The sequence below is a fragment of the Amblyomma mixtum genome, chromosome 1 (assembly GCF_055824585.1).
Source record: "Amblyomma mixtum isolate Tamu chromosome 1, ASM5582458v1, whole genome shotgun sequence".
Lineage (NCBI taxonomy): Eukaryota > Metazoa > Arthropoda > Arachnida > Ixodida > Ixodidae > Amblyomma > Amblyomma mixtum.
Genome location: NC_143012.1, coordinates 86,633,984 through 86,706,072, shown reverse-complemented (window position 1 = coordinate 86,706,072; position 72,089 = coordinate 86,633,984). Strand labels below are relative to the sequence as shown.

General features: G+C 48.1%; 1 protein-coding gene across 1 annotated transcript; it reads right to left on the bottom strand.

Annotated features, from left to right (window-relative positions):
• Positions 1–17,740: 17,740 nt before the first annotated feature.
• Positions 17,741–57,463, bottom strand: LOC149367118 (uncharacterized). Its single transcript, XM_089566592.1, has 7 exons — positions 57,226–57,463; positions 50,294–50,548; positions 40,493–40,632; positions 36,223–36,346; positions 30,530–30,671; positions 28,258–28,388; positions 17,741–18,138 (listed from the first exon to the last, which is right to left on the bottom strand). The coding sequence occupies exons 1-7, from the start codon at positions 57,415–57,417 to the stop codon at positions 17,878–17,880; spliced, it is 1,245 nt and encodes a 414-aa protein (XP_089422718.1). The 5' UTR covers positions 57,418–57,463; the 3' UTR covers positions 17,741–17,877.
• Between the last annotated feature and the right edge of the window lie 14,626 nt (positions 57,464–72,089).

Here is a 72,089-nt window from a genome sequence, read left to right as displayed (position 1 = left end):
TCACGTGGTCTGACGTCACAGCCACACCTCCGGCGCTCCTCCTGCTGAAGGTCAAACTGCAACACCCGATGACCTTGGCGAAACATGGCGTAGTGGAGCTCGCGCTCCAAAAGCGAGTAATTGGTATTGCTCGTACCTTTTGTCCAGCGTTACTACCTTTTTACCACCCAGTTACTGCCTCACAGGTAGCGGAGGAGGTAAATAATATAGGTAATACACCTTCGGTCGCATCCATTACTACCTTAATACGGAATGTCCCGTAACATGCTTGACGGGAGTATGCGAATATTGATACTGCAGCCACAACCTACTGCAACACTCCAGATAATATTGCTGCGAATGTCATATGTGTACTTTTTGCATAGATACTAATGTGGAGCAACCAGCCGCTGCAAATCGAGCTAACTCATGCGCAGAAAGCGAAGAAATGCATTAATCTTTGTCCTTTATTCATATTCATACAGATATTATGTGCGGGAACTAAGCACATACTATAGACGATTTGCACTTGGGAACTATTGCACATGACATGAAATACAGATGGTTCGACACTTGTGACTAAAACACCATTTCAATTGTCATACATATTTTAATGGGTACCAAAGTCTGTTGCAAAAGAAAAGGGTAGCAGAATCACCATGACTTCGTCTGAAAAATAATGTTTATAATAAAAACGCGGCCCTTATACAGCAGCTCCATCTGAGCTTAGTAGTAAGGCTATCCTTCTGTAGACTTGTCTCCCAGTAAGTTGCACGTTCGGTTTCCAACGCTTAGGCCATGGGTTAAAACTCTGTTATTTACATGCTTGTGTATTTCTCTTTCTTTTCATGTATATATGTGTGATAATGGGCGTCAAATTAGCCCCAAATTATCCTTGAATGTGCGCTCACGGCGCATTTATTCATCGACTGCTTTTGTAGTTGTGGAAGTTCTTGCTCCCCTTTGCTTGAACTCTGCATTTAGAACCGAAAAGGGACGAACGGTAGGCAAAAAAGCTGATCCGAAATGACTAATTAGTGTGTGCAGTGAATGTTACTTCAGCGTTTTCCTGTCACTTTTTTCTAGAGGTATATGTTGCTAAAGGCAGTTACTGTTACTACCTTCTAGAGGTAGCAACGGTTACTACCTAGCACTTACTACCGTCTTGATTGAGGGACAGCGCAGAAAAGGACGAGACACTTGAAGGAACACGCGACGAGTGTTCGTCGTGTGCTCCTTCGAGAGTCTCGTCTTTTTCTGCGCTGTCCTTCAATCAAGATGAGCCAGTACTAACATGCCCAACTCCTCGCTCGACTTACTATCAGCAGGTGCGGCCTAGGTATTAACTCACGTGACAACAGTCACTACACCCCAAGTTATTACGATGACCATATTAAGCATGGAATGCTTTTAGCTCCCGTTGTCGGCAGTGCGGTGACGTCACGCCGAGACCGAGAGCCAACTTCGGGCACTGAATTCCACTCATCCGGGCACTGAAACGAGAACATCCGGGCACTGTACGAGGTTTAACGAGACTCTCTAAGCCCTCCTACAGGACCGGCATACAAGCGCGGGTAGCTTCGCGCCGAACAGGGGGTGGCGTTCCTCCCTTGGTGCGGTTCGGGTATCCACCGAGGTGACAGAATTATTGCGCCATTTCCTTTCCTCAAAAAAGCGTTGCGTTCAAAGGGCAAGACATCGCGCTGAACGGTGGTCGCGTTCCTCCCTTTACGGGGCGGTTCGTGTGTCCACCGAGATGACAGAGAATTACTGCGTAATTTCCTTTCCTCAAAGAGCCTTGCGTTCAAAGGGCAAGGCATCGCGCCGAACGGGTGGTGGCGTTCCTCCCTTCCTGTACGGTGCGGTTCGGGTGTCCACCGAAATGACAGAGAATTACTGCGTAATTTCCTTTCCTCAAAAAGCGCCGCGTTCGAAGGGCAAGGCATCGTGCCGAACTGGTGGTGGCGTTCCTCCCTTCCTGTACGGCGCGGTTCGGGTGTCCACCGAAATGACAGAATTACTGCGTAATTTCCTTTCCTCAAAAAGCGTCGCGTTCGAAGGGCAAGGCGTCGTGCCGAACGGGTGGTGGCGTTCCGTGGTCTGCCTGGCAGCCCTACAAACACGCTGTCGCGTTGTCCTAAAGGCGAAGCTTAAACGTCATTAATTAGCAGTTAATTAGTATTCAGTAATTAATCAGTAATTAGTAACTAATTAGTGATTTGTCATTACTTTGTCATCAATTATGCGTGACGTAATCCACTGGTGACGTCACCAGTGCCACATAGGCAAAGTGGTGCGGAAAACGCTTTCGCCTCTACGCACTTTAGACAGTTTCTAACGTGCTACATATATATACATTCTTGTCAGGCCTGCGTCTCCTCGTGTCCGCGTACGCTTCTGCATCGTCCTGCATTTCATGCTTACTCTACTCTCGGTTACGGGAGAGGCAGAGATTTTTTGTTTGAAGAATGAGTGTGTGCACGTATGAGCTAACGTTAGTTTCTCCGTTCGGGCGCTGGACAATGATATCATTGTGCTCCAGACTAGTGTAGGAAGTCTCGTCCATATGCTTTAGGGCATCGTGCATCGCAGTGTGTGTTTCTCTGTGGGCATTTCAGTTCTCTTGGCGTTTCATTTGTTCCTCATTGTACATACGTGCAGCCTTTCGTTCGCGAGCATCGTGGGCAGTTCCGCGGTGGTGTCCACTTTACTCACCAGAGATGGAATCTTGTGCGTGAGGCTTACAAAGCTCACAAAACACATGCCGAAATACAATGTGAATCATTTTCCGTCGCGTAGACGCACCACCGGTGGCGCTCTTTCCGACGAGGGTGGGAACAATTGTGTAATCTGTGGAAACAATTGAACACCTCATACTCAAATGTGGTGGTATCCATCCGGATGTCGATGCAGGCACAGTCACTCTTCCTGAGGCCCTAGGGTTTAAGGATAACAATGGTCACGTAAATAAATCTGCAGTGGAAGTCAGCAAAAAGCGATTGGAGGATTGGTGGCAGAAAAACAGAGATGTGGCATAAGGTTAGAATTGTAGGAAACCGTAGGCAAAGGTGATGGAGAATCTTAATGAGAATTGCCAACACACTAAACAAAAAAAATAATAAAGAAAGAAAACCTGAGCATGGTGGCAGTTGCCACCACCCCGTTTCAAAGGGGGCGCTCCTATCCATCCATCCATCCATCCGTGGGCATTGAGCTTGAGAGCGTTTCTAACCGGGTCTGTACGTTGTAAAGAGAAAGGAGTAAAAATGGACTAAGCTATCTTTAGCGGACTTAAAGAGAGTGCGCTAGAGGAGAGCTTACTCCTTATCTACTCACACATAGGCGTATTTGTGTTTAGAATGTACGAAGGGAGAGAAAGAGAGCACTTTAATGAAAAACAGATTTTAGCCGGCGCGAATATTCGCTGGCATGCCACTTCAGCGGGGGGGGGGGGGGGGGGGGGAATAGGGGAGCAAGGATGGAAGAAAGGTGCTAAAAAAGTGTGCGGTCATTGAAGAGGGTTGCAACGCAATAGTTCACTGCCTGATGGCTTCTTTGGATGAGACAGCGGGATCATCAAGTGTTCGGGCAATTTAGAGTTTGTGTAAAACACCAATAGGTTCAGAATAAGTAAATAAGATTGTCATTGTACGCTGCTTCTGTCTGCAGCAGCCTAAGGCACCTAATATAGAGTCCACTGTGAATGGCACTTGGGTGAACGCTAATCACTGATTGGTCTGAACACAGTGACGTCACACGTGACATTAATGCCGAAAGACGCGTGGATGTATATGAATGGATAGATAATCGCCCTAGCTGTCGCTGAACTTCTCCTTACAAAAAGGGTCTGGTCATTTTTTTTCGTCCTGTCTCTGACATCAAAATTACTGTCGATAATTGGAACGATTGTAGCAGAGCAGCAGTCTGAAGTTGCGGAACTGCAGTAGGCTTTGTGTGCGCTTCTATGATGCCAGGCTATACTCAACGCTTTCTCAATTCCTTAGCGCCAGTGCAGTCTCTCATGCTATATTTTAACGCTGAATAATAATTTAAACCCCGCTCCCCTCCTTCAACCTGTCTTATGAAGTGCTAGGCGGTACGTGTTCGGAACTGAAGGGACAGTTGAAGTGCTGATTATGTTTTTTGTGTCGAAATTTCAGGGCAATGGACCCGCCTGATCTTCTTCATCCGCATCTACACTGCGGCAGAAGGGTATGATGGATGTTTCTTTATTGAACATAGGAAAGTAGACGCGAGTAGCGATTCACTGAACCGTACCGATTTCCTGAGCAGTGTATGCTGTATGGGGCCTTTTTACGGCTTACAGTAACAAAAACACGTTTGTTGTTTTTGTTGCTAAAATGACCTTGTCCTTGGATTTTTGTGCGGGTCATCTTTGCAGTACGGATGTAGAAATGGTTGCGTGAAGTAGACAGGCAAAGATTTGTTCGTGAGAACTCGTTCTATCGTCCATGGTATGCATCTATTCCCAACAAAGCAACGCAAAGCAAAAAGCTAAAATAAGAGACGATCAATGCGACTCATGCGGCAGATTGTGCTTTACCATTAGCTTTTCCCCGCTGACGGTGGCGGGTGACGCGATCAGTCCACTAATCACCTAACGGCATGGCGTACACCCTCTCACTCGTCGGATCCAATCCACCATTCAGGGTGTGTCACGCCGTACACTCTCGCCACTCTCCCACATCTTAACTCTGATTGGTTATCGTGATTTTCCTCTCGCCACCCGTCGTCTCCAAACGACTCGCTCTCTCTTCTCACTCTCCAGTGTTCCTGCCCTCTCTACCGCCTCTCTCCTTCACTCCCCCTCTCACCAGTTCCCTCTCTTCCCTTTGCCTTCTCTCCCCTGAGGCTTCACGAGCAGGGCAACGGTGGACACTTTTTGCGCTAATATGGGCTCTAATGCTAAAGCATTAAAAACATGCTGTAGACAGGTATACGCGTGCTGCCCCGTCGAGTTTCTATGGTCGTCACCGCGTGAACCTGGTGCTTTGTTTTGAGCAGTGGCCACATTTGGTGGTTCCGCATTTGGCACCAAACTGGAGGCAGCACTAATTTCTCCGATGAATGACTCATCATAATCCACGCTAATTTCACAGTTTATTTATTGTTGCCTCTGTCGGGGTATTACACGAGAAGGGGGTGATTACAGCCTGGCGATTATTCTTTCTATGAACACCTTGAAGTGCGCTGGATGAGTGTTAACTGCATCGGCAGGAAAGTGAATGCAGTAGTTTGTTGTCTGAACGAAGAAACGGTTAAGATGAGGAGTCGTATCTGCAACTTAGACGGCTTTAACGTGATTAAGGCGATGAGAAACGCTCCGAGCATGTATGATGAAACAATCTCCAAGTGTTGAGTGGAAAAATTTATGAACAAGACATAGTCTGGTTATTCTGCGAAGTGAATCGTGTAGTAGAAGATTAGATTTTGATTTCTGTTTGGCGCCAATCGAAAGAAGGAGGAATGATAAATTTAACCTTGCTGCGCTATTCTGAGCGGAGTGGAGGAAGAGGGAAAGATTTCACTGATGACGGTTCAAAACGGTGCATACGTATTTCATGTTGGGACGAACGAGGGTTAAATAGGTCTACAGTTTCGTACAGAAAGGTACTAGTCACAGCTTTCGGCGTAAAAAGCAAGCACACGGTTAGAGTGTTTGAAATGAAAGAAAGAAAGAAAGAAAGAAAGAAAGAAAGAAAGAAAGAAAGAAAGAAAGAAAGAAAGAAAGAAAGAAAGAAGAAAGAAAGAAAGAAAGAAAGAAAGAAAGAAAGAAAGAAAGAAAGAAAGAAAGAAAGTATTTATTTAGCATAAAACATGAAGCAACAAATAACGCAACTATATGACAATAAGCATGTTACAGCAGTAGGCACTGGATACTAGTGACAATATCAAATAAACATGTTATAATTAGAAAAGAAAAACACAAACCACAGCACTAAAGAATGTAGACTAGGTTGAATTTAGTAGAAAATGTTTTAATTGTTTCTGAAAGGCATGAAGTGTAGGTGAAATTTGAACGTTATATTCAAGACTATTCCACAGATAAGGACCCGTAAATTGCAACGTTTGTCGACCATAATTTGTATGTATTGTAGGAAGCAAGAGCCGATGTCTTGTAGTAGACGTGTTCGTGCGTAGTGAGTGACGAAGACATACTGTAGTTAAATTGAGTGTGTTGTGAATTATCTGATAAATTAAGGAAGCGGTATTATAAGTTACTAGGTCATATACATTTAGGATACCAAGAACGGCAAATAATTCATCCGGATGAGTATGAAATTTTTATCTGACCTATCAAGCGAATGAGAAATGGTGACAACTCACCTGCGAAAATTTCAGAGCGATAGAATAGCATTGAGTTGAATGATAGGATTATTTATGATAAATATATTTAGTGACGTTATTCATTCTTAGCCATTTGCTGCACCAGGATGCAATAAAGTTCAGGTGAGCTTATAGGAGTAACGGACCACCATGCTTTTAGTGAGAGACCGATATATTACGCACTTATCTGCAAATAATCGCATATTAGAAATAATGCCAGTAGGCAGGTGAGTAATGTAAATTAGAAAAAGCAAAGACCGGAGTACTGTACCGTTTGGCACACCGGACACAACGGGGCTGTACGGATAGGTGCGTTTATTACAATACACAAATTATTGATGGTTGGCAAGGAAGCTACGTATCCAATTGAGAATGATAGGGTTGCCTTTTTTGCGGAAGTTTGTCAAAAGCTTTCTAAAATCCAATAGTAATGCATCTACTGGGGGGTTAAGGTCCACGTTAGAGCTGATATGTCATTAATGAATCTGGCCATAGATTAGTGTTGCATGAGTGAGTGAAAGTATGTAGATTTAAAGAGGGGGCTCTTAATCCTGAATAGTTTTGAGTAAAATACCTTGCAAAAAACCATGCGGAGTTAGGTGAAGGAAATTTACTGCTACAAGAAAACTTACGATCTATAAGTAAACTACTTGTTCGATTGAATTTGTACAAATGCATCTGAGAGAAATGAGAAAATAGCTCTTGTAGGAAGACGGTTAACATTTTCTTTTTTGGTACTGGAATCACATTACCAACCTTCAAGTCCAGCAGAACTACTCCAGATGGTAATAATGGCTGAAATATGTGCAACAAAATAATTCTGGTAATTGTTTTCATGTATTCAGTAGTTCGAACAGACGCAATCAGCGATGGTTGAGAACAGGACCTTAAAAGGTTCTATTAGTGCCATGATGCCGTTATCAAGGAAGGTAATTGAAGGCAGGACTGGGTAAAGAAATCTGGCAAGTTATCATAAGGATCATTAATAAATGCAGAGAAAATACGGATTTCAATGCTTCCAATTAGTTCTGTTCAGGAACAGTACTGTTATCAGGCAGATGTAACAGATAACAGTGACATGAGATGATACTTTCCAAAATTGCAAATCATTTCTGCCTAGCTTATTACGTAACGCATTTGAATAAATTGTGCGCGTGGTACGTCTTGGCGATCAGCGGCTGAAATGTTTCTTCGATGGTGCTTTAATTTCTTCATACGGGTGAGGTGTTCAAACGATGAACTGTTTGGCAGAGCCGTTTTTTGTTTTCCTGTTTAGATGTTTTAGGATAGTGCTGATTCATGGAGATATCGATCGATCGTTCACAGCTATAGTGAGAAACTTGTGCTTCGATGAGTGAGTGCTTGTTAGTTACGAAAATGGACCAGTTAGTTCAGACAGAGGGAGTGGTCATGTATGTTCGATGCCGCGTGCTGAAATCCGACAACTTGTCGTGGATGCTTACGTTAGCACCTTTATGATCAGGTGTAGGCATCTTGGCGGTGAATGACTCAGAGAAAGACCCGCAAGTCGGCTTTATCGCACTTGGCGGATTTAGAGCTTCGACAGATCGTTGATCCGTCGAAGGGAGTGTATTCCAAAGCAGCCTTTCGTCCCCCGAAAGCCAAGCACCAGACAGGGGGAAAGCTTGCACCGTTTAGAAAACTCGCGGATACCACGATACTGGGGATATAGATCTATACTTCCTACACGAAGGCGGATGTTCCAACCACTGGGCTCACTACTGATCGTAAAATACTTTTCAAGACCAGGCAAAATGAAAGAAACGAGGTAACTTGCTCCGAAATTTTTTGACAGCTCTCGTGTTCATTCATTGACAACCCACTGTGTTACCAACCGGAACCGTATCGTTGACTATTGGGAGGTGAAAGTCAACAAATTGCTTCTGCAGTTAAAAGCTACGCGATCATAACTTGCTGGTTTAGAACATGGACACATACAACGTGTTATGAATGGGACAGGTGTTGTTTCTCGCCTTACTGGGCGTCAAATGATAGGTGGTTCGACGCGTCCTACATTATCGGACCGAATCCTTTTTTATATGGAGGCGAAATTCAAGAGGTCCATGTACTGTGCGATGTCAGTGCACGTTAAAGAACCCCAGGTGGTCGAAATTTCCGGAGCCCTCCACTACGGCGTCCCTCATAGCCTGAGTCGCTTTGGGACGTTAAACCCTATAAACCAAACCAACCAACTTTCCGACAAATGCGCATGTTCTAATCTATTTTCTACGCTTACAAACTTGCAGATCTTCCCTCCAGACTATTTCTCTTTTGCAGCGATATAATCCATTTCTAAGAGGACGGGAGTGCCCGGCTGGATGCCTCTGCTTCCCTCAGATTAATTCTAATCTATTTGTTACACGCCGCCGCGGTGGCTCAGTGGTTATGGTGCTCGGCTGCTGACCCGAAGGAAGCGGGTTCGATCCCAGCCGCGGCGGTCGAATTTCGATGGAGGCGAAATTCTGGAGGCCCGTGTACTGTGCGATGTCAGTGCACGTTAAAGAACCCCAGGTGGTCTAAATTTCAGGAGCCCTTCACTACGGCGTCCATCATAGCCTGAGTCGCTTTGAGAAGCTACACCCCCATAAACCAAATCTATTTGTTACACTTACAAAGGTGCAAATATTCACTCCAGACTGTTTCTGTATTGCAGCGATGTAATCCATTCCTAAGGGGACGGGAGTGCCCGGTTGGATGCCTCTGCTTCCCGCAGATTCATTGGCGTTGGAGAGGAATGTGCCTCGACCCCACCTTCCCGCTGCCTCCTGGCTACGGTCCAAGACTGAATGTGCATATTGGAGGAGGACGACCCCGTGCGAGACCCATAGGCGCTTGACTTCATAGGTTACAAGCGGTTGCATAATGTGAGGATGACTTAAGATTTTCAGAAACATGCCAAGTCTGCAAAAAAAAAAAAAATTCAGCTTCTCACACGAATCAAGGGTCAATCATTCTCTTTTTACTTGGTGCTAATATTCAAGCGCATAAAATAAAAACATGCTTGAAATCAAGAACATTTACACCAATGAATGGTTTGCGTTTGCAAAAAGAAAGAAATGAAATAGCATCCATAATGCAACTTGCGTTAAACGAGAAATAGTTTATCATGCAATCAATTTTACGTGTTCTTGCCCGGCATAATGTGGCTCAGAGGGGTTTGTTGGAGAAATATTCAGATATAACGCGTACCTTCAGCTTCATATGCAGCCCAGCAGTAAACGAAAGATGCATCATATAAGCTCCATTCGGCTCAGGGTGGCAGCGTGGCAGATGGGGGTTGACGCGAGTGTTCACAGCTAAGATTGCGATCAGCTAAAGCATTGGCCATATGATGTCACTGAAAAAAATAAATTGTTAATATATGCGGCGTCCGTTCGTCCACGGCGAATAACTGAAAAAAAAGAGCTAGTGGTTTTTTTCAATGTAATTATGTCCGTGTCTACAAAAGTAGATCTGGGCACACACTGTACCGCCTGTTCCGTATTTATCTGTCCGTGTTAGAAAAAATTCTCCTGTGCAAAATACTGGACTGTATGGGCTGAAACGCCGACTACAAGGTAGCTTATGATAGTCTTCGTCTTTCGATATGTAATTTAACATCTAAACTTGCCTACATTTTCAGGAATCGGCGAAAAACTGCATTCGGCTGCGGCAGAACTTTTCGTCCAGGCGAGCAAAGAAGCCAGTCTGACAGACTGCGCCATCTGGCGAGCGGTGTTAATTTCAAGGAGCAGACGACACGCACATCCCAAGAAACCGCGCGAGGTGCGCATTCCAGCCCCAAGCCGTGACATCGGTTGCCTCACCGCTCGCCAGATGGCGCAACCTGTCAAAGTGGCTTCTTTGCTCGCTTGGACGAAAAGTTCTGCCGCAGCTGAATGCAGTTTTTCGCCGATTCCCGAAAATGCAGGCAATTTTAGGTGTTAAATTACTTATCGAAAGACGAAGACCATCATAAGGTACCTTGTAGTCGGCGTTTTGAGCCCATATAGTTCAGTAGATTGCGCAGCGGAATTTTTCGTAACAGGGACAGATAAATACGGAACACGCGGTATAAAAACTGTATACTCCGTTTCATACATAGCTGTCAACGCTGCAAAGAGACGAAAGTAGTCCTCTGCAAAAAACAAGCAAAATGTATCCGTCCGCCTCGCGTCGTGGCTGAGTGGTACGAAGCGCGCGCCTGTGTGTTCATTTTACAAGATGCCAAGGTTCGACTCCCGGCTTTTGCTGTTTTTTTTTTTCATTTCTTTTTTTATTTTTATTAAAATAATCATCAGGTAGAAAGTCGAAACTGTCAAACTCTAATGCCTACCTTGAAAAACACAGCGCTCTTTACTTGCTTCGAAGGGAAAAGGCAGTGTAGTCTATTGGCGACGGACGTGATTGCGAAGTGCTTTTCTCGGGCAATGAGCGACTTTTTAGCATGCGGCACACAAGGTGGTCTTATTCCAGTAGAGAGACCTTTCTTGAACCTCGCAACTGTCCGAGGGCTCACCCCGGTCACCTCGCCCACAGTTTCGAGAACATCACGCGCAGTCTTCTCCGGGAAGCGCTTCCTTACGCTACAGTAAACGTTGACAATCACCTGCTTGCAGTCTTTAGAAATTTTCGGAGGCTTCAGCTTGGAGAATATGCGAGCAGGAGATGTTTTTAAAGCCGCAGTGGGCGAAGAAAACAAGCGAGTAGGAGATAGCGGTGCCATTTTCGCATATTCGGAAACCGAAAGACGAAAGCAGACGACATCGCCGGCCGGCCTAGCTGCGAAAACCTGATACAGGAGGAGCCGAAAAAAACCCACAAAACTAAGGCACTCTGTTTTGAAGAACATTAAAGAAAAAGCAATCTTTCTGCAAAATAAAACACCATTATCATTATACTGCAATATTAATCAACAATAACTTTAATTTTCAGTTCATTACTCTTTTCACTTTCGACGCACTACATTACGATGCGGATGAGGAGCGCGAACAGGCGCCGTAGCCTTGGCTGCGTTGACAGCTATGTATGAAACGGAGTATAGGGACACTCAAGCTCTCTCTTAAAGGTATGGCTCGATGGTTTTAATGAGTTAATTCCCAATATGCGCGGCTGGTCAATCTCTGCATTACATTCATAGATCCCTGGGAGTCGTCATACAGCTCCTAGTGAAATGGTGCAGCGGTTAAGCGATGCGCTCCTGCACAGCAATGGGAGGTGCTCCCACTTGTGGGGCTTATGAGATCCAGGTTGCTCTTCCCAAGCAACCTCTTGAGACCAATCATTAATTGAATCTCCACTTACCACGATGGGCAGTTTGCTCACAATCCTGTGGGCAGGTAGTGATGACGTCACAAAGTCACATGACCTAGGTGGCCCACCTACCACCTAGGGGCATGGTGGCCACGTGGGACCCGTGGGCCACCATACTTCGGCCAAGACACCAAATTTCGAAACTCATACAGAACAGAAAGACGAAAACTTCTCTTTTCTGATACTGTCATGACTATTTTTGCACGAGTACGTGCATTTTGGCGATTGGTTAGCCTACGACCAGCCCCGCCCAAAACGCTCCACGCTGCGGACAGTTGTATAGGTCGGCACAGCTAGCAGAACCCAAAGCTCTCCAGACACACGCCTAGTGAAACAATGCTTAAAACCGAACTAGTTCTTGTGCCCATTTCCCGGAGGTTACCAAATAGTGACTGTAGTTATAATCGTGATATGAACACGGTCGCTGTCTGCCACCACCATTGCAGAAGCGCTGAAATGTCTTGAAAACAGCTAGCGCAAGAAACGCGACCACGAGCGCTACTAACAACGCTTTATTGCAACGAGGTAATAAATAGGAAGGTGTCATACACATAAACAAACAGAAAACAAAGAACCGCCATCGCGGCAGTCAAAACATAACAGCTATGTAAGAAAGCTATCTCTTTAGCCAGCGACTTGACAGAGGGAGCACTAACACAATGTTTGTCTCTGTCGATTGCGAAGGCTTCTATAATTTCTCGTCTGAGTTGTACACTGCGATCTTTCAAGACCTTGCCGCGACGCAGGTCTGGCTCACACACGCCTTCTGGGCAGTGAGGGCTATGCAGCTCTTGGGGGCCGAAGATCTTAACAACTCAGCCCGCTCCCTCAGGCGGTCATCCTGCGTCCGTCCACGCGTGCTGCAGTTGCGATCACACAATCAGTCTGGCAACCAATAAGTGCGCAGAGTATAACCAACCGCTACATATAGCTTTTATAGGTTACGAACAAGCATTTGACTCAGTGGAAACTTGAGCACTCATGCCGGCATTGCGGAATCAGGGTGTAGAAGAACCCTATGGGAAAATACTAGATATCTATAACGACCGCAAGGTCCTGGGGTCACGTGGGTGCGCAATGATGAGCATTGGGGCAGCAGGTGCCGATGCAGCATACCCCCTCGTGGCATGGTTGAACTTCTCAGAAGAAGTCTGCTGCGATGTTCCGTCATGGCTGTTGAGGTACCCCGCACCTCCACCTATAGTCTAGCCAGAAGAAGTATAATTATAAAAGAGGAATGAACGTATGTACATGAAGAGACAGCCGAACAACAAAGGGCGAGTGGCCCATAGCCAGAACACACAGTTCGTCCTGGACCTCTTGAGTGCTTCGGTGGCGGAGGTTTCAGACTTGACTCCCGATGTGCGGGATGCCCTGCAGTCGTGCCGAGGAGATGTTCTTAAGCGTGCTGGGAATGCGTGGTGGGTCCGTGCTACCACGCCCTCCGGCGCATGCGCATTGTTAGCAATGGAGGCGAGTTAACTTTCGCGATGCGGGAGTGCCATTATATCATAACTTCTGAAATCACCATCGTCAATCTACTTAATTTTCGCGATGCGGTAGTACCATTATATCATAACTTCTAAAATCACCATTGTCGATCTCAAACCCCAACTCAGAAAAAACAAAATCACCGACTGGGACAGACTTAGGACGATCGGCGAACAAAATCAGGAACCGATCATAGATCTAGAACAGTGGACACATACCCTCCTGTCGGATGTGGGAAAGTCCCCAAGAAGACTAGTAAACGACCTAGGCGTAAATACGGTTGACAGCCGACTTACACACATGTGGGAGGTAAGGCAAAACCCCAAAGAAAAAGATGGCTTAAGCAAAAGGTACAACAAAAGGCTTAGAAACAGGAGAGTCGCACTCACGCAGGAAATTGAACATCACTCCGCAGAACTCGCGAGAAAGCATCTGCGAAAATGTAAACGGAAATCTAGGCACTAGAGATAGTGGAATCTTCTGCGGAATCCAACAAAGCTACGACTCAAAAGGAAATCAAAATTTTAAACACAGACCCAGGCACGAATCAGGATATTATAAACACGCAACAACAGAAGTACTTCTGCACGACCAGAGAGACAAAGACCCTACCCGATTATAAACGAAACCTAACTCCATCCTAGACGCGGGCATAACAATGGAAGAAATAAGAGCAGCCCTAGATAACATACGCACGACATCCGCCCCGGGAGAGGACCGATTAACAAGGCACTCCGAGACCTAGACGACGCTTCCATCGTAGCCCTCATGGACTTTTCGACCGAGTGTTGGAGCGAGGGAAGACTCCGAGCACGGTGGAAACACCCAATCTTTAAATTCATCCCAAAACCGGGCAAAAAGTTCGCGCTCTACCTATTTCGCTTGCTTCTTGCAGAGGAAAACTGATAGAGCACGTCATACTTGACAGACTCCAGTCCCACATGCACAAGAGGGTTTATATCCTGGACCGCTTTAAACCACATTTATCAACGCAGGATACAATTCTTAGTCTAGCAAACGAAGTTCTAACTCATGAGCAAGAAAAGACTGCCAGGGCAATCCTAGCTCTAAGTTTAACCAAAGCATTTGATAACCTCTGACACAAAGCAGTCCTAGATTTCCTTTCCCCCTTGAATTTAGGCGAAGGAACGTACAACTACATCAAGGACTTTCTCTCCGGTATAACGGCTAAAATCGAACTTCGCACGATCAAATCCAAATATATTTAACAAACATCGCCGTCATGACTCCCCTACACAGCTCTTAAGACAAGCCGACCTTCCCACTATACAAAACCGAGCCAGACTACTGCGCCTCAAGTTTCTTTTCCTTCTGCTTAATGGCGGTATGAAAATCGATACGAGTAAGTACTTAATAAAGTCAAACAGACGCAGTACCAGAACAAAACACCAAAAGCACTTAACTCAGTACAGATTTCACAACGATATATTCAGGTACTCTTTCTTCCCACAAGCAATCCGTGAGTGGAATAGCCTGCCTTGCGATGCTGTCAACTGCGCATCACTCGAAGATTTCATCGTCAACATATCACGCTTTGTTTTGCAATAACGACTGCGATGCTGGTGCGCTGTACTCTTGTACTCTTTTTCTTTGATGACCACGACATCCCGACTTTCTTATCTGACTAATATTTTTTTTTCTAACCTTATTGCTCGTTTCTCATGACAGTATCATTCGACAGCAGCTATTGTTTCATTTATTGCTCCCTAACTTTAAAATGTGTCAGCGTTTTCGTTGCTGTGGTTTTTTTTCTTCATTAGCTTTTTTCTTTCACGTGCCTAAGTCCTCAAATATGCGACTTGCTCCTGTTTTGCTATCTTCTTTTAGCTTTTGTATAATGCATATTGCCTTGCTGGACTACGATCGCCTTTGTGTTTACACTTACTCGAACTGTGTTATTTTAGTGTATACGATGTCCCTCTCCTGCGACGGCCTGAAATGTGAGGCTAGCGGTATGTTCAAATAAATAAATAAATAAACACCTCTAGTTTAGGAGACAAAGGAACACCGCAGGGACCTGTCCTCTCCCCCTTCTTGTACAATATAACCATCATCAAAATTGCACACGAACTCGCAAAGATCCTACACCCAGAACACTCTTTGTACGCGGACGATATCACCCTTTGGACCACCAAGGGGAGTGTCGGCACGATACAAGATACGCTACAACAAGCGGCAGATGTAGTAGTAGAGGAGGCACAAGCCGCGGGACTCGCGTGTTCCCCCCAAAAGTAGGCGAAGGAGCGTACAATTACATCAAGGACTTTCTCTCCGATATGACGGCTAAAATCCGACTTGGCACGATCAAATCCGGCACCTTTAGTTTAGGAGACAGAGGAACACCGCAGACTCGTATTACACACGCAGCGTCAAAGAAAGAATAAAGACCCTGAAATCAAAGTCTACGCGGAAGCAGTAGCCATCCCAAAAGTGGAAACACTATGAATCCTGGGAATGCTGATAGAGTCGAATCCAAGAAACGACTCGCGAGCTGCCTCTTCATCAGACGCATCGCTAATAGTCGACGTGGAGGTAAAGAAGCCGAGACCAAAAAACTGATGCAGGGCCTCGCTTTTAGCAGTTATCTACTGTACACCTTACGTCACGCTCACAGTCAAAGAGGCGCTGAAACTGTCTGTTTCATGCTAAAAAAAATGCAGGAATGCAATATGAATGATTCCGTACACACCTTGCCAATTCCAAGACACGTCATAGTCCCTCTGCCCAAAAACATGTATCCAGACTACGTTAAGGAGAGTCGTACATGTACCGTTGAGAAGAAGAACTTTATTTTCCACCGATGTAGGAGGCCCCCTACTCCCTGCATCTGGAACGCAGGCTCAAGGGGCGGGGGCCGGGGCCTCCGCGACTAAAGACAGGCGAAAGTCTGTGGTGTGACGTAGTGCAGGGTCGGTAGATTGTTTTCTTTTTTTTTTTTTTTGGGGGGGGGGGGATCAACAGGGTCCTGCGAGAGACAATCGCCGGCTTAGCGGTGAGTAGCGACGATAATGAAGAAAGTAATCCACTGTTTCCAGCTCAGCCCAATACGGACAGAATGGGGAGGTCGCAAGACCGGGCCTGTAGAGGTAGAAAATATTCCGGAGCCCTCCACTTCAGCACCTCTTTCTTCTTTTACTCCCCCCTTCCCTTGCGATGTGGTTCGGACTCGACCGAGATGAGACAATTACAGCGTCATAACCTCTCCTCAGATATCATATTTTTTTATAACAAGGCCAAAAGTAAAGAAAATTACGAAGCAGCATTGCGGGGGCATTCAGTGTGCCGATTGTGGCGTCCAGGCCATGCCTAGTCGCGAAGTCCTCTGCCCAGGCCACCAGCCGAAGTTGGAGGTCTAGGTGGACAAAGCAGCCTCCCACTGCTGCGGACTGGTTAAGCGCCAACAGGCAGGGGACAAGTGTGTTGGCTATTGAACTATCATATAAGCGGCAGGCCAGCGAGTACGTTCCTGGATGGTGGAGGGCAAGATGTGAGGGGGTGAGAAAGGTGTGGGCCTGAAGGTGGCGCCACAAGCGTTGGTGGTGCTGGGAAAGGGATTTTTGCGGAGGGTGGTGGGGTTGAAAAACATCATGTATTAAATTTTTACAGAGAGGTGATTGCGGTAGGCCCTATTGGCCCTTTCCCTTCACAATACTAGGCGGAGGCCCTATTCCAGGGCCCCACTGGCAAGCAGCGCCGCCCGCGTCCGGTGAACGAAGGCCTTTTGGGTCCTTACGTCCTGACAGCCGAGCATGGCCACCTCTCAGTCCTCTCTCGTGGGGTGGGGGGGGGGGGGGGGGGGGGGAATGGGATTGACTGACACGCCCGAGCCATGTGGGAGGTGCCAGCCACGTCCCCACAGAACTGGCACGCGCCATCAAAGGATGTATTGAAATGTTTAAGCACCGCTGGGCACAGTACAGTGACAGAATTTTGATGAGGAGGCGCTCGTCAGCGCGATCCAGTCCCTTACAAGGGGCCGGCTAGCGCCGGTGCTCCTCCTTGTAGTAATCGGTGATCTGTTTGAATGTAAGGGCCAGATTGACTGGGAGTAGGCTTCTAAGAAAGAGGCGGTAGCGCAAAGTGATATCGTGGTACGTGAGGAGCGCGTCGCGCGTATCCGTTCCCGACGGAGGGGGGCTTGCTGGGTCAGTCCAATCAACAAGGGTAGAATTAGCCGCCTCGTTGCCAGGATGGCCGCGTGAGGGGGCACTCACACATCATTTTTATGGGGCGAGAGGACCCGGTGTCGGAACGCAAGGCCCAAAACCTGAGTCACTCTGGCACGGTAAATCGCCGTAAACCAAACCAATCAATTTGCAGTTGTCCTTCTTGTTCGTAATTCGCGACTGTGGATAGCATGCAAGGGTGGAAGAGCGGGCTAGTTGGTAGTTCATCTTGGGGGAAAAACACAGCGCACTCCTAAGACAGGGACGAAGAAAGACAAGACGATACTGCGCTGATTTCAACTGACTTCAACAATAAAATAATCAGTTCAAGTCAGCGCGGTATCGTCTTGTCTTTCTTTGTCCGTGTCTTGGGAGTGCGCTGTGTTTTTCCCCCCAGATGTGTATAGCAATAGGCCAGAAGAAAAGATGCCAACAAATTTGTTTAATTTTTACCGCTGCACACGAGTCGCACAGGAGGAGCTTGATGTCCGGAAAGCGCCGTAACGGAAACAGTTACGTGTACCACGTGATGAGCGCAGGCCAAACGGAATGACCGCCGTCACGGCGCCCAGCGGCGATAGACGGCCCTGCCAGCATGCCTACTCCGTCTTCTCCGGTTGGGCTTTTTGGTCGTTTCTTCTTCCTTGGCGTGGTCTTTGTAGTCCTGCTCCATCAGCTCTCTGACGATGGCGAAGCGCTCGTACGAGGGCTGTTTCGGCGTGGCGCTGCCTTTGCACGAAGCCACGTCGTTCTGGACGTCGTAGACGGCCCACACTAGGGCCACGTCTTTTTTGCGGGCTTCCTTTATCGCCTCTTGCACCTGCGTGGGAGAGAAGAACACAACGGCACACACTCGTTAATGCTATTGCACAGTCTCGTCTAAGGTTTGGTTTAGTTTGGTTTATGGGGTTTAACGTCCCAAAGCGACTAAGGCTATGAGAGACGCCGTAGTGGAGGGCTCCGGAAACTTCGACCACCTGGGGTTCTTTAACGTGCACTGACATCGCACAGCACATGGGCCTCTAGAATTTCTCCTCCAAAGAAATTCGACTGCCGCGGCCGGAATCGAACCCGCGTCTTTCAGGTCAGCAGCCGCAGTCCCGTCTAAGGTCAGACGGTGACCCTCATAGCTTGAGTCGCTTTGTTAAACCACCATTAACATAAACATAAATATAAACATAAACAAAATCTTCAAATTTTTGGCCATTGAATGCCGTCTGACCTTAGTCTCGTCTAAGGTCAGAGTCGACATTCAATGGCCAAAAATTTGAAGATTTTGTTTATGTTTATATTTATGTTTATGTTAATGATGGTTTAACGTACCAAAGCGACTCAAGCTACGAGGGTCACCGTAGGGAAGGGCTCAGGAAATTTCGACCTCCTGTATTCTTTAACGTGCACTGACCTCGCATGTTAATGGTGGTTTAACGTCCCGAAGCGACTCAGGCTATAAGGGGCGCCGTAGTGAAGGGCTCCGGAAATTTCGACCACCTGAGGTTCTTTAACGTGCACTGACATCGCATAGTACACGGGCCTCTGGAATTTTGCCTCCATCAAAATTTTACCGCCGGTGGAGGCGAAATTCCAGAGGGACACTTAAGCTCCGCCTTAAGGTTATGACGCGATAGTGTAATGGGTTAATTCCCATATATGCAGAATTTGTCTTTTTCTCCTTTACATTCTTTACACGCATGGATCCCTGGCAGCCCTCATACCACACCTGGCTGAGTAGTGCAGCGGTTAAGCGATAAGTCACCGCCCTGCAATGGCAGGTGCTGCCACCGGTGGGCCTAATCCCTTACAAAAAATATTTAAGACAGTCTGTAGAGTGTCTATAGACTTCTGTCTATACATTCTATAGACTATCTATAGACGAACCCTAAAGAATAGTCTACAGGCAATACAAATGCTATAGATAGTCTATAGACAATTTATAGATTTATGGCCATACACTTTTAGTAGACTTTATTCAACATCTGGGATGTCAGGGGTACACCCAAAATGCCTATGACTGGCTTCACAGAGGGGCGCACCCCCGTACATAAAAACAGGAAGCAACAGTACACGGAGAGAACAATAAAAAAGACTACAGTGCATAGGTAAATATCATATTCAATAAAGATTAGTGAACATCCTCTTGCATTAATACATAGGTGAAGTCGGCAAGATTAACACGCAACACTCAAGACACTGAAAAATGGAAAACGAAGGACAACAATCACAAAAGAAAACGGGATAAAGGAGGAGTGAGTGAGTAGAAACTTTATTGATTTCTAAGATTTAGCCTGCGGTGGAGGTCGTCTTCAAGTCTTCTCTTCAAGTCTTGAGGTTGCCTCCTTAGCCTTGGGTGGTCCCCTAGTCCAGGGCTCCACTGAGTCTGGCCACCTCGCTTGCGTGTGCTATGAGTGCCCTTTGGGCCTCTAGCTCGCAGCTGGTGAGCCGGCTCTCCCATTGCTCCGCACTTGGTGTGTCGTGTTTGTGGAACGATATGTTTCTATCGCATTCCCATGTTATGTGGTATAGTGTTGGCCTCGCTTCGCACCAAGGGCATGTGGCGCGGTATTGTGTCGGGAACATCTTGCTTAGTATATATAAATTGGAGAAGGAGCCTGTCTGTAGCTTCCGCCATTTTGCGGCTTCTTCCTTGCTTAGCTCTTTGTGTGGTGGAGGGTATTTGTATCTTAGCCCCCTGTATAAACTTAGTGTTTCAGAGTACCCAGCCCCTAGGCTAGTCCAGAGCTCCTCCGGGGCTTGTGACCCCCCAGCTCGGATAGTAAGCCCTCGAGCTAGTTCGTCCGCCCTTTCGTTGCCCCAGACCCCCGCGTGGCCTGGTATCCAAATTATGTTATGTTCCTCTCTCCTCCCCGAGGGTGTCCCCTCGCTGAGGATCCTGGGTGTCGTTTTGCCTACCCTTCCTTTTGTGTAGTTTCGACACGCTTCTTGTGAGTCTGTTAGGATATTCAGGGGTCTCCCCTTTCTATCCACCTCCCTCATTGCTAGGGCCTCTGCTACATTTGATGCCCTGGCCGTGAGGCTCGTTATGTGTTCTCCCTGGTGGTTGACGACTACCGCCACCATTTTATTTCCTCGTTCACCATAGTACGGGGAGGCGTCGGTGTATACCGTGCTGTCCCTGTGCCCTATTGTTTTTTCATAGTATTCTGCCCTGGCTCTCCTCCTGCTGGCATGGAGGTTTGGATCCATGTTGCGGGGGATGGGTTGTACGCTTATGTTTCTTCTTAGTGCGTCTGGTATGTTTGCCCTGTTGTTCTGATGGTTCTCCGTCTCCCGACCCAACCTAGTCAGAAGTGCTCGTCCGGTTCTTGTGTCGCTGAGTCTTCGAAGTTGTGCCTTTATTTGGCATTCACTCAGCTCTTCAAAAGTGTCGTTAAGCCCTAGTTCCATTAGCTTCTCGTTGGACGTGTTCCTTGGTAGATGTAAGGCTATCTTGTACGCTTTGCGAAGGATAGCTTCTGCTTGCTCTCTTTCAGCTTTGATGGTTACGTGGTATGGTAGTATGTTATTCGACTGACTATCAGGCTGTTCACCAGTCTGATTGTGTCTTCTTCCTTCATGCCATGCCTTTTGCTGTCTACTCTATTTATCATTCGGCCTACTTGCTCCGCCGCTTTGCGTAGCAGGCTGAGTGTGCGGCTGCATTTCCTGCTACCTTGCAGCCACATACCGAGTATTCTTATCATTCTTTGTTCCGGTATGTCCTGCCCTTCTAGTTTCACCTCGAGGTTAGCCTCTGTAGGGTGCCTTCCTACTCTGAGAAGTTCGGACTTTTCGGTGTAACACCTTAGTCCCCTCTTCTTCATGTATACTTCAATGCAGGTGGCTGCCGCTTGTAGACTTCCTTCTTTGCTTCCTAGCGAGCCTTCGCTGGTCCATATGGTGATCTCGTCCGCATACATTGCGTGTCTGATCCCTTGTATCTGGCTGAGCTCTTTGGCTAGGATGATCATTGATATGTTGAAGAGCACTGGTGATATCACAGAGCCTTGTGGAGTTCCCCTGCATGGTGTTTGAAAGACCTCGCTTCGTAGGTCTCCCAAACCCACCGTTGCAGTTCTGTTTGTGAGGAAGCTTCTCACGTAATCGTGTGCTTTCTTTCCGCAGTTGGTGGAGTTGATGCCTTCCATGATTGCTGCGTGGGATACGTTGTCGAAGGCCCCTTTGATGACCACGGCCATTACTACGTTTTCCCCTTTTCTTGGCATTGTTTCTAGTACTTCTTCTTTGAGCTGAAGCAGCACGCCTTGGGTCGATAGATGTTCCCTGAAGCCGAACATAGTGTTGGGGTACCATCCTCCGTCTTCTAGGTGTCTTTGTATTCTTTTAGTGATGATTCTTTCGAAAAGCTTGCCCAGACACGATGTTAGCGAGATAGGTCTGAGATTTTATATCTGCAGTTTTTTGCCTGGTTTGGGTATCATAACGACTTCCGCGTGTTTCCACTCTTTCGGAACCGTTCCCTCTTCCCAGAGTTTGTTTAAGTATTTTGTGAGCTGTTCTACCGCTTCATCGCTGAGATTTCTTATCAACGAGTTCTGAATCTTGTCCGCCCCCGCTGCCGTGTTCTTTGTCGTTGCCCTTATGGCTTGAATAACTTCTTCTCTTGTTATCGGTTTGTCCATGTCCTGGTTTTCTTTCCCTTGGTATTCTCCCTGGTAGGCTTTCACCTGTTCTTTTCCGTAGCATTTCTCTTTTACTGCTTGGATTAGCTGCTCCTCCGTCCCTTCGTATTGGTGGATCAGTCTTTGTATCGATTTGTTACTTTCTGCTTTGTTCTTCGATGGGTCCATGAGCTTCCTTAGTATTTGCCACGTTCTGGCCGTGCCTAGGGTGCCATTCAGTGTTGTGCTGAATTGTTGCCATCCCTGTCTAGCCAGTTGTGTTGCGTATTCTTCCGCTCGCTTGGTGATTTCTGTTATCTTCTTTTTTATTTTCCTGTTAAGCTTCTCTTTTTTCCAGCGTTTGGTTAGGCTTTTCCTTGCATCCCATAGGCCGCGGAGTCGTTTGTCTACCTCTGGTGCCTGTTCTGTGCGGTTCACTTCTTTGGTATATGTATCTCTTATTTGTTTAAGTTGTTGGCTCCATTCTTCTAAAAACGTGATATCGCCTTTGATGCTTTTGCAGTGGGTGCGGAAGGCGTCCCAGTCTGTCAGTCTTGCCTTGCCTATTTTCCTTCTGATGCTTTCGGCTTCAATGGCCACTCTGATTATAAAGTGGTCGCTGCCTAGGTTCTCCTGTGTGTTTTCCCACTCTGCTTGTTTAGCTCCTCTGACAAAGGTTAGGTCGGGACACGTGTCTACGCTTACGCTGTTGCCTTGCCTTGTGGGTTGGCTCTCATCCGTAAGGAGGAAAAAACTTGTAGTAAGAAAAAAAACCGTACCGTTAGGCCCTCAGGGCTCATTGCGCCGATTAAGAAGAATTGGAATTATATGTCGCAGCATTTGACGACCATAATTAGTACGGAAGGATGGCACATACCAGACGTCGTTGTTACGCGTTGGGTAGTAATTAGCTTTGGGCCGTAAGTTAGCTGTGATATCAAAGCATGCATCGTGATTTTTCTGTTTTCTTTCATATCGTTTACTTAGCAATAAATTACATAGGTCGTTAATAGGAGTTACTTTTAATGATGCGAAAAGATGTTGAGTGTGAGCAGCAAACGGGGCAATTGCAATGATACGAATGACCTTTTTCTGTATTTTCTGTAACCTATATGTATTTGACCATGTTGTTGTACCCCACACCAGATGACAATATGAAAAGTTAGATAGAAAAAGTGCATTATAAACTAAAATCTGACACTCAGAGGTAGTAAAGAGCGGACATTGTATAATATGCCTGTGCATTTTGCAAGTTTTTTGTCTATAGAGAGTCTATGGACTATGAACAGACAAAAGAAATATCTATACGAAGGCAATAGAGTCTATAATAAGTCTATAGACTGTCTATAGACCATTTTTATAAGGGTTGTGCGACCCGGGTTGCTCTTTCCGAGCGACCACCTGCCATGGTTGGTAGTTTGCAAACAATCCAGTGAGCAGGATGTGATGGAGCCACAAGGTCACGTGACGTGGGTGGCCCGCCTGACTCCTAGGTTGCTTCTCTGGTGATGTTTCGTGGAATTTTCCAGCACGGTGAAGGACGCAGAAGGCGGCGCCGGATTGTCTGCGCGACGAACCCCTATACGCCCATCTCCTCAACCAATACACGCGCCTATCACAAACGCCAATTTCTTGACCTACTCCATATCCAACGCACCATCCCCTTTGAGGAACGGGCACGAGCGCCAGAACCCTGCAGACGCGTCTTCAGGGTCCGACCCATTCCACGCAACATGTCACAGCCGCCGCGGTGGCTCAGTGGTTAGGGCGCTCGGCTGCTGACCCGAAAGACGCGGGTTGGATCCCGGCCGCGGCGGTCGAATTTCGATGGAGGCGAAATTCTAGAGGCGCCCGTGTGCTGTGCGATGTGAGTGCACGTTAAAGAACCCCAGGTGGTCGAAATTTCCAGAGCCCTCCACTACGGCGTCCCTCATAGCCTGAGTCGCTTTGGGACGTTAAACCGCCACAAACCAGCAACATGTCACACTCTGACCATAATGGCCGTCGCCAGGCGCGTGCAGAAGCGCTGCTGCGACATTATGGTCGACAGCAACACGCGTACTACGTTGACGTTGCCGGACCCCACCGTGGGGCGTGGTTCACCGTTGCAGTTGTCTACGACACCAACACAGTGGCAGGACTCACGTTCCGCGCCTACTGTACAACACACGCGGAGGAAATCGTGATTGCGCTCGTCCTTTCCCTACCACAAGTGAAACACATCATTACGGACTCGAAGGGGGCCTGTCGGAATTATGAGCTCGGTTGGATACCTCCTCTCGCCTGGCGCATCCTACAAAACTGCTGCCGGTGCAGCGACCCTCCAAAATGAAACCTCATCTGGACTGCCGGCCACCAGGGACTCCAGGGCAAGGAGTTAGCCGATCAGACGGCCCGCGCGCTCTCTCTCCGGGCACTCACAACTGCTCTGGAAGCCTACTCCGAGCCCAGCCAATCTGTAATTACATTCAATGACATCACTACATGCTAGAAGGACAGTTATCGTCGCTTTCGGGAACCCAGTAAGGGTCTTCGGAGAGCAGACGAACGGCTCCTTCTCAAAATTTTTACAAATACAATGCTGTGTCCGGAAGTATAAGCACTTCAACACAAAATTTGATGGGGGCTGTTCCACATGGTTTGGGCGTACCCTTCCAATCCACACCAATCCCAATCCTTACTCTCGCCCTCCTAGGGATGCCTGTGAGGCGGCGCTGCACGGTTGCCATGACCAACTACAGTTCCAACGGACATTGGTCGCCAGGGCGCGAGCAGCGTTAGACGCCACTGGGGCTTCGGAATAGGAGGTCCACATAGATTTTTGATGCCCTGGGACAATAGGGCCGGGGCCCAAGCTCCTCCTTGTAGATAGTCAATAAATGCTTACCACCACCACCACCACCTTAACGCTATAGCGTTAAACTGACTAGTAAATTCGGCATCGAGGGTCGGCGTCGTTGATTGTTTGTTTGTTTGTTTGTTTGTCTGTTTGTTTGTTTGTTTGTTGTGCTTAAGACATTACATAAGTAGTGTGAGGGGCATAGGCAAAAGGCGATAGCAATAGCGAAAATACCCAGCGAAGTAACCTAGGAGGTAGATGGGGCACCTAGGTAACGTGACCTTGAATAGTCATCACAACCTGCCCACTGCGCAGGTGGCAGTTAAATTAATTATTGGTCACTCGCGAAGAGCACCCTGGGCCGCACGAAGCCCACCGCTGGGAGCACCTGATATCGCCGGGCAATGGCGCATTGCTTGACCGCTGCACCACTGCGCCTGGAGGGGCACGAAGACTCCCAGGGATCTATGAGAATGACCTTCAGCGTATGTGGGAATTAACCCAATACACTATCACGTCATACCCTCAAGGCGCAGCTTAAGTGGCCCGCACAATTTTTTTTTATCGCTTGGAAAATTTCGGTGCGAGTGCACTTCAAACGGACCGGCCGCGGTGACTCTGTGGTTAAGGCGCTCATCTACCGAGCCGGAGTGCCCGTGTCCGAACCCAACCTGGGCGGCCGCGTTTCGAAGTATGCGAAACGCAAAAGGCGCCCGCGTGCTGTGCGATTATCAGTGCACGTTGAAGATCCCCAGGTGGTCGAAACTAGTCCGGAGACCTCCACTACAGCACCTCCTTCTTTTCGTCTTTCACTCCCTCCTTTATCCCTTGCATTACGGCGCGGTTCGGGTGTCCAACGAGATAAGTGATTCATAATGGTGGTTCAACAGCGCAAACATACATAGAGCAAGAAAGAGACAAGACACACACACCAGCGCTGTCTTGTCTTTTTCCTGGTCTATGTGTGTTTGCGCTTGTGAACCACCATTATGAATCTACACCAACTAGCCCAATCTGCAGTTCTTCTACAGAGATATGTGAGACAGTGAGTTATTTCCTTTCCTAAATCCCAATTTTCTATTTTTTTTTTCAATTAAAACGGTGGTCCTCTTAGATGCGAGGAGGATGCTGCACCCCAGCCTTTGTATGTCTCAGAAAAAGTTGGGTATTTTCAGTTTACTGAACCGGCGATTCAACTCGAGGTGGCGCGCGTGAAGTCTGTTTCGCGTTTCGCTTTCGCTAAGCACAGCATTTTTGCACGCCCACATACATAATAAGAGTAAACACGCTACCGGCGCTCGTTCGTAACTCAGTGCCGTGAAAAAAAGTTCTCAATCACGCTCTCAAATCATTTCCGGAGTTACGTAACACGACAACGTCATTAGCAGACGAAGCCTCTGCAATGCCATTCATTAAACCTTGTGCCAAGCGCTTTCCAGTTCAACCCTCCGCACAACACTGGCGAACTTACACAGAGTAGCAACGGATTGATTGTGCCACTCTTCGTAACATATTTCGCTGTATGCATTCCGCCACTGCCCGTGCAGAAAGATACAGGCACTGTGCAGTTTATGTGGCTAGTTTTCAACATACCCGCATAGTCGTCGAGCCGTGGCCTAGTTACACTATCTGCATGAATGCTTATGTTTTAAACGGATGAAACTCTTACGTAAGCAATGAAGCCTAGTGTAATACTACTGTAATACTAGCCGTAATCAGCGGATTGTGAGTAAGTCTATTGTCGAGTATCTATGCAAAAACGCAGCCTGTCTTGTTTGTTGCCTCTACCGTAACGTATAGTCTCTACCAAAAGTAACCAGGCTGCATGGTTTGCCTTTCATTCGTGTAGTAGAGCCGTAATGGCTTCCCTAAAGACCAAAACTTATTTAAAGGTGATGACAGGGGTTCTCCTTACCATACAGAGATTTAGAGCTTGAGGGCTGGCATAATAGCTTCAATATACGACTGAGAAGCAAACCGTGCAGTCTGGTTACTTTTGGCGAATACTGTACCTGTAATTTCTTGAGCAACGCCTCAGTGCCTTGATAAGCCGCTGCTAACGGCAACCGAGTCTATAAGTTTTGCTCTTTTACTTGGCTATTCTGATTGGGACCACAGGCGGCAGTACACGGCATTGCATCAAGCTAGTTTTTTGCGTTTGTTGTATTTGGTGTCGCTCTTGGCGATCGACATGATTGTAACGTGACGGGTAATACAAAACTGAACGAGTGTTCATTAGCGACACGACTTTCACCGTGCGCAGTGAGGCCAAGGCAGAAGAGGAAGAAAAGGTGATCTGGAGCTCAGATGCGAGTGTGTTTAGCTGTAACAATGACTGTTAAATGGGTCAGTTACCCCTGGCTTGCACGACCCACTGGTCGCATTAATGACGTCGTTGGGAAGCAAGATCACAATTACCCGTATACTTAATGTGATCCCGCAATGTGGCAGCGTAATTGTAGGCTCACCCCGACCATCAAACTGGGTGCTGCGAAGGTATGGCAGTTAAAAACTGACGTAGTAATAAGTAATGTATTCTACTCGCTCTGTCATTGTTATGTTGTGCCTTTCTTCTATGTCTCACGCCGAGTTGATGTTGGCGACCACAAGCCGTGCGTAAGCAGCAAAGCAACAAAAAATTGCAACGACACTTTAGCAACTGAAGTGTTGAGAAAAGCCGAGGACACTATGCCGTGACGATATCCGGTGGAAGTGACGTCACACCGTTGCCGTGGCACTATCGATACCCAAATTATACATCTTTCGGGGATCCTAGGTGTTAATTACGCTTAATTAAACACTTTTCCATCTAATTTGACCCAAATCTCACGCTTTTCCAGCCATTTTGAGACAATTTTCACTATGCCGTGACGACTTCCGGTGGATGTGACATCACACCGTTCCCGCGGCTATATCGACGTCCGCTCTATTTCGACATTTCGACAGTTTTGCCTATAATTAATTAACTAATCTACGCTCATCAAACAAGGCTTCTAGGTTAAGTTTGACTCTATCTGAAGCGATAACTCATTTTCTTCTATCTCTTTTAGTTCCCGAGTTAACTCGAGTTAAACGCTGCCACAGTTCTGACACCCTCTGCTAACGGACGACAGTGTGAGCTATTAAAGGCTCGCCTTAATACGCGGCTCGTTTGGGTTAAAAACAGTGGAATCGTTAAACAGTGCAAACAAGGGCAATGCTTATGGCATGTTTCGTCGTGATATAAGAGAAATTAGAATCTAAAGCCTTGTGCACCCTACGCTACCAACAGATGCAACGCGCGACACAGAAACTGACTAAATATCTCTAAAGAGGACGAGTCTGCAGTAAAGGGCGACGCCTTGTTCCGGAACGAGATATCCCAGCATAATCCTTTAGATGTCCCTTGTCACTTGCGAAATAGCACTAGGCTATAGGAAACAAAACTGATGGATTTATTTGTCCGGTGATATGAAAGAGCTAGCGGGCCAGGATCCAGTACCTTCGCGCGGGTCGAGTTCTTATGCTCGAAGACCATGAACACCTTGTCCTTCGGTACGGTGCCGCTGCTCTCCAGTTTGTCCGAGAGTTTTATGTCGTCCTGCTTAGCATGGCACACCTCCGAGAAGTCCACTGCAAAGAAAAAGAAGACGAAAACGATTCCCTGACTTTGTGCCATCAGTCAGGATTGAACTGTAACTGCGCACCTCAAGTGTCTATTTCTAAACCCTATACGGATAACGTGGCCAAAGACAGCCCGTCGTGATGTCCAGTCACCCGCCTCCTGTCACGGCTTTCATGGTGGCATGTTATTCATAATTCTTGTATACGTTATTTTACTGTCGGCATGACTCAAAAGCATTCCAGAGGGGAGGCGCATGGAAAGCATAGCAGCGAGAAATATAAATATAAACAAGGCTCAGAGAAGTAGGTCACACCAACGGACCATGCAAACAAAAAAGCGAAAAGTACAAGCCACAGAAATTTCATAAACCCGCCAAATATGACCGAATAGAACTGAAGCTCACACGATAAGTGGTGTGCACATATGTAAAAATGGCCTATAGACAGTCTTAGGCTCTGTTGCCTTCCTATAGATATTTATTTTTGTCTATTCATAGTCTATAGACTGTCTATAAACAAAAGCCTACTAAATTGTATGGCCATAAATCTATAGACTGTCTATAGTCTGTCTATAGCATTTGTATTCCCTGTAGACTGTTCTCTAGGATTTGTCTATAGAGACTCTATACATTTTATAGACAGATCTATAAACTGTCTAAAAAAATTTTTGATGAATGCAACGCGTTCATCATTGGCCACGAAAATAAAAAAAAACTAAATTCCAGAAGTACAGGCTAAACCGGCCAAGGAACTAAAAAGAAACGGCACAATGCGCAATCAGTATATAGTATGGTCCATGGGGTTTAACATCTCAAACAAACATTGCCTTTGACAGACGCCGTAGCCGAGGACGGCGGATTAACTTCGATCACCGGGCCTTTTTTTTTTCTTTTAACATGCACGGACATCGTGCAGTACACGGGCGCCTGAAGTTTCGCCTGCATTGAAACGCGGTCGCCGCAGCAGGAATTCAACCCTAAAGCCCACAGATGCAAAAACTGCATGTGCCTAATTATGAGGACTGCAAATTAGCTGGAGTAGATTTAGAAGAAAAATGGTTTCATCTTGTATCTTGCATGAACACGCATGAACGCTGTATGGACAATGCAACGTTGCATGAACGATAAAACGTGATCGTTGTTCATGTCCTACGCGCCAGGTTTTATTTTGTGATGAGAAAAGGGGTTTCCTAAAGATCGCGCCAGCGGCAATGTCTCAGACACCATTTTCTCCCTGGATTTCACTGCGGCCTGTTTTATGTGTGCTCGTGCGATGAACACTGCACCATCGACGTATATATCTTGCGTCCGTCCAAGGACAGTAATGCTTTCGGATTCCCACGCGTAAGCAGTCCAAGTGTCGCTGCCGAATTTTTTTCTCTCTCTCTAAACGAAAAGGGGATTACAGTTATGCTTAGAACCCATGTTACATCACGCTAACCACTTGAGAAAATAGCTGATACAACTGACAAACAGACTCGCAGGAGACTATTCGCAGCATCGCTATAATTAAAATTTCCGGTCGCCAGTCAGCGCTAGTCTCCTGTGTTTCTTACCTGGAAACCGGCCTGATCCGCGCTGCTACAGCAATTTCGATCGTGTACCAACATTTCCACCTTTCAGCACTAGTGCACGTCCGCATTCGCACTGTTTCTATAGCGGCGTTTGCATGAACCCGACAGTGGCGGGTGACTCAGGGGATCGAGTTGATCAAGGTCAGCCCAACTCGACGACTGCGTGTTTACATGAACTCGATTTTAGCGAGTCGAGACCGCTTCAACTCCAGCGACACCAAGCGTCAAACAGCGCAAGCGGGAGAGGGCAGTGGCAGCCTCCAAAATGGCGGCACGGGACCGCTGTCTCGGAGGCGCGGCGGCGCAGACGAAAAACAGGCTCGCATTTCTCCTCTCCCCTACCGCTAACCCGACCCCTCGACTCGATGCTTTTAGAAAGGCGGGTCAAGCGAGTTAACCTACCCTCAGCAGGCGAGTTGACTCGTTCTTCCGCTTATTTTAGTCGACGCGACAGCGTTTACATGAATCCGACAATCTGTTTTTTACTCGACAAGCAAACTCGACTCGACTCTATAGAGTTCATGTAAGCAGGCCTTATGTCGTTTCGAGTTTAACGATAACTGGGTACTGTACATACGTTTGTAGAAGAGGTCGCACTTGTCCCCAAAACCGGTGGTGGCCTTCAGTCCGCCTTTGGGCTCGAACAGGAACACGCTCATCGTAAGAGAAAGGGCCAAGCCGAAAGGCATGCTCTTGCTCAGCAGGGGCATCAGGCGCTCCTGCGTTGAGCATGCGCAAACACGCATCAGGAAGCAGAACGCCATCGCTGTGGAACACAACACGTTTCCTTTGTTTTCATCACTCCATGCGTGAAGGCAGCACACCGTAGTAGATGTTACAATACGGCAACTCGGTGTATTGGAACATCTGGCTTTCAGAGGAGTGCTTACGAAGGCAGTAAATAGATGTTCAAGGGATATCAAGGAACGGAAACGGGAATGGGTAGGGCAAGTAATATGGAGAGCAGGGGCCGAGCGTATTTCATATGCTGTTCATTTTTGGTTTCCATTTCGCATGCACTCGGTTCTCTGTCAGTATAGTCACTCCATATGCAGGAAAAGGGGAGGTCCGATCGCCAACCACCCAATGGCCGGAACGCTTGCCACAAACAATTGAAAGCCGCGGGTATATCTGAGTGACCCCTAACAGAGTGCCGAAAGGACGCTAAATGGCCAACGTAAAAACTGCGTGAACACCTTGGCAACTAAAGTGTTGAGAGGCGAAAGCTGAGGACACTATGCAGTGATGACTTCCGGTCGACGTGACGTCACACCGCTCCTGTGGCTATATCGATGCCCGCGCTATTTCGACGCAATTTCGACACTTTTGCCTATAATTAATTAACTAATTAATCAAACATTTACCTGAACCAACCATTGGTTTTCTTTTGTCTTTTTGGTTCCCGAGCTACACGCGTGTGAACGGACGACACTATGAGCCATTAAAGGCTTTCGCCTTAAAATGGACAGCTTATGGAGTGCGGCCCTAGATAATCGACTATGTCGGTAACACTAAATGAGTAAATTCAAGGCAAGGAAAGCGCAGTAAAGGGAAGGCACGGAGTCAGATGCATGGATGAGATTAAGAAGTTTGTGGTGAAAAGTGGCCGATGCTGGAACAGGACAGGGTTTATAGGTATACCTGAGAGTTCTTCGCCCAGATGTGGTTGAAGCTGGGCTGATGATAGGACATTTCTAGCATCGTCCTGCATTCTTCCCTTCCCTGTATTTGCGTCCCTTCCACTGGTTTTTCTGTGTCCTGACCAACTGACCAAGCTCTCCAGTCTTGTCTGTGGACTAATGACGATGACACATGAGAACAGAGCTACATCAGCTAGAGAATAAACGCGAACTGTTTACCTATTTGCCCAACTAAAGAAAAAGGAAGTGCGCTCCGAGGGAAGATTTGTTTATTTACTAAAGACTGGTTGCTTTATTTCAAAGCCTTAGCTAGGAAAACGGCTCAAGTTAACACGCTTTGTCAAAACTGAAACAATTACTGTGGTACATGTTATACAGTACGCGTAGAAAGGAAAACAAATTGCAAAAAAATACGTCATACGGGGAAAAAACAGCAACTCGTGTGAGAATTTCGCAAAATTAAAGTGAAGAAAGTGCCCTGGTAGCACAAAATAGTTAAAAGCTTTTAAGAAAAGCTGTCAACGATACGACAGTTGGGGCCTTTACAAAATCAGCTGTGAGAGCATTCTTCGTACAGTCCGCAGAAAAAAAATTAATTGTGCATGTTTCAGAGCGACATATGAGAACTTCTTCACTTCTCACGAGTTTAAGGCTGCGTTGGGAGACTACCGACAAGTCTTATACGCTCGCTGCTCTAGGTGAACAGCAATATGCATGTACTATCGCGGACAAAAGTTTGGTGTATTGTATATTGTTCCTATTATTTATGTGCATCTCTTTTGTTGTGTACGCGATCAGGGTTACACTCTTGTCCTTTTTCTTTCTTTGATGAGATTCACTGGTCACTGACCATGGTCAAACACAAATGACGTTTCGGGAGCGCTACGGCTCCCTTGTTCACAATGAGCAACCGGCTGGACGTCCCGGGCTTTTTTTAGCGGTTAGTTCTTTCTTTGTTTTGATGGGGGCACTATGCTTACCATACGCCTGATGTTCGCGAAACACACTGCTGACGTTGTATGCATGGGGCACTGGGTGCTACTTCAAGCTGCATTACGCAGCTTTTTGCCCAGTGTCCCGTTTTTCCACACTGGGAAGAAATAAACTTTCATTTTCAATTTCAACTGTCCACCCACGTCCAAGTTCCGAACCATGCCGCAGTACACCGTTCTCGGCACCAGGAGAGCCAGGTGTCGCAGTGCGGCGCGTTTCGTGACTTGGACGGGGGGGCAAGCTAGTTTTGTCCCTGAGGCGCAAAGACATGAAATTCGCTTTGATAAGTGACGTAGCAGATTGTCCCAACTGCAGGAATTAGGACTGAATTGTACTGACTTTCTTTTAACATTTTCTAGTTTTTGTAGCGTGAGCTACACTGACCACAGCATCGCCGTTTCGCGTGCTCTTTTGCACATGGATGGATGGATGGATGGAAAAACTTTATTTTCGTCAGAGAGCATGTGTGGACGATTCCGTGTTAGATGGCCATCAACCCGTGGCTGACGGCGACCTGGGTGGCCCACTCCACGGCCCTGGTCTGGACGACCGGGTCTGAGCTGGCCAACACGGCCTCCCACTGCTCGAGGGAAGGATCACGCATAATGTCCGCCGGTGGCGGTGCTATGCTACAGCTCCATAATACGTGGTCATAGGTTGCCAATTCGTGACACCATTTGCACTCCGGCTGAATGTCCGGGTAGATTTTGCTCAACACGTATGGGTTGAAGAAACATCTGGTCTGCAATCGGCGCCAGACGCATTCCTGCGCCTTCACCAATTGCTTGTCCGGGGGTGGGTAAATCCTCCGGTTAAGTCTGAAATGAGTAGTAATGTCATGAAAGGATACCAGCCCATCTCTCGTGGACCTTCCCGGGACGTCCGGCTCACCTACTCGGCTGACGAAACCTCGAGCATTCATGTGAGCCACCATACTGCGCATGCCCGAGGAGCAAGGGACGTCACTACGCACAGCTCGCGTGCCTCGCCACGCGCACTCGCCGCTGCGGGCTACTGCGCATGCGCGAGGAGATGGCGCCGCGTGTATAAGAGCGGAGCGATACACAGCTACTGCGCCGGGTTCCATGGAGGAAAAACGCCAACGCCAATGAACAGAGTGAATGCCGACGGCCTATGCCTTCAGCGCCGCGTTTCTGGCACAGCCTTGTCAATGCATGCAGCCCACATCTCTCTCTCATCACCCCACGTACCTATACGCGCGATCCAGGCGCCCGCTCACCCAGGGAGCCATTATGCGCACTTCCTTTGCTTAAAATGATCGGAGTGTAAAACGTTGTCAACGCCAAAGCCAGTGAGCACAACGAACGCCGACGGCCTATGGCTTCAGCGACGCCGACGGCCTGTGGCTTCACCAGCGATGAGAAGAAGACAGACCATAAGAAATAAATAAACGCTTCACAACTGATAATGCACATTGTCTCATCCTTAATGTAGTCATAGTTAAACGTACAGGAATTTCAAGGTTTAACAGGGGAAAAACCAAGCTAAGAACAAGCTTAACCAAGAAGTACCAATACCTCACGCTACGCATATCCTGGCATAGCAGAGCTAAGCCACTGCCAATTTTTTAACGGCTTCCTTAGTGGACGGGTCCGATTCAACAGACGCGTATTCCAATGAAAGCTGAATAAAGGTATCCGTGACTAACATCCTAATTTTCAGCGTAGAGCAGCGAAGAGATCTTAAATAACTTTTTTTTTTACGTGGTTTATCTGTGACTATTAGAAATGTAGTCGTTCCACAGTGGATCAGAGCTAATGGCCAGAGATTGGTCCGTGGACAGATTATGACCACTAATAGAGTAAGAAAAGGTCTAATGGCCGCTGTTTTCAATGCGAAGAACAGGTAACCGATTGCTTCTCAGAGTAACTAAAGGGATTCCAAGCAAGGTGAGCACACAAACAGGCAACTGGGATACGCTGTAGGCGACTGGCACAGGGTTCTAGCTCCACTGGTTGAAAACTAAATCGCCAGCTCCCACTCCGCATGCGCAGTTCATGTTAGTGACAGGCGGATGCAACAGATGGCGGCAGCTGTCAAGCACACACTTGCCACCTCGCAGGCACTGCTGGCTCCTCCTGGCATCACATAGAGTTTCTTACTATTACCTAGAGGGAAAGCTGGCGGCGCTGCACTTCAGCCACCATGGACGCCCAAAGCATCATGGGGCGGTGAGCTACTTGTTGCGGGACAGTTGTATTTTTTTTGGGAACACGGAGTGGCACTACTAAGATGTTTCATTTCGAAAACGCTGTTTGTGTGTGCGCAAACGACTTTCGCGCGAACGCAGTGTGCAAAAGCCATAGTAGTGAAACCGCGACGACACACGACGCCAATAAAAGGTTTCACTTTTCCGAAATGCCATTAAAAAACCTTTTATAGTATTTAAGCAGCAACATCTTTTTTGAAAACATATTTACTTTTAAAAGTGCGCCTGTTAATTACGAAATATTAGTTTTTATAGTGTTCACTACTTGGCCAATAGGAGAGCGAGTCGTCTCTTATTTTGGGCAAATTTTGCACTTAAATGCTTTTCTGCTCGTTTGTTGCAATCATTAGACAAGATATTGAATATTAGGACGTTTGTAGTTATCAAACAGCTTTATTCTTTTATTATTTTTTGGCCAAAAGTTGCAGTTCCGCAACAAGTAGCTCACCGCCCCATGATGCTTTGAGCGCCCATGGTGGCTGAGGTGGTCACGTGGGGTCTCCATGCAAACTCCCATAGACGGCTTGCCAGCTTTCCCTCTAGGTAACAGTAAGAAACTCTATGTGGCATCAGATAGCACCCGCGTCTCCGACGTGCGTTTGTTTTCTATCAGTTGCAGACGCATTTTCGCCACTCCCCAGAGGGCGCCACATCTTGTGAAAAAGGCACCGCTCTCAGCCACTTTCCCCGCTCAATTTGGTGCTCCCTCTTCTGGCAACACTGGGCCGCGCCCGTCATACATCTTACGTCATACGCCACATGTTGTGAAGTGGCTGACTGGAGATCGATGGCTGAAAGGTTTTGAGGCGAAAGCCTTTAATGCCTCGTCGTTGTCGACAGAAGGTTGTCAGCAGACAGCAGAGGTGTCACGCTTTTCGGTTGGTCGAAATGGTTATGACGTCACAGTGCGCGGATTCGCAGTAATGAGGTCAGCCATGGATGCCTGACGCCCCCTTTTGGAGCAGACGACGACTAATAAAATAGATGTCGTCCGCTCCAACAGGGGGCGTAAGGCGTCCGTGGGTGACCACATTACATACCTCATTACTGCGAACAGAGCCATGGACACAACCGAACTCATCCACGCAGAGATAGAGTCGTGCTAAAGGAGCAGTCAAATTCGGCAGTCAAAGAGTGTAGTCGCAATGTGTAGTCAAATAAAGCACTAGTACAGCACAACCAGTCTCGCAGTCAATGCCAAACAGTGCGTCAGGAAGGGCTTTCGTCTTGCAGCACTTCAGACAGCCAAAGTGTCCCCTGAATATGTTTGTGCTACAGAGCAATTAACACGCCAGACAGTTATGATAAGCGCTCTTTCGTTCCAGCAACCTTGATTATTTCGGTATGCGCGATTTTCGCAATAAAAGGTCACGTGCGTCTAGCGACCAGTTCGCAGCCGTCGCTCACCATGGCCGGGGGGGCCGCGACGTCCTTCACCTCGCCCGAGTACCTCGACAGCGGCTGGATGGCGCATTTGTCGCCAGGTTCGGGACGGAGAAGGTGGGTGATCAGGATGAGCACGTCTACCTTGCTGCATTTGCAAGGAGTGGTTGCGTTCAGAGGGACGAAAGCAAAATGGTAAAAGAGAGCGCCATGGGACAACACTGAAACCTACTTCCTAACGACTACGAGATTAAGGACCTAGTGAAGCGTGGCCTTCTGGTAGAGCATTCGCCTCGCATTCGGGAGGTGCTGGGTTCAATCCCCAATGCCACCAGGTACCAACCAGTTCCCTAATCGTCATCATCATCAGCCTGACTATGCCCACTGCGGGGCAAAGGCCTCTTCCATGTCTCTCCAATTAACCCTGTCCTTCGCCAGTTGCAGCCACCCTATCCCCGCAGACTTCTTAACCTCATCTGCCCACCTAACTTTCTGGCGGCCCCTGTTACGCTTGCCTTCTCTTGGAATCCACACCGTTACACTTAAGGAGAAGCGGTTTCTTGCCTTTGCATTACATGTCCTGCCCAAGCCCTCTTCTTCGACTTTATTTCAACTAGGATGTCATTAACCAGCGTTTGTTCCCTCACCCACTCCGCCCTCTTCCGATCTCTTAACGTTACAGCTATCATTTTTCTTTCCGTAGCTCACTGCGTTGTTCTTAACTTAAGCTGAACGCTCTTTGTCAGCCTCCACGTTTCTGCCCCATAGGTGAGCACTGGTAAGATACAGCTGTTGTACACTTTTCTCTTGAGGGATATTGGTAAACTGCTATTCATGACCTGAGAGAACCTGCCATGTGCGCTCCACCCCATTCTTATTCTTCTAGTTATTTCCCTCTCATGATCCGGATCTGCGGTCACTACCTGCCATAAGTAGACAAATTCTCTTACTTCCCTTATTTTCCCCAGCATGGTGTTCGGCTTTTCTAGGGTGAACTGCTTGGGAAAAGGGTCTTCGACCAAACCGTTGTGTTCAGGGCCAGTTATTCGTTCCGCCACCAAACATCCCTAAATCCGCCCCGCGTGGTAGACGCCCGCATGTGGCCCAAGTTCCTTTTCCCAAGCAGTTCACCCCAGAAAAGCCCAGGCCGGGGGAAATCTTCTATCCACTAGAAAACCGGTGGGTACCCTGTGGGCACTGGGCATCGAACCCAGCACCTCCCGAATGTGAGGCGGATGCTCTACCAACAAGACCATCACTACGGTAAAGTGCCGACTACTAAATTAGACACATCCTTATTTCCTTAAAAGTGCTAAATTGTCTCTTCTTTTGAGGCTACCGATCGAAATCTCATTAAAAAAGGGCTGAGGCTTAACTTGGTTAAGCCTCGAGAATGCGAAGCATCATCGTGTCGCGTAATTTGGAGGCGCACAACCACAGCGACGGCGCGAGGTGGGCCCCCGTTTCTCCACTGTCGTGACGTCATCGTGTCACGTGGTGTGACGTCATGTATCACGTGATTTGAGGCGCACAACCACAGCGACGGCGCGAGGTAGGCCCCGTTTCTCCACTGTCGTGACGTCATCGTGTCACGTGGTGTGACGTCATGTATCACGTGATTTGGAGGCGCACAACCACAGCGACGGCGCGAGGTGGGCCCCCGTTTCTCCACTGCCGTGACGTCATCGTGTCACGTGGTGTGGCATCATCGTGTCACGTGATTTGGAGGCGCACAACCACAGCGACGGCGCGAGGTGGGCCCCCGTTTCTCCACTGTCGTGACGTCATGTATCACGTGATTTGGAGGCGCATAACCACGGTGAAGGGCTGAAGTGGTAGCTAAAGTAGTATGCCTCGCATAAAAGACTAGCGATTTCTACTTCCCTTGTCTGCATTTGTCGTACTATTTGCAAAACAAATGGGAAAACCATGCATTTCGTCACATAAGTGTTGATATACGGCCTCAATAAATCAAGTGTACAGCTTTCAAATTTACTGTAAAAATGATCACTCTTTTCATACTCAAGAAACAGTAATTGGCGGCATATTAAAGCTGAATTGTTTTTGACATTAGCGGTAATATGTTGCTACTGCTGAAGCTAGCATTATATAATTTCCACTATATGAGGTTCAAATTATTGTGAATCTACGTAACGATGTGCGCAAAATATACAAAATGCAAACTGGTTCGGGTCCGCTGAGAAAAATATATATATTCCACGATTATGGGAGCATATCTATTTAAAAGCTTGAAAGCACGAGCGGACATGCATACTCTAATTTACTTCAAGAGTAGTAGTTTACTTGGTAGTGAAGCGACAAAAACCTTATTTCAATGCGATAGCATCATGAGGACCGGCCGCCACGGTGGCTCAGTGGGTACGGCCTAAGTCGCTTTGGGAAGTTAAACCCACAGAAACCAGAAACCAAACCATCATGAGGACCGAGAACTGTCCAGCGTAGGCGTCATCATCTGTATAAAACATCCGCCTGCCATCCATGGCTTGCGGTGTTTAAGGGTTTTTCCCTCTTTCCACCCACCAACCGTCCTCCTTTCCCTCCTCTTCGCTTATAGGAGAGAATACGAGAACTCCGGTCGAAGGACGAGTCAGCAAAAATGAAAATTACTAAGAAGAACGAGGCTCGAACAACAGCACGCCTATGTGCAAAATATACAACCTTCCGAAGAAGCTGCGTGTGCAGAATTGCTTGCGGGAGCTGTTTCTAATACATGCTACTTCCCTCCTCACGCGGGGGCGCGCAAGTCTGGCTAACGACGCGCCGGTTTCTGGTTCCCGAGGAACCAGGTCCGCGCCGAAGTTCACAGTGGCCATACTCTTAACCGACACCTCGGGGAAGCGGCCTCACGGCTGGCCGCAGGGCTGTAATGGTCACTGCGGGATGCCGAGGTAAGCGAGGGGAAAGGGGGGGGGGGGACTACGGCCTTGAAACGTCCATTGAAAACCGACGATGTTGTGGAGTACCGGCGGAGTTGGCCCGGGTCATCTCACCTTAGGCCACGTTCACCCTAAGCCCGGTCATCTCAGCCAGCCTTGAACACTCCCTCCTCTGTAGAAGAGGAGCAAGCTAGGAGAGAAAATGAGTTCATGGACGGTTGGTTGGAAGCACAGGTGGGTCCCCACGGAGGTGTTAGGTCATAGCGCCGAGGACCGGTGGGCCGATAGGCTGACGGCCTAAGCCTCTACTGGCCGCATCACATCATACCCAGTGTCTGAAAAACCGCGGAAAGAACTCGACGGTTATTAGCTGGAAGGTCGGAAAAAAACCCCGTCGTGGAGGGTCCCCAGGTAACTGCTGGCCCCGCGTTAGGTTCTCCTGTATCCGGCGGTCGGAGCCCATTGTGTTTGGTGGATGGTCGGGCATACCGTGAGTGGGGCCGCACCATTGGGCAATCTCGATGCTCTCCCTGCCCTGGCCAGGCAGGCCAGCAATGGAGTCAAGACAGATTGAAGGATCAGAGAAAAAAACTCGCTGTCCCCATTTCCGCTCTAATTCCCGTGACCCATGTCCTGACCACCATTCTTCCCATCCATTTGATCATCCTTTCCGCTATTTCCTCAGGGGAGATCAGAGGAGTCTCCCCAAGCCCGCTCCCCCGGCTGTGGGCCGCTACAGTAGCTTCCCACTGCTCGGAAAGAGCAACCTGGGTATCACAAGCACCACTGGTGGCTACGTTTTGAAACAGCCAGCAAGCGGTACAGTGGCGCATCGCTCAACCGCAGCGCCACTGCCCCGGTAGTGGTATGACTCGTCGAATTTAACAGTGTGACACATTTTGCGTCTTTGAAATTGAAATAGAGTCAGAATTAGAACAAATTTACCAGCGAAAGAGAAATGCTAGAATCGCATTTCCTCTGCATCAATCCAACTGATTGCTCCAATCCTTTTTTGTTTCCACGAGCAGGCGCGCGGTAAACTTTTGCCTTTAACTCTACGTCCTTTGTCAAAAGTTGATGAAGAGACACGACTTCGTCGAAGAAATTATATTTGTTTCTATCCAGACCGACTCACTTCCGATTTAAAGGGACAATAGGGATAATATTCAAGTTGGTTTGTGTAGACCAACACCAATCTGTGACGTTAGTAAAATGCGATGGCGCTGCTGTCGCAGGGCAGAAGGGTGGGAGGAGGGAACCGTGACTCTGGGGTTGCAAAGGTCGTGTTACATCATCATCATCAGCCTGACTACACCCACTGCAGGGCAAAGGCCTCTCCCGTGTCTCTCCAATTAACCCTGTCCTTTGCAAATCAATTGTGGGCAACGGCGACTTACGCGATGCTCTTGAGCTCATTCATGGCGGCAACGTCGTACTGGCTGCTCGTAGTCGTGCCGGCAAGTTTGACTCCCAGGAAAATTGTCTTGAGCACCGTCGTGTTCCCGCTGCGGGCCGTCTGCAACATTCTGTCGATGTTCTGCGTGAGACCAGATTGATTGATTGATTGATTGATTGATTGATTGATTGATTGATTGATTGATTGATTGATTGATTGATCGATCGATTGATTTCAGCAGAGGAGACTGGGACTAAAGGCCCAGAGAGCCTGACAGATGTCCCAGTCCCCTTCTATGCACAGTTACAGTAGTGGTGGTAGTGCATTCAAATGCATACGCATAAAAGGCACATCTCGAACAGTGGAACACAATTACAGTAACAAAAATGATTGGAGTACTTGTCGGTTACCTTAATTAAAACACAAAACACATTCACAATAAAGAAATGCAATATATGTACTCTTCTTATGGGGAGGTATATACAGGGTATTTCACCTAACAGTTTGCACAATTCTTCAAAATAGGCTTTCTGACTTAGAAGAGCGCTTTATTCGGAACAGCATTGTCAGTGGTGAAGTACATCAGAATGCAGGTAAGACGTCCTAGCTAACAGGATGGTTAACTAATACTGAGCAATAAAGTTTTCAACTAATACAGTTAGCATCTTTAATCATTGAGAGGCGTGTAGCCCGCCGTAAGTAATATCAATATGAGTTTTTAGAATTCCGAAAACGCGATTGATTGCCCTAGTCGCTGTGGCCCAACAAATTTTGGCTATTTCTACTAGTTACGTGCACTGGACAGGTTGCTCTGCCTGCAAGCTTCTCGAAAGCGCATATATTTTGGCGCGACGTAGGCAGAATTTGTTTGGCCAAAGCGGCGAAGGTAAACGCGTTCTATAAATTCTAAAAACTGTTATGGATATTACTTACGGTGGGCTACACGCCCCTCAATAATTAAGGAGCCGAACAGTAATAGCTAAAAGTCAACTGTTCAATATTAGTCAACCAGCCTGTTAGCACGCATTCGCTGTATTCTGATTTACTTCGCCGCTGACAATGCTGTGCTGAAAAAAGCGTTTTCCTAACTTGTGTAATTCCTAACTTGTACACATATGTGTGCAGAGGGTAAAGGCAATTAGTAAAAGCAACTGCCACTGGCAAGTCATACGCCATTCAACTTTTTTGTTTTTGAAAGAATTATTGAGGCACTAAAATGTAACATTTCACCAAACTTTCTATTTATATCTGTAGACTTATAAATGTTTGCTGCCCATAATTTGTTCTTGTTATTGGAACGTGTCTTACAACCCGTAAAGGGTAACGAGATCTCTCATCACTGCCTGCTTCGGTAAAAATTTTTGCCTGTGTATGGTAAAAAGAAGCTTCTTATAGTGTATCATCTAATAGATTACACGTTCTCTAGCGTTTCCCTGCGGACTGTGCCACAATGCTCACAGGGCTGCAGCGGGCGACAAAAGTTCCTTACTTTCCGCTCCTTTTCCGAAAGCGAAGCAGTGGCTGTGATAACAGTGCTGGTCCAAAGTTTAGGGGAATCCTTCAAGGTGTAGTAAATTTGTACTAAGATAATAAGAGAGCACTTACTCGTGGGCATCCACCCAAGCGCAGCCATACGGCTACAAAGGAAAGCCATGCAGTTCTCACAGAAACTTCGGAGTTATAGAAAAATTCGTCAGTGTATGTCGACGCTGCCACATATGCCATGACTAGGGGACAAGGCACCAACAACGCAGTGGCAACTGTAGTCAACTCGGAATTACACGAGATTACCAGCGCCTCCCTGCAAGACTGCACGATAGCTGAGGCTGAAGAAGCGGCCGTCGCTCTAGCGGCAGCAGAGGGCTATCGGACTGGGCGGTCACTGACAATTCTTACTGATTCAGAAGCATCCTGCCGCAACTATCTTTGCGCCAGAGTCGGTCACAGAGCGCTCCGCATACTCCGCTCTGTAGACTGCAAGACGCAACAAACACATGCAAAACCACACAAGCCGATCAAACATAAGATCATCTGGGTACCGGGGCACATGGGGGTGGCAGGAAACCAAGAGGCAGACAGGATAGCTCGAGGATATACTAACTACCGAGCATCCAACGTCAACGACCTCGAGGAATCCCTGCCAGTACCTCCGGAATACTCGGCCATACTCAACAACTACAAAGGCAGCAGGATGCGGTACCCACCACCGCACAAATCTTTAAACAAAGAGGCTGTCACATGGAGACAACTTCAAACGGGGTCATATCCAAATCTAAACACACTAAGTAAAATTCACCCCACACTTTACGCACACAATTGTCCGTGGTGCCATGAAAAACCTACACTGTATCACATCACATGGGCATGTCAAAAAGTCGACATCGTCCCAGTTATACAAAACCCAAGTGTGGAGCAATGGGAGGGTCTGCTCTCCAGCGACTGCCGCGATGACCAGATCGGTTTGATACGGCGAGCTCAGCTGACGGCAGCATCCAGCGGAGCCCTGGAATAGGGGCAACCGACCGTTTCGGATGGACTCATCTGACCACATAAAAAAACCTTGTGCTAGAGCCGAATAAAGTTATCCTATCTATCTATCTATCCTGGTCCGGAGTTAGAACCCGGGACCACTGCTTCGCCAGATCATAAGCTTTTCAAACGGAGCGAACCGGGACAGATACCTGTGTCTCCATGTGGTACCGCGAAAACCTTGAACATTTCTTTTGTTGCCGAGCCATTTCGCGGAGCTGAGGCAAGGCGATATTGCGCATGCGCGAGTAGTAGTGACGTCACACAGCGCACAGTTGGCGCACCGCCGCCGTCGCTGCGCGGGTGACTCAGAGGTGCCGCCGCCGCCGCACTCGCCAGTTGCGCATGCGCAGTAGCGGCGCATAGCTAACGTGCCGGGGCCGCCGCCGCTGTCGCGCGCTCTCCATCGCCTCTCTCTCTCTCTCTCTCCTCGTTGCTTTCGCAATCCTCCAGGTTTAACCAGAGCTAAACCACTGCCAATTTTCTCATTACAATCGCTCTGTGTCGTAGTGTGGAACTTAAACTGAGCTGAGACAGCGTCAAAAATACAAAGACATCCTGCCTAATGTTCTCGGACTACTTCCGTTAGACAACCAGAACGATGCGGGCGGTGAAGACATTTTGCTTAGGAGACGTACAGAAGCCACTTTAAAGGCATTTGCCCCTGTGAAACCTCCAGTGAATGTTTAAGGGCACCGAAACTTCTGAGGCTCCTCAGCGGCGTCGAACTTCTTTTTTTTTTTTTGACGTGCGAAATATCTGAAGCGTTCTTATGAAAGCACAACCTTAGAAGCTGACTTTCTGTGAGTTCGGTTACACGGCTTATTTGTTCTTTGTGAACATCCTGTTTGTCTTCGCATGGTTGTGCTGGTGGCTTTTTCCGTCAGTGCGTACCACTTTGTCCTCAACAGTCTCATCTGGGGAGGCCTGCCTGCTTTAACAACATGCCAAAGTTTACAGTTTTTCATAAACGAGTGCCTATTCTTCCTAATCACACTTGGATTAGATGGACGGATCGCACCCTTTGAAACGATGTGGTAGCGGGCGTTGCAAGGCTAGCTATTTTTTTTGGTGCATGTTTTCTCAACCATTCAATCTTATACAGTCTATCTTAAAATTTAGCCCTCGTCTGCACGTATTCAACCAATTTCTACGACACCAACTTTTATGGCTTGGTTTTGTAGGGTTTAACATCCCAAACTGACTCAGGCTATGAGTGACGCCGTAGTGGATTGCCTTGAATCCTGAACTTTTATCTCCAGGACAGAGCTCTCTTCTAAGCCACCAATCCTCCAACCGTTTCTTACTGAAACCCCTTTTTTTATGCCTGAAAGCTGGGCTCTCGGGATACCAACTGCGCGTGCTTCAACATTTGTATGCATACTGCTGCATTTTAGCAAAATATAGTAAAGAGCTAATGTTGACTGCCGTATCTATCCCTCCAGGAGTAAATACCCAAAGAAACGTGTTATAAGATCCGACGAGAACAGCATTCAGCCTTTTTTAAATGAAGACGTTGCCTGTTTAATGTGTCTTCCTACGGCCATTTCCCAAAGTCCATCACCTGCCCCATTGTATCATGGACGATGGCGTTCGGCTGCGGATATCCCAGGGGACGCAATGGAATACCAAACGTCGCAGGTGCATTTCGAGTGAAACGATATGCGAAAGACACCCTCTGCTTTGCGATATCGACACACGTCGAATAATCCCAAGTGATGGGAATTAATTCGCAACAGCCCACAATGGCGCCTCTTTCAATCGATGCGCAGCTTTGAGACGTGAAACTCCACATCTATGGGACTAAAAAGGGAGGAAGCTCTCTTCTAGCGCACTTTTAAAAGGGAGTGCACTGGAAGAATTCTTATTCCCTTTTTACACCCTTGTGTTTAGAGTAACAGCAGAAAAAGCACAGTACCCTAAAACGGAAAAAAAGACGAGGAAACAAGCAAGGTTTGAGGTCATTTCAAGGAACACTGTACTGTGGGACACAAGTACAAAAATATTGGCCTGTTCTGGTAGTTCGTATCACTTGGTGGAAATAACGAGGGCAGAATTCGTGGTTTTAGGCAGGAATATGTATTTCAACTTGGCTCGGAAAGTCTGGTCTGAGCGGATGGTAGCGCCACTCACACTGTTCGCTCGTTACGGCTAGCTTGGCAGACGCCTGGAGTGAATCTACTGCATTTCATGAGCATCCCGAGCATCGTACAGACAGTTATTTTGGTTCATATCAACCTAAGGCAGCATATATGTCAATTTGTCATGAATTACAACTACTTTTATTGTTTAACCTTTATTGACAATTTTTAAAAATGTTTTCGAAAAATAAATTAAACTACGGAGCCCCCACTTTTTTACCAGTGACGCTGCAATCTGGTCTTAGTACTCTCAGTTGCTGTTTTAATAAAATAGTATATGAAGGCCACTTAATGTCACGCTCATTATTGCCACTGGAAGTAGCCTAAGCGGCGCGGCAGTGGCCGTTTCTATTGAGTTGTATACTTATTATATACTCGGTTTCACCTAAGACCTTACGTAATTTGTAAAATAGGCTTTTTGAGTTAGAAGAACGCTTTTTTCGGCATAGCACTATCAGCGGCGTAGTAAGTTGAAATAAGATGTGCCACCTAGCAGGCTGGTTAACTAATAATGAATAGTTAACTTTTTAACTATTGCTGTTGGGCTCCTTAATTATTGAGTGGCGTGTAGCCCACCATAAGTGCTATCCATATCAGTTTTTAGAACTTCGAAAACGCGGTTACCCTCGGCGCTGTGCACCAACATACTTTGGCGACATCCATGGGCGTCCGGAGGGGGGGGCAAGGGGGGGTGGCTGCACCCCCCTGGAAAATCACTCCCTCGAACCGTGAGTGATGGCCGCACGCCAGGGGCCGTGGTGGGCTCAGCCAAAAGGGTAAAAGCAGCTCCGCTTCCACGCTTTGGGTCACATCTGCGAAATGCCGCGTCCGGGCACGCGTCTTTATGCCGTTTTCAAACCACGCCATCGTTAGCTCTGTTGAAGGCCGACCTGTTGCAGACATACAGCGGCACCGGCGAGCATGTGTTTCAAGCCGTCTTGAAATGGGTGCCTGTTTCTTTGATCTCTAGACAGATAGCGACACGGAGGCAGACAGTGCACAGTGCATCTTGTTTTCGCCTTCGTTATGCCGGCCACCGATGAATTCTTCAGGAGGGAAAGACAAATCAGCCGTGTCCACCCCCGCTTTGTCGGGCTGCTCATGGGCAAGCGGGCGATCAGTTGGCGCCGCCGCCGCTCGCTGTGCCTCCGATCCACGGGAGAGCGCAGTGCGGTAGAAGCGCCGCTATCAGAATCTTCGGCAAAGGAGATTAGCATCTTTTGTTCACGGCGACGCAGTCTCCAGAGGCGCCCCCACACCAGCGTCCCTTGCGTCTTCTTCGAAAACCAGCGCCTTTGGTCAACGCAGCCCGATGGCGCCTGCCTGGCTCGCCTGTCACCTCTGGCTGGGCCTCAAATGACAACAGCGCCCGTGTACTGTGCGAGGTCAGTGCCCGGTAAAGAGACCCAGGTGGTCGACATTATCCGGAGCTCTGTACTACTCCGTTCCTCATAACCTGAGTCGTGTTGGGGCTCTGAACACCATAAAAACACACAAAACAAATTTTCCTACCGGAGTGGCGAGTGTCCCTTCCCCTCGGAAGTCGCACGGAAGTAAGCCCTTGCACGTGTGCGCGCCTCTGTATTTGTGCTTCGGTGTTTTTAGTGGCCGTTTGTCAACGAAGCTGAGAACAACCAAGACAGTGGACGAGAAAACTACGAGCGGCGAGCAGTGTGCGTGCGGTTGCTCGACTGTGCGGATGCGCGAGCAAGATGGAGCGAGGTGTATGAAGCTGCGAGCGTGCATTTATCTTGTAAATAAGTTTTCGTTGTATGTATAGACATCTTTTGTTTTCAACGTGCGCGTTCAACCGTTTTTCCAATCAATGTGTGTGACGAGTGTGCACCGAGAGCGTGTAATGAAGCACAGAAATGAATTTATCACCCGTATAATCACGCAATTCGCCCAGAAAAATCCGTGGAGTCTACAGTTGCTGTTCAAGGAAGACTGACTGAGTGACTGTAGTTGCGTGTTTGTGACCATATTGTGCTGTGTGCTGGTCATCAATCCGGGTGAGTCGAGAACCCGTATGCAGCAATACTGAGCACTCTTCTCCACGAAGTGACAGTATATTTTTGGATTTTTTATTAATTTTAATTGTTTCTTCGTTGATAAACTGCAATGTATCTCTCCTAGCCACACTTTAATTTGCTGTTTGTAATTTTTATTTCATGTGTGTATTTCACTTATTTTTTATTTATATATAAATAAATAAATTCATACCGCATATAGTGCCTTTTTGCTACGAACATGCCCCCCCCCCCCCTCCGGCGCCAACAACCAATGGGGCCCCCCCCTGCAAAAAATTCTGCGGACGCCCTTGGCGACATCGCATCAAAATACATGCGCTTTCGAGAAGCTTGCAGGCATAGCAACCTACCCAGTGCGCGTAACTCGTCGAAAGAGCAAATATTTGTTGGGCCATAGCGCTGAGGGTAACCTCATTTCCTAATTCTAAAACTGATATGGATATTAATTACGGTGGGCTGCACGCTTCTCAATAATTAAGGAGCCTAGCAGCAATTGGTAATAAGTTGACTATACAAAATATTTAACCGTCCCGCTACTTCGCACGTCTTAGATATGTTCTGATGTATTACACAGCTGGCAACTCAATGGCGAAAAAGGCGCTCTTCTTACTCAAGAAGCTTATTTTTGAAAGTTCACAGCACTTAAGTCGCACTAAGTGACCTTACCCCCCCCTCCCCCCCGAATTTTTTTGTGTATCGCCTCCCACGAAATGCAGTCGCAGTGACAGTGGAAAATGCGGAACGAACAAAATCTTCATGTCGCCCTTATGTTGCCCTCCTCTTGACATGCTTTTTGAAACTGACAGAAAAGTCAACAAGTCCGACAGCAAGTCGTATGTAATGTGCACAGTGATACACACGCGTTTAGCCGGTCGGGCACCGCCCCCTTTGTGTTGTCTGTATAACCGCTCGCTTTATTGAATACAATTGCGGCATTGCACTTAAGTCTGCTCAAGAGCGCAAATGCAAAAGCTTTTCCCTTTCATCTCTTTCTGCCTCTCGTTTTCATTTCCGACGAACGTCACAGGACTCGAACCCACGACCTTCACGGGACTCTACCCCCGACTTTTGCGGGAGCCGAACCTAGGACCTTCACAGGACTCGAACCCACGACCTTTTTGCTACCGCTATCACTACTATCACCACTAACATCAGACTATCATCACCATCGCTATCACCTACTGTCACTAATGTTTTTATCATCACTATCATCATCATCGCTATCACCAACTATCACTATCTCTATCACTATCACTGTCATCATCTATCGCTATCGCTATCAGAATTGGTGAACGGCCACCCTAGTGACGTCACAGGGGACAAATTTCCGGCAACATTTTTTTTGCGAAAGCAATACTACTCCCAAGAACGGCCTTTCGCGTAGCGGCGGCCACTTGGCACGTTTGACCTTTAGAATGACCTCTGACGTCATACCATGCCTAGTGAAGTCACAGCGTGACGTCATACCAGGAGCGAGAGACGGGCTACCAACTCGGCTCGTTGAGTAACGGCGCGCCGCCCTCCTCCCGCTAGAGGCGCTAGTGACGTTACAGCGTGACGTCATACCAGGAGCGAGAGACGGGCTACCAACTCGGTTCGTTGAGTAACGGCGCGCCGCCCTCCTCCCGCTAGAGGCGCTAGTGACGTTACAGCGTGACGTCATACCAGGAGCGAGAGACGGGCTACCAACTCGGTTCGTTGAGTAACGGCGCGCCGCCCTCCTCCCGCTAGAGGCGCTAGTGACGTTACAGCGTGACGTCATACCAGGAGCGAGAGACGGGCTACCAACTCGGTTCGTTGAGTAACGGCGCGCCGCCCTCCTCCCGCTAGAGGCGCTAGTGACGTTACAGCGTGACGTCATACCAGGAGCGAGAGACGGGCTACCAACTCGGTTCGTTGAGTAACGGCGCGCCGCCCTCCTCCCGCTAGAGGCGCTAGTGACGTTACAGCGTGACGTCATACCAGGAGCGAGAGACGGGCTACCAACTCGGTTCGTTGAGTAACGGCGCGCCGCCCTCCTCCCGCTAGAGGCGCTAGTGACGTTACAGCGTGACGTCATACCAGGAGCGAGAGACGGGCTACCAACTCGGTTCGTTGAGTAACGGCGCGCCGCCCTCCTCCCGCTAGAGGCGCTAGTGACGTTACAGCGTGACGTCATACCAGGAGCGAGAGACGGGCTACCAACTCGGTTCGTTGAGTAACGGCGCGCCGCCCTCCTCCCGCTAGAGGCGCTAGTGACGTTACAGCGTGACGTCATACCAGGAGCGAGAGACGGGCTACCAACTCGGTTCGTTGAGTAACGGCGCGCCGCCCTCCTCCCGCTAGAGGCGCTAGTGACGTTACAGCGTGACGTCATACCAGGAGCGAGAGACGGGCTACCAACTCGGCTCGTTGAGTAACGGCGCGCCGCCCTCCTCCCGCTAGAGGCGCTAGTGACGTTACAGCGTGACGTCATACCAGGAGCGAGAGACGGGCTACCAACTCGGTTCGTTGAGTAACGGCGCGCCGCCCTCCTCCCGCTAGAGGCGCTAGTGACGTTACAGCGTGACGTCATACCAGGAGCGAGAGACGGGCTACCAACTCGGTTCGTTGAGTAACGGCGCGCCGCCCTCCTCCCGCTAGAGGCGCTAGTGACGTTACAGCGTGACGTCATACCAGGAGCGAGAGACGGGCTACCAACTCGGTTCGTTGAGTAACGGCGCGCCGCCCTCCTCCCGCTAGAGGCGCTAGTGACGTTACAGCGTGACGTCATACCAGGAGCGAGAGACGGGCTACCAACTCGGTTCGTTGAGTAACGGCGCGCCGCCCTCCTCCCGCTAGAGGCGCTAGTGGCGTTACAGCGTGACGTCATACCAGGAGCGAGAGACGGGCTACCAACTCGGCTCGTCGGGTAACGGCGGCTGCTTGGCACGGCGCGCCGCGCTCCTCCCGCTAGAGGCACTGCATATGCAGTATGAAACACCTGCTTTCGCAACCTTCCAGGCTTAACCAAAGCTAATCCCCCCGCCAATTTTTGTGGACACTTCCGGCCTCAACATAGCCACCTAATGTTTTCGCAATAAAAGGCCATTCGTGCACCCCGCTCTGTCGAATCTTTCGTACCGATATGATGTTCTTCAGCTTGTTCACGTTGGTCGAGTCGGAGGCGACGGCGCCCCTCGAGTAGCTCGCCACGCCGGCCGTGAGGATTCCGTAGGTCTTCCAGAGGTCGCCGGGCCTTACCGAGCGCAGCGACACGTCCAGGTAGTCGAGGTCGTTGGCCGAGAAGCTGATGCCGAACTGGCGCAACTTCTCCTCCTCGTCGTCTAGGTAGGGGTAGCCCTGCCAGGCGAGGTACTCCTGGTACTTCTTCGCCAGCTGCGAGAGTGAAGACATTTATTAAGGCGAAAGCCTGTAATGGCTCTCCCATCCGTCTGTCCGTCCGGCGTATCATCCAGCGCCTGGGGTGACTATAGACAAGCGCATCTGATAGGAGAAAATGATTGGTAGCACCAGCTAGAGGGGACAAAATGTAACCTCGACGCCACGTTTGATGACTGTAGAGTTAATAATTAATTAAAGCCAATTATAGAAAAAACAAAGAGAACAACGAAATGCGTCGATATAGCGCCGACGTCAATATAGCGAAGGGAACCGTGCGGCGCCTACTGCTGGCAAAATATGTCTGCACAAAAATGGTGAACGATGTGCTACCACGCTCGCTGTTTCACGAAATATGTACTGCATTCGCTATACAGCCCAAAAAATATATATATTTGCGAAGTGAAGGATGCGAAATTCACCTGAATCAAAAGAAATCAACGCAATTGGCATGCAACCCACAATACGAAAAGGCTGCGATTTCGATTTGTACATAGCTGTGTATATGAGCTCTAGCGTACCCACTTTAGTAAAAGGGAGTGTGCGCTAGAGGAGAGATTACTCCCGTTTTACTCCAATATAGGTGTATTCGTGTTTAGAGTGTAGCGTGTCCAAGGGTTAAATTATGTTCCATTCAAAGCCTGCTACTGAAACGTGCTAGAAGGCATCTCCCTGTGCCCAAGAAACAAATCGTGTTTGTTTGCACTCGATATTGATGGAAAACATCTTTATTTATTCAGTATTTTCAGAACATGTGGGTGGGCCGCCTAGTCCGGTAGTCCATTGGCTGCTGCTGCTGCGCTGGCCCTCCCCACCAGCCAGTGCTGACGGTCAGGATCATCGCTGAGCAGAATAGCCTCCCACTGCTCCTCCGAGGGGTTGGGAATGGGGTCAACTAAGGGATTAAATTGGCATGCCCACACCATATGGTAGAGGTTAGCTACCTCTCCACAGTGTGGTCACTGCGGAGAGTATAGTGTAGGGTACCACAGGTGTAATTTAGCTGGTGTTGGGTATGTGTTGGTTTGTAGTCTCCTAAGGGTGTTCTCTTCTAACTTATTGAGGGATTTGTGTGGTGTTGGGTACTCCTTTCTGGCTGTTCTGTATGGCGCGAGATTGTCAGCATACACTGCTAAACCTATCAGGTCACGGCACCCTTCATTTGCACTCGATAATTTTTAGAGTGTTAGCTCTAATACTCGAATTACTCAAGGTCGCGTTAGTACGAAACACAAGGTCATTAAAGTGAGACCAGCGGGTGGTACCATTGGTACACAGATTGTGGACTTCCTAATTGGCGTAGGATGTTCAGTGTTGTATCAAACGATTCTGCACGTTACGGAGCATGCAATTACTAGTCGAAACAAAGCTTAGCTTATCGTAGGGATTTGCACCAACGACTTTTGGTTCCCCAAACCATGACTTCTTGAAACTTCAAAAATCCATTATGGTCAAGCTAACTGACGTAGGACATTCGAAGTGGTGTCAAACGATTTGTCCTCCTGCGCTGTATACGTTGGCATAAAAAAGTTGATATCCGGATATAATGAAAAATTTGTCCCGGATATCACGAAGATGTCTGGCTAATGATGTATTATTCGTTCGTATTGCTAACGCTCGATACTCATACTCCGCCTTTTTTTTCTTTATTGCATATTCATACTCTCCCTCAGCGTTTTTCTAGTTTTCTCTGTACCCCTTTAAATGCTGCGAAAAAAAATGGATGGGACGCTTAAGCTCCGCCTTAAGGGTATGACGCAATAGCTTTAATATATTAATGACCATATATGCAGAATTGGTCTTTCTCTAATTAACATTATCCGAGGCGGGAGTGCTTATGATGTTGTTAAACATGGATGATAAGAAATGTGATGGACCAGATGGAATCCCGAACAAATTTCTCAAGCGATATGCCGAGCCTATAAGTAAATACCTCTGCCTGATATATCAAAAATCAATCGACGAATGTAGCCTTCCTGCAGAGTGGAAAGTAGCGAAAGTAATTCCGGTACATAAATCTGGCAATATTTCATCTGCTGCTAATTATTGACCCATATCACTGACATGTACATGCTGTAAATTACTGGAGCACATTATTTTGAAATTTCTGACAAATTTTGTTGAAGTCAATAACATTCTCCACAGAAACCAACATGGATTTCGTAGTGGCTTGTCAACGACTACGCAACTAGTAGAAATTATGCTTGATTTTGCGCAGTGCTTCAACAATCAGTCACAAATCGATGCCCTTTTCCTGGATCTGTCCAAGGCTTTTGACCGAGTCTCTCATGCTAAACTCCACTTTAAACTTAGAATTATATTTGGTGATGGACCACTCGTACGATGTATTTATAATTACCTCTCTGACAATTTGTACAATACGACCATCATGCCTCCAAGTTAGTACCTGTTCTTTCAGGAGTACCTCAGGGTACAGTTTTAGCCCCGCTGTTGTTTCTACTTTTTATTAACGACATATCAAATGAAACCGAAGTAAAAATGCGACTATTCGCGGATGACTGCGTGCTGTACCAAGAAATAAAAGACTAATGACCAGGAAAAACTTAACAATGCTCTAGGAAAAATGGCAGAGTGGTGTAATAAATGGCAGATGGTAATTAATTTTGAAAAAACGGTCTCTATGTCTATCACAAAAAAAAGTGTAAATTGGATTATGTGTATTCTTGGAATAACATGAATATCCGTAGTGTGACCGAATATCGTTACTTGGGTGTAGTCATCACTTCTGACAAACTCGTCTACGCATGTTCAAACCATAGCCAGCAAAGCATTGAACAAGTTATTTTTCCTTAAAAGGGCCCTTCGTCATTCTACATCCGATACAAAACTTCTTGCTTACGTCACTTTTATCCGTCCGGTCTTAGAATACGCCAACATAGCCTGGTTCCCCCAAACTAAAAACAACGTTAATACGCTCGAGATGGTGCAAAGGAAAGCCGTGGGCTTTATCTTCAACTGCTATGGCCGCATGCATTCAGCCACAGATCTTTTACGCACGGCAGGGCTTCACACGCTGACCAGCCGTGCCAAATTACACCGTTTAAGGTTTTTGTATCTACTTCTTAATAATGCATTAAAGATGTCTCCCACAGACTTTGTTCGTATAAACACTACACGAGGAACACGTCACAAGTATGCACTCACCCTTGAAGAATATTTCTGTCGCAGTAATACTTTCCAACATTCTTTTTTTCCACAAGTTGTTCGAGATTGGAATCAATTGCATCCGTCAGTCACAGCCCAGCGCACCATAGACAAATTTATTACCCTCGCTGAGAGTTCTGTACTTTCATTCCTCTCATCATAACCTTGCTCGTATTCTTGTATTGCAGTACTCTTCTCGGTGTATTTATTGTAATCAAGTGACATCACCAGTTTGACGACATGATTGCTTTATTATTGCCATTTGTATTGCATGTTTTGCCTTTATTTTCTACTGTTAAAAAAATTTAGCACTGAACCTGTATTTGTATGTTTTGCCCTCTCCTGTAAAAATTCCAAGATGGGATTGACAGTATTCCGAAATAAATAAATAATTCTAAGATCCCTGGGAGTCGTCATAGAACTGATGACGCAGTGGTGTAGCGGTTGATCGATGCGCTACTGCCCTGCGATGGAAGGTGCTGTCAGCTGTGGGATTTCTGGGACCTGAACTGCTCGTACTAAGCAACCTTTCGTGACCAATCATTAAAAAATTGCGAGGACACTTCGGCAACTAAAGTGTTGAGAGGCGAAAGCCGAGGAAACTGTGCCGTGACGATCTCCGGTGGATGTGACGTCACACCATTCCCGTGGCTACATCGACACCCAAATTATACAAGCTTCGGGGATCTAAAGTGTTAATTACGCCTAAATACACATTTTTTTCATCTAATTTGACACAAATCCGACATTTATCCGACCATTCTGTGACAACTTTCACATTGCCGTGACGACTTCCGGTGGATGTGACGTCACACCGTCCCCGTGGCTATATCGACGTCCACTCTATTTCGACGCAATTTCGACATTTTGCCTATAATTAACTAATTACTCTACAGTCATCAAACTTGGCTTCTAGGTTCATTTTTTCTTCCTCTATCTGAAGCAACCATTGTTTTTCTCATATCTTGTTTAGTTCCCGAGTTAAAAGCGTGTGACACGCTTTGTTAACGGTGGACGACAGTATGAGCCATTAAAGGCTTTCTTTCACCTTAAAGGGCAGCTGCAGCATTTTTTTGGAGAATTTCGGACTATTCAAGGATTCAAATCCGTATAGGCTGTAGGTGAAGCATGTCAAGTGTTTTTGCTCTAGCATTTAAAATAGTGACGCCATCGACGATTAACTTGTGCGCTTCTCCTTAATTGACCGGAGGAGTGCAGGAAAATTCAGCGTGACGTCACGAAAGGTATGATTTCAAATTACCGCTGTCGTCAGCCACACCCTGCCCTGACTCGTTAGACGCTGCCAAAGAACTCTCGGCAGGGTTTGATTTCGGTGGCGTTGTTTTTTTTCTTTCAGAACAGGCGTTTGTGCGTTGGAAATGTACCGATACCTTCTATTACGTCATCATGCGCCCCCCACTTGGCGTCGTGCGCTGCGGAGAAGCTTGAAGGGCGTCCGGAGTTTAATCGGCGATTACTTCACTATATCAAGTGCTGGTCCAAAGAGACTTCGCATGCTTTACCTGCAAGTTTCACGCATTCGACCCTCTTAAGCTCGTTGATTTTTGAAACCTATGCAGTTTCCCTTTAATATGACTGCCACCTGCCACGGTGAGCAAATTTGCTCACAATCTGGTTGGACAGTTGCGATTACGCCACAAGGTCACGTGACCTAGGCGGCCCCCCTGCCTCCTAGGTTGCTCTTGAAATTTTTCCTGGATTTTTCGCTCACGGTCAACGACACCGACGACGCCGGATTTTCTGCGACACTAGCTCCCTCTATCGCATTAAAAAGGACCGCGTAGTAGGCGTATTTTCTTTTCTTGAAATTTAAACAGCGCTACATACTTAGACGATTACACAGAAAGACATGATAGGACGGGACGGCTAGATATTTAGACGATTACACAAAGACACGGCAGGTCGAGCCTTGGTTTTTTTACTATTTATTTATTTAAAACATACTGCAGTCATTGAAGACCAAGGAGGAGGGCAATACAGGTCATAAGTAAACGCAATTCAGCGCCACCATTAGCAAGCAATCACAAAAAAAAACACAAGCAATCATAAGCAATCAACAGGTCAAAGCAGTCAAAGCAATCAAACGCGCAGCATGCAGTGCAAACACAGAAAAAGAAAGAAAAAGAAATGAATCAGCAAAAAGCGAAGAGTAACATCAACCCAGAGCTTTTCGTACTCGTTCTTCGAAAACATTTACATCATGCGCGGAAAAAACTTCTATTGGGAGTGCATTCCGTTGTGAGACAGTGCGCGGAAAAAATGAGTTCTTAAACCTGTTAGTACGCGCAAAGATTGGTTCCAGGTTGTAAAGATGGGTGTGCCGAGTTTGACGACCCTCACGTGGATGAATGAACAATTGCGCGTTGATACCAAGTTGGTGATTGCAGAGCCGATACAGAAACCGCAGCCTAGAAATCTTTCTTCTGCTTTCTAAGGTCAAAATGTTGTCAGCACTCATTAGAGACGATGGAGAATCTAATCTGCGGTATGAATTGAATATGAAACGTAGTGAAGTGCACGTAGTGAAGTGCACGGGAAAGGTTTCCTTGCCTGCATGCTTTTCGAAAGTGCATATATTTTGTCAGGATGTAGCCAAATTTTGTCGAGCCACCGCGCCGAAGATAATCGCGTTTTCGGTATTTTTAAACCTGACAAGGCTTTTCCTAACGACCGGCTACAAATCTATAATTGCAACTAGGCGCCAGATTATAATAGTTAAAAAAGTTAACTACTAAAAATTAGTTAACCAGCTTACTAGTTAGAAAGAATCACCGGTTTTCTGGCGTCCGCCAGCACTGTTAATACTCCGCTTCAAAAACCATATTTTTCCACCAAAAGCCTATTTTTAAAAATTACTAAGTTTTCCTTGAAACACCTGGTAGACTGCAGTCAAACGCTATGGAAGAATTTTGGTCGTTAAGGCAGTTAAGATGTGCGCTATTTTTGGTGGTCTGCGATAGGCAATATGTGACCTACAAAATAGGTTGGTTGGTTTATGCGGTTTAACGTCCCAAAGCGACTAAGGCTATGAGAGACGCCGTAGTGGAGGGCTCCGGGAATTTCGACCACCTGGGTTTTTTTTTTTTTTTTGACCTGCAAAATAATTCCTACGCCCGCACTGACCCGTTCCCGCAGCTATAGAAAATCATCATCAGCCTGACCACGCCCACTGAGGCCTCTTCATGTCTCTCCAATTAACCCTGTCCATTGCCAGTTGCGGCCACTGTATCCCCGCAAACTTCTTAGTCTCATCCACCCACCTAATTTTCTGCCGCCTCCTGCTACGTTTGCCTCCTAGATATAAAATCAATGGACACTATAGGAAACCAATGGGCTCTACTTTACGTGCAAGGGTCCCTTTATATAATATTGAACGTTCAGGCCTATGGGGCGCGAGCCGGGCGAACAATAGGTTTTCGAGAAGGTTTCCTCGTCTTGGTTTGCTTCGTTGCTTCTGTGCTGACAACAGGCCTGCGCGGTGAACTCACCTCCAAGAAGGCGTCGTAGCTGACGGGGTCTTCGTAGGCACCTATCTTGGAGTCGTACACGGCGACGTCCGTATACACAATGAAGTCACAGAGCGGGATGGACGTCACTTTGTGCGCTGACTCCGTCGACGGCCCGACGGTGCAGAAGATGAAAGAAACGGGCCGCTCGTGAGGCTCCGGTGTGTACGCCATCACTGTCGTCTCCGTCGTTGTTGCTGCACCACAGCGTTGAAGCAGAATGGACACGTAAGTTTGGTGGCGTGTTTTCTTCTCTACAACGATACGGCAGACACTACTATGCATACATATAGTTTCTTACTACTACCTAGAGGGAAAGCTGGCAGCCCGTCTATGGGAGTTTGCATGGCGACCCCTCGAGACCACTTCAGCCACCATGGGCGCTCAAAGCTACATGGGGCGGTGAGCTACTTGTTGCGGAACTGCAACTTTTGGCCAAAAAATAATAGAAAAATAAAGCTGTTTGATAACTACAAACGTCCTAACATTCAATATCTTGTCTAATGATTGCAACAAACGAGCAGTAAAGCATTTAAGTGCAAAGTTTGCCCACAATAAGAGACGACTTGCTCTACTATTCACCAAGTAGTGCACTATAAAAACTAATATTTCGTAATTAACAGGCGCATTTTTAAAAGTAAATATGTTTTCAAAAAGATGTTGCTGCTTAAATACTATAAGAGGTTTTTTAATGGCATTTCGGAAAAGTGAAACCTTTTATTGGCGTCGTGTGTGTCGCGTTTTCACTACTATGGGTTTTGCCCACTGCGTTCGCGCGAAAGTCGTCTGCACACACACGAACAGCGTTTTCGGAATTAAACGTCTTAGTAGTGCCACTCTATGTTCCCAAAAAATTACGACTGTGCCGCAACAAGTAGCTCACCGCCCCATGATGCTTTGGGCGTCCATGGTGGCTGAAGTGCAGCGCCGCCAGCTTTCCCTCTAGGTAATAGTAAGAAACTCTATGACTTCAGCCACCATGGACGCTCAAAGCATCATGGGGCGGTGAGCTACGTGGTGCGGGGCGGTCGTAGTTTTTCGGGAACACGGAGTGTCACTACTGAGATGTTTCGTTCCGAAAACGCTGTTCGTGTGTGCGCAGACGACTTTCGCGCGAACGCAGTGTGCAAAAACCATAGTAGTGAAAACGCAACGACACACGACGCCAATAAAAAGTTTCACTTTTCCGAAATGCCGTTTAAAAACCTCTTAAAGGGTCAATCTACTGATTTTTATCGACCATAATTTCTTTGCGGCAACCAATAGCTCTTTACTCAAATTACCGTTTAGCCAGCTGTGGTGCCAAGGAGTGCGGTAGAACATTTTAAAATAGAATTTATTAATGTGGGAACACATCTGTATGAGATGGTAGTCTCATCTGGCAACCATCTGGATTACCGCCGCGCGGCGACAAACATGGCGGCGTCCGTCGAAGCCGGACCTCTCGCTTCGGACTGAATTCTCGTTGTTGCTGCCTTTTTCAGTGCGTTCACTGGCCATAAATGGGGCGCCTGTCTTTTGCTTCGTCTCATCTCGCCTATAAGAAAACATATAAGAGATAAATTTGCTTTATTTTAATAATTAGAGTGACGATTCTGCCGCTCCTAGGCTTCAGTGGAGAGTCGGTTTGTTTACAGCAATGGTTCCCGTCCTGACGACCAGATGGCGCCACTATAGGCTGAGTTTATTTTTGCGTCTCTGCTAGCATACGCTGAACTAGAAGTGGGAATGTGCCTGCGTTTTGCGTACGTGTAACTATAAATATTCATGTGATTTACAAAAAAAGCGAGCGGTACGCCTTCTACAGTTTACTAGAACAAAACGTGCGTTTCTCTGACATTGGGGCATACAAATGGTACGTAGTATATTCACTTATGCTTCTACAAAAGAAGACTACCACTTTCTTGAACAAAATGAACGTTTGGGGTCGCCACCATGCTTTTTTACGCGATTTTTAACGCAGAAATAAAATATAAATTCCTGCCTAAACCGGGCGCAGACCCCTCGTTATTGATGTTATAGGGTGCCAACTACCAGAATATGCCATTATTTATACACTCATCTCGGTGAGTAGACTGACCCTTTAAAGTATGTAAGCAACAACATTTCTTTTTTAAACATATTTGGTTTTAAAAATGCGCCTGTTAATTACGAAATATTAGTTTTTGTAGTGTTCATTACTTGGCCAATAGGAAGGCTAGCCATTTCTTATTTTGGGCAAACTTTGCATTTACATGCTTTTCTGCTCGTTTGTTGCAATCTACAGACAGGATACTGAATGTTAGGACATTCGCAGTTATCGACCAGCTTTATTTTTCTATTATTTTTTGTCCAAAAGTTGTAGTTCTGCAGTCGGTAGCTCACCGCCCCATGATGCTTTGAGCGCCCATGGTGGCTGAAGTGGCCTCGAGGGGCCTCCATGCAAACTCCCATAGACGGGCTTCCAACTTTCCCTCTAGGTAATAGAAACTCTATGACTATGTATGAATCGCCAAGCGGTATTCCTCTGCCGCCCCTAAATAATTCATAATCCAATTTTTTTTCATGCTGTTTCAGTTTCGATTTCAAGAGCCGAATGATGACTGTGACGTCAAAGAGAGGCTATAGGTCGCGTGAGGCATGGAAAAATTGCGATATAATCACTGCTTCGTCGTTTTGATTATCTACAGTGCTGAAGCCAGCTTTCGTCAAGAGCCGGAATGACAGGGTGTGTAGAAGCAGCCATTACATTGCAGTTTTTCGTGCCTCACGTCACCTATAACCTCTCTTTGACGTCAAAGCCATCGTTCGGCTCTTGAAACCGAAACAGCATGAGAAACAAATCTGATTATGAATTATTTAGCGGTCGTAGGAGGATACCACATGGTAATATATTGCCGCACTCTACCGGCGCCCCGTGCGGTCTGTCTTCGACCTTTGTCGCGCGCCGGACTTCGTCCTCTTCTGCTCGGTGCTAGGGTCGGCCGGCTGCGCTCCGCCCAGTGTGCTCGCCAGGGATAGAACGTTCTACCGGCGCCCGTGACATATTGGTGCAGCTGCTGGGTACGATCCATGTACGAAGAGGTCCCAGGAACCTCCAGCTCTCCGCCACACCCCCTGGACACGACACCTGTCCACAAGTCAAGCCGCCGCTTGAAAGGCTTAGCCCCCGAGTACAAACCCCTCACCGCGCCATCCCGCACGATGACCTCTACGGTGGCCAGCCAGACCTTCCAGCCATCTGTGAGTTCGCCACCGCTACTTCTTCACACGCCTCGCACGCCTGCGTCGTTCCATGGTGACAAGTTTGAGGATGTGGAGGACTGGTTGGACGGGTACGACAGGGTCGCTGAATTTAATCTGTGGGACGAAGACCGCAAGCTTCGGAACGTCTACTTTGCCCTCCAGGACGCCGCCAAGACGTGGTTCGAAAACCACGAGTCTGCCATCCACACCTGGCAAGACTTCCGGCGGCAGTTGCTGGATACCTTCTGCAGCAACGAACGGAGGGAGCGTGCTGAATTGGCCTTGCAATCGAGAGCGCAGCAGCCAAACGAGAGCGTGGCGATGTTCGTGGAGGACATGATCCGGCTTTTCAACCGCGCTGATCCTTCGATGTCGGAAGCCAAGAAGGTGCGCCATTTGATGCGGGGAGTGAAGGAGCAATTGTTCGTTGGGCTCGTGCGCGATCCTCCGGCTACAGTCGCCGATTTTGCAAAAGAAGCGGCAGGCATGGAGCGCGCCCTGCAACAGCGGTTTGCGCACTACGGCCGTCCATCAAACATCACTGCTGTGGAGTGCCACATGCCGAAGCCCGGGGATGAGAACACCTCCCTCCGAGAGCTCATCAGGAGCATCGTTCGCGGAGAGCTGCAGAAACTTCGCTCTGTGGAGCAGCTTCCTAGTGTGACCGCCATCTCGGATGCTGTCCGTGACGAGACACGCCGCACGGTGCAGCCCATTCCACCTCCCCAACCGCCAGCGCCCTATGTGATGACATACAGCGAGGCATTGCGAAGTTCTGCGCCACCACCGCCGGCGTTCTACCCTACTGCCCCTACCGCGCCGTCCCGCCGAATCCCGTTTACGGCAGCGCTGCCAGACGACCGCCCACCCGTCACGAAGGCAAACATGTGGCGCACGCCGAACAACAGGCCCTTGTGCTTCCACTGCGGCGAAGCAGGCCACATCCGTCGTCACTGCCCGTACCGCCGGATTGGCCTGCGCGGCTTTTCGCCAGACGCACCCCTGCCACGCTATGGTGAACGACCCCGCGAGATCGATCAGTACCTAGCGGCTAATGTCCCACCTGTACCCACTGCCCAACGTCAGTCCAGGTCACCGTCGCCTCGACGGTTGTCGTCAGCAGCCCGCCAGTCCTACGTCCGGCAGTCCTCCAGCCCGCGTCGGGAAAACTGAGGACGGCGACCCCCGGAGGTAGGGCCGCCGTCACTGGACATAATGACGAACATCCTCCGCTCACCGACGTTAGCATGCGACCCGACCTCCGACCCCACGCCGCTACGACCTTTCGACGCCCAGAGACGCCTTCGCTTGACGCTTCAATTGGACGATGTGAACGACCCTTACGTCCGACGACTTTTCGACGAACAGAGACGTCTCCGCTTGACGCACCAACTCGACCGCGAGAACGATCCCCAAGTCCGACCTCCCCCACACAGCGTTTTTCTGAAGGTGACCAAGCTTCGGCTGAAATTCCGATCATCGTTGATGGCCGCCGCGTGACTGCTCTCGTAGATACCGGCGCCGACTTCTCCGTCATGAGTCGTGGTCTGGCGACTGTCCTGAGGAAAGTCCTGACACCTTGGCCTGGAACGCACATCCGGACAGCTGGAGGCCATCTGGTGACACCGCTTGGTGTCTGCACCGCTAGAATGGAGATTCGCGGTGTAACCTTAATTTCCTGCTTCGCTGTGTTGGCTCATTGCTCGAAGGACCTCATCCTCGGGTTTGATTTTCTTCGAGAACACGGTGCGATAATCAACCTCCGCGAACTTGTCGTGACGTTCTCACCTCCGTGTGCCATAGCCGGCAGCAGCGAGCCCGACAGGCCTGTTTTTCGCGTGTGTGATGACAATGTCACGCTACCACCACGCTCCAGTTTGTTTATTACGGTGGAATGCTCCAACCCACGCACGCCTCACGGGATTGCGGAAGGTAACCTGTCATTACTGCTGAGTCAGCAAGTCTGCGTTGCGCGGGGTGTTAGTTCCCTCCGCGGAATGCGAACGCAGCTTTTTGTTACGAACTTTAGCGCCGAATACCGCCACTTGCCGCAAGCAACAGCCATAGCCTATTTCGATGAAATCAGTGACTCAGTCTCCCACTGCGCCTTGTCCCTCAACGATACCCATGAATCGACGTCTGACGCCCCCGTTCTGAGTGACGTGAACCCCGACCTAACCGCCGATCAGAAACACCGCCTCCACATGATCCTCGACTCTTTTCGTGACTGCTTTGCGACCACTTCTAAAGTTCGGCAAACATCGGTCGCTAAACACCGCATTGTAGTTGATGAAGGCGAGAGGCCTATACAACACCACCCCTATCGAGTGTCTGCGAAAGAACGGGAGGTGATTCGGAGGCAGGTTGAGGAAATGCTCCGCGACGAGGTTATCCAGCCGTCAACAAGCCCGTGGGCTTCGCCCGTTGTGCTGGTCGCCAAGAAGGATGGCACTCTCCGATTCTGCGTCGACTATCGTCGCCTCAACAAGATTACTAAAAAGGACGTTTATCCGTTGCCCCGAATTGATGACTCATTCGATCGCCTGCGTCATGCCCGGTACTTTTCCTCTCTTGATCTACGCAGTGGGTACTGGCAGATCGAAGTCGATGAACGTGACCGTGAAAAGACCGCGTTCATAACCCCCGACGGTTTGTACGAGTTCAAGGTGCTCCCCTTTGGCCTTTGTACCGCTCCTGCCACCTTTCAAAGAATGATGGACACTGTCCTGGTTGGCCTCAAATGGCAGTCGTGTCTCGTCTATCTAGATGATGTGGTTATTTTCGCTGCGACCTACGAAGAACATCTCAAACGCTTGAGTGCAGTATTGACGGCAATCCGATCAGCCGGTCTGTCTCTAAAACCCGAAAAATGCCACTTCGCGTACCAACGGCTGAAGTTTTTGGGCCATGTTGTGACACCTGAGGGCGTCAGCCCCGACCCCGACAAGACGGCCGCTGTAGCTGCGTTCCCGACTCCCACTGATAAGCGAGCTGTGCGCCGGTTTCTTGGCCTCTGCGCATATTACAGACGCTTCGTGCAAGACTTCTCCAGGCTGGCTGAGCCTCTCACACGGCTAACAAAAGACGATCAGCCTTTCGTCTGGGCACAGGAACAGCAGGACGCCTTCGAAAAGCTCCGCGAACGCCTACAAACAACGCCCATTCTTGCCCATTTTGACGAGGAGGCGGACACGGAACTTCACACCGATGCCAGCAACATTGGCCTCGGTGCAGTCCTCGTCCAGTGGCAAGATGGTGTTGAGCGCGTGATTGCTTACGGCAGCCGCACACTGTCACGGTCCGAGGCAAATTACTCAACCACTGAAAAGGAGTGCCTGGCTGTTGTGTGGGCGATAACGAAGTTCCGGCCCTACTTGTATGGTCGCCCGTTTCGGGTCGTGAGTGACCACCACTCACTGTGTTGGCTCGCGAATCTTAAAGACCCCTCGGGCCGGCTAGCTCGTTGGAGCCTTCGCTTGCAAGAATTTGACGTTACAGTTGTCTACAAGTCGGGCAACAAGCACAGCGATGCAGACTGCTTGTCCCGTGCTCCTATTCCGTCCAGCTCTGATGACCTCGAAGATGACCCTATATTTATTGGTGCTCTGACCACGTCCGCCCTCGCTCAACAACAGAGAGACGACACGGAATTGCGCCCACTCATCGATTATCTCGAGGGTACCGCCTCGTCTATTCGCGCGTGGCTTGTCGTCGTTTTGCTTGCGGGATGGCGTCCTCTACAAACGAAATTACGGCCCGACGGACTCTGGTTACTTGCTCGTGGTTCCAACGGCGCTCCGCACTGACGTTTTGCAGGCGTGCCACGACGAGCTTCCTTCCGGCCACCTCGGATTTTCTCGAACGATGGCACGAGTTCGTCACCGTTATTACTGGCCCAGGCTTTCTGCGGCTGTCAAGCGTTATGTGCGCACTTGCCGCGAGTGTCAACGTCGGAAGAAACCACCTTTCATGCCGGCTGGCTTGCTCCAACCCATTGCTCCGCCGAGAATTCCTTTCCACCAAGTCGGCATGGACTTACTGGGCCCATTTCCCACGTCATCATTGGGTAACCGGTATATTGTGGTTGCCACCGACTACCTCACCCGGTATTGTGAGACGAAAGCCCTTCCCCGCGGTACTGCTGCTGAAATTGCTGACTTTTTCATCATCAGCATAGTCCTCCGCCATGGCGCCCCTTCTGTTGTTTTAACTGACCGAGGCACAGCGTTCACGTCCACGCTTACTCAGGAAGTTATGCGGCTCAGTGGCACAAGTCATCGTAAGACCACAGCTTACCATCCTCAAACCAACGGCCTAACCGAGCGCCTCAATAAGACTGTCGCTGATATGATTTCTATGTACGTCGACGATGACCACAAGAACTGGGACGCAATACTTCCGTACGTCACGTTTGCCTACAACACTGCCCTTCAAGAGACGACGGGGTTCACGCCATTTCGTTTGGTACACGGTCGTGAAGTCGTGACTATGTTGGACACAATGTTGTTGCCCGATATTGCGCACCCATCCGTTGCCGACGCTGATGCATTCGTTCGCCATGCAGAAGCTGCCCGCCGGCTGGCTCGGCAACGAACCTGCGTGCGGCAAGAAGTCGATGCTCACCGCTATAACCTTCGTCATCGCGAAGTCATTTTCCAGCCTGGCGATCAAGTGTGGGTTTGGAGCCCCATCCGTCTGCGCGGTCGCTCTGAGAAGCTTTTGCGCCGTTACTTCGGCCCCTACGAGGTACTCCGCAAACTCAGCGACGTTACGTATGAAGTGCGCCCGCAAGGGAGTGTTCGTTCTTCAAGACGCCCGCCGACATCCGAAATTGTGCACGTCGCAAGACTCAAGCCATACCATGCCCGCTAGAACAACTCTCACCACGTTCAGTGCCTGGGACTCTGTTCACGTACACACGTGGCTCCCCCTCTATCTCAGCCATCGAGTCGATGCCATTCCAGAGGGGAGGGGCAATGCCGCACTCTACCGGCGCCCCCGTGCGGTCTGTCTTCGACCTTTGTCGCGCGCCGGACTTCGTCCTCTTCTGCTCGGTGCTAGGGTCGGCCGGCTGCGCTCCGCCCAGTGTGCTCGCCAGGGATAGAACGTTCTACCGGCGCCCGTGACAATATGTATAATAATGCCTTAAGCACCATCACAAAAAGAAAACACGCGCCCCAAAATATTGTCTACTGTCCTTTAACCTGCTGATTCCGAAGCGAGAGCAGCGGCCGCACTCCCAATCAACCACCTCTCCGCATTCTAGCTATTCTTAGCGGAATCCATTATTACTACACCACATCAGCTATTTGCTTCCGATAATACACACTAATTATGGTCGACAAACACTATAATTTAAGGATATCATTTGTGGAATACTAGAATATAACGTTCAAATTTCACCTACCCTTCACGCCTTTCAAAAACAATTATAAGTCTTAAATTTCTACTCAATTCGTCCTAGTCTGTGTTCCTTAGTATTTTGGTTTTTTATTTTAGTCTTAATATGACATGAGTTTACTTAATGTTTTCACTAGTATTCAGTGCCTACCGTTCTAATATTGTTACGTGACGGCAAGCCGAAGAATGAAAGACGATGACCGATCTTCCTCCCTTCCCTTACGGTGCGGTTCAGGTGTCCGCCGAGATATGTGAGACAGATACTGCACCATTCTCTTTCCTCAAAAGCCAATTTACCAACGATGAACGAGAGATGATTTCATGGCCGCTGGCCTAGCGCGAGCGCTCCGTCCATCGCCACTGCCAGCTTCATCTTCTTCGTCACAATATGTTTACTGCAAAATAGTTTCCTTATCTTTTGCTGTCGTATACATGAAATGTTTTAGCTAACAGTGGTTGGGTCCATTAAACAATTTTTGTTGGGTTCCTGTAGTTAAAAAAATTTAAAAAGCTACACCTGAAAAAAATGTGTTTCATAAGAAGCTAAATTCGCTGATTGGCGGGAGGGAAACGACTTTCACCAGACCGGAGCATTCCCATTGGCTGAAGGGGGAAATGACGTCACCAGACGAAGGGACGCCGCTTCTGTTAAGGCTTCAGCAGCATGTAATGCTATCGCACTGCCAATACATAGCAAGGCGTTCGTGTGAATTTTTGGTGACGCCTGTTAATGGCCAGCCGGGACAGTGAGGGTAGAATATAGAGAAATACAAATCAGGCAATGCAGGTAATCTGAGACAATCTCGGAGCACGTGATTTCGACCGGTAGTATGATGGCTGGTGCATACAACTTTTCAGCAACTTCTTTAAGATCTGGATGACCAGAAGCACCCGCATCGCGGTCGCAGCCCATACACGAAAGCGGCGTTTTTCCACTCACTTTTTCCGAATACCATAGAATCCACATCACGCGCGCCCCATTTACTTGACGACAGCGTCCTAAGGGGAATTGGCGCAAGCAAGATGAAACCTCGATGAAAGCGACACACCGAAAGCCTGGAGGGTACAACCGGCGGGTACTGTCCGCCGTCGCCTTGCCACCGGCAGGTGACGCACGGCTTCAGCAGAGGTTCAACAGCATGTAATGCTATTGCACTGCCAACATATAATAAAGTGTCTCTGTGTATTTTTGGTGACGCCTCTTAATGGCCAACCAGAACAGTGAGGGTTGCCGATCGCCTGGGCGCCCCTCGTTCTGGCTACTGCGTCGCAGGCGAACGTTGCGGTAACGCTTCCTTCCTTTCTGGTGCGAGCGCCAATCTTATGAGAGCAATTCAGCTGCACTAAAATATTCCTGCAGAGTGGCGAAGCCTGCGTGCACTGTAAACACGAATACGCCTGTGTGGGAGTAAAAGAGAGTGAGCTATCCTCTAGCAAACTCCTTTTTTTAAAAAAGGAGTGTGTTAGATAACGGGTTACTCCTTTGTGCTTAATGTATGCGATGGCGGTTCTATAGTAGGATACAACTTAAAAAAAACAACAGGTGCTCACACTGGGCCGCGGTCCGCGGCGTCCTATATTACTGCGCTGGCCAATGGCGACTATAAACGAAATCAGCTTTTTAATATTTGTCTATATCAAGCATTCCGCGTATCAAAATTCTAGAACTCATTTTTTTTTCCTTGTGATAAGCTTCTTGTTTACGTAACAAGAAATGTTTCAGCAGCGGACTACTTTTTCGGCGTGGAGGAATTCTCTGCGCGGAGGCTGAATGTGGGCGGAGCTTCACTGCAGACTTAAGTTGTATCCGACTACAAGCCGAGTGTTCACGGAACGGCGTCATTCGCATATTTATGCCGCGTGCCGAAGGCAGCAACCGCGGCGCAGTAGCTCTCCGCGAACACACGGCGTGAATAGCTCTCGGTCAGTTGCTAAAATTGCTGTTCCCCGCTTATTCCGAGTGTTGGGTTTAAATATCGCTGAATTTGGCAGAATTAATTCCGCAATTGTTTAACTCACGCCTTTATAATGACGACAGAGCGAAGGCAGGTGTGCCGGCCACCACAGGGGAGAAGGTCGAGCTAGGAACGTTTGACAACGGTAGCCGTAATCCCATCAGATACAGTAGCGCAGTAAGGGAGGAATCCCTATGAATATACAGTTACTGAAATAGCTGTAGTGAACGGCGATCTTTTTGTTGCGAAAGCAACACTACGCCCACCCTTTCGCCTCTTCAGCGTGGCCGCACTTTCACCGTGGCGGCGACTCCACGAATGACTTTGAGCCGTCGCCTAGCAATTGACCGCAGCAGCTGCCGCCGCCGTGCTTCGCCAGATGGCGCCGCCGCCGCCGGCGCTCGCTTCGCCATCAATGCAGTAGAAACCAAGACACAATACTTTACTGACCATCGAAGAGTATTAATTGGTGTAAATAAAGTTGTAACCAATGCTTAACTATGTGTCTTCGTGTATAAACAATAGAGCTTAGCCAAAACGCCTAAACTTCTAACCACAAGCGAATGCTGAGCGTAGCACGGAAGCCGTTGCTTTAGCAACACAACCATGTTTAACCAGAGCTAAACCACTGCCATTTTTTTTTCACGCTCCCCGGCTTTGGAAGCTTAATCGCTGCTTCTCACTTAATGCTACTAGAACAACAAGCGCGAAATTTGCCGAGTATTATCCAGCGCGTTCGATCAAAGCGGGGTCCTTTCACTCGTCGTACAGCTCGCATTCCAACCACTTCTATTCTAAATGACAATACTGTGGAACTAACATCAACATACAAGTACCTTGGTGTGCACCTTCAGTTTAACCTAACATGGCATCGCCATATCGACCTCACCCTAGCATCTGCTAACGGCTCACTTGGTTTTCTTAAACATAACCTCAGATACGCCCTTGTACATGTTAAGAAACTTGCTTATATAACTCTAATACGCCCTAAAATCGAATATGCTGCGGCCATTTGGGACCCTGTTCAAGCCTACGTTATCACTAACATTGAATCCTTGCAACCATGCTGTTCGTTTCATATTTTCAGATTATTCACCCTTCCCAAGCGTTTCAGCATTAAAAAAACGTGCCGAACTGGAAGATTTGTCATATCGCCGTAAACTTGCTCGCTTAACCCTTTTCCATAAGCTTTATCACCACCCATCCCTTCGCAGTGATTTGTTTCAGCCACCTGATGCCATCTTTCCACGCCATGATCATTATTTCAAAGTTAAACGCGTAAACTGTCATTCATCGTCTTATGCCAATTCATTCGTTCCCCGTACTATCCCTGAATGGAATAGTTTGCCATCAGTCATCGCCACAGAAACTGACAATAAAAATTCCAAGAGCTTCTTCGCTGTGACGGAAATGTGTAAAAGTTTGCTGTTTTTGTTAGTGTTCATTTTTCCTTTGTGTGACCCTATGTAATACCCTCTTCTGGAGGGCCCTAGGGGTAACTTGAATAAATAAACTGCTGCGCTGTGACATAACCCTCACGATAAAACAAAAGCACTGCGTCAACACCCGAGCTGCTACATCAGCAGCCGGGAGAACCGTTGCAAATTCTGCTCTTGTTTATTGGTTTGGTTTGGTTTATGGGGTTTAACGTCCCAAAGCGACTAAGGCTATGAGAGACGCCGTAGTGGAGGGCTCCGGAAATTTCGACCACCTGGGGTTCTTTAACGTGCACTGACAACGCACAGTACACGGGCCTCGAATTTCTCCTCCAAAGAAATTCAACCGCCGCGGCCGGGATCGAACCCGCGTCTTTCGGGACAGCAGCCGAGCACCATAGCCACGTCCGAGCACGGGTGTAACTCTTAAGCTTTCAAAAATTACCCTAATTTGCCTATGTCATTGATACGACAATACTTCTCGTCGAATAAATTTAACTGGCTGCTATTTCTACATACTGTAATCGTCAATTGAAACACGAAGACCATTGCAATGATAACGCGAAAACGAGTAGATTTTTGTGGAGGGCGCGAAAGCAGCTGCGTGGAAGTGTTAATACATCCTGCGTGTAATTCTTCACCGGCAGCTAATATTTTTGTTTTATTGAGTTTGCGCTGCAGTTTTGCGCGTTTCGTTTGACGATGATAGAACGTGTGTAGAATGCAGGAAGACCGGAACTTTAGCCTGACATTTTGATTGCATGGGCACGACAACATAATTGCTGCATGCCATTTGTCAATAAATAGCACCAGCTGACAGTGAACGATTTTGCGCTCTCCGTGAGTGCTTTGGAGTTCGCCTCACAGGCACGATAAAAACGAAGATACGATCACTCACTTGTCGTAGTGGTCTTCTTTCGTCGCCCTCCGCCTGTGGATGAAAAAAAGGGGGCAGTTTTGAGATGCATTGCGTTATAGTTTCGTGTTGTATTGTTTGGTACGGTACTGCGTGTCATGATGTGGTATATCTGTACGTTATGGTGCAGCATGATGTGCCACCATATCGTATAGCACGATTGGCATGGTTTGGTATGGTATTAAGGCGAAAGCCTTTAATGCCTCATCGTTGTCGACAGAATGTTGTCAGCAGAAGGTTGTCAGCACAGGTGTCACGCTTTTAAGTTGGTCTGAATGGTTATGACGTCAGAGTGCGCGGAATCGCAGTAATGAGGTCACCCACGGATGCCTGACGCGCCCTTTTGGAGCAGACGACAACTAATGAAATAGTTGTCATCCGCTCCGACAGGGGGCGTAAGGCGTCCGTGGGTGACTACATTACATACCTCATTACTGCGAACAGAGCCATGGATACAACCGAGCTCATCGAAGCAGAGAGAGAGAGTCGTGCTAAAGAAGCAGTCAAAGTAGGCAGTCAAAGTGTGTAGTTACAATGTGCAGTCAAAGTGTGTGGTCAGATAAAGCACTAGTACAACACAAACAGTCAATGCCAAACAGTGCGCCAGGAAAGGCTTTCGCCTTGCAGCACTTGAGAGAGCCAAAGTTCCCCCTGAATTTTTTTGTATGATATCGTATGGTATCGTAGGGCGTGTGCAGGCTGCGCTAGGCTATATAGGTTTTAAAATCCCGACCCTGTGCGTGGGCTGTGACCGACGGCTTAGTGGGTGACTCCGAAATGATATCAACCACACGCGGTTCCTTAAAGGGAATTTGAAATGGCTCTTCGAGAATTCGAGGTTATTCAAGAATTCCAATCCACACGGCTTCCAGGTGAAGCATGCAAAGCAGTTTTCCACTAGCATTTTATGTGGTGACGCAATCACCGATTACGTCACCACACATCTCACGGGCGTTTGTGCCTCTCGCCTGCATTGAAGTGCAGCCATCGTGACCCGTATTCCATACCCCAACCTTAGGCTTAACAACTGAGCTCCAAAGGCAGCGAGCTACTGGTGAGCTACGTTCCATCAAACACCGCAGCGTTCGACTAGTGGCTTGAGCATCCGCCTAGTGCCCGAGGGCTGCGGGCTTCAATCCTCAGTTGCTCCGGATGCTCTCATGGCTACAAACCTTGCCTTGGCCTAGTGTTCGGATTCTCTGTGGGGCTTCTACTCAACCTCAAAAAAAAAATGCGAGGACAGTTTGACCACTAAAGTGTTGAGAGGCGAAAGCCGAGGACATTGTGCCGTGACGACTTCCGGTGGGCGTGACGTCACACCATTCCCGCGGCTATATCGATACCCAAATTATACATCTTTCGGGGATTTGAAGCGTTAACTACGCTTAATTACGCATTTTTCCATCTAATTTCACACAAATCCGACGTTTTTCCGACCATTCTGTGACAATTTTCACTATGCCGTGACGACTTCCGGTGGATGTGACGTCACACCGATCCCGTGGCTATATAGACGTCCGCGCTATTTCGACGCAACCTCGACATTCTTCTCCATAATTAATTAATTAATCTAAAGTCACCAAACTTGGCTTCTCGGGTCATTTTTTTCCTCCTCTATCTGAAGCAACCATTGGTTTTCTTTCTATATTTTAGTTTCCGAGTTAAACGCGTGTGACACGCTTTGTTAACGGGCGACAGTATGAGCCATTAAAGGCTTTCGCCTTAAAAAAACGGTTGGCTGCTGTCAACCGATTCACAGACACCGATTTCGCTTAACTTATCTACGCGTCCACACGAACAGAAACCCTCAGACAGCTCGTCTTCAAAGGCTGGTCAGTAACACTTCCGTACCCCATTACTACCTGCGGATGATGGTATGATCTTGCTGTGTTTAAATTGCGCAGTCTAGTAGCG

Coding starts and splice junctions, on each gene's coding strand:
- LOC149367118 (XM_089566592.1), bottom strand. CDS start 57,417: ATGGCGTACACACCGGAGCCTCACGAGCGGCCCGTTTCTTTCATCTTC. Junction 40,633..50,293: donor AGCTGAAGAACATCATATCG/GTACGAAAGATT, acceptor GGTCTCACGCAG/AACATCGACAGAATGTTGCA. Junction 36,347..40,492: donor AATGAGCTCAAGAGCATCGC/GTAAGTCGCCGT, acceptor TTGCAAATGCAG/CAAGGTAGACGTGCTCATCC.